This window comes from Micromys minutus, assembly GCF_963924665.1.
Source record: "Micromys minutus genome assembly, chromosome: 1".
Classification (NCBI taxonomy): domain Eukaryota; kingdom Metazoa; phylum Chordata; class Mammalia; order Rodentia; family Muridae; genus Micromys; species Micromys minutus.
In genome coordinates this window covers 223792704-223864028 of record NC_137969.1, presented here as the reverse complement: position 1 = coordinate 223864028, position 71325 = coordinate 223792704, and the positions used below count along the sequence as shown (strand labels likewise).

At 46.0% G+C, this 71325-nt stretch overlaps 1 protein-coding gene across 5 annotated transcripts; it reads left to right on the top strand.

The window, feature by feature from the left end:
• Positions 1-28387: 28387 nt before the first annotated feature.
• Positions 28388-70948, top strand: TMEM229B (transmembrane protein 229B). 5 transcript variants are annotated; one of them, XM_080923236.1, is made up of 4 exons: positions 28388-28716; positions 55977-56157; positions 60090-60272; positions 67538-70948. In XM_080923236.1, the coding sequence occupies exon 4, from the start codon at positions 67556-67558 to the stop codon at positions 68057-68059; it is 504 nt and encodes a 167-aa protein (XP_080779362.1). In that variant the 5' UTR covers positions 28388-28716; positions 55977-56157; positions 60090-60272; positions 67538-67555; the 3' UTR covers positions 68060-70948. The 5 variants fall into 5 exon arrangements, with proteins under 5 accessions (XP_080779362.1, XP_080779363.1, XP_080779360.1 ...); XM_080923237.1 differs by having other exon boundaries at positions 67535-70948; XM_080923234.1 differs by lacking the exon at positions 60090-60272.
• Positions 70949-71325: the final 377 nt, after the last annotated feature.

The window sequence follows — 71325 nt, the reverse complement described above, 5'->3', positions numbered from 1 at the left end:
CGGGTAACTTACAGGAATGTGGGTGACTACAAAGCCATTTCACCCCAGCATGGATGACAACTTCCCTACTGCTGCACAGATGGCGTCTCCTCACTCTAACATTCCAGCTGATATACTCTAGCCCCACAAGGTCCTGTGAAACGAGGGCAGGAGGTGAGAGGAAAGCCTCAGGAATCTCAGGGGAGGAGATTTTTCTATGTGGGAACTTCAATAGTTAACAAGCCCCATCTTGGGGGGGGGGTCACTTGCAAATAGTCACAGCTGTTGTGATGAAATATAGGCTATTCAACTTGGATGATGGGGCTCTATGAGAACCTATACCCACTCCTGCTCAAAGCCTATGCGCGCGCACACACACACACACACACACACACTGAAAGCTAAGATCTATGTATTAGATAAGAAGAGGTAGAATCTTTCTGAGACTAGGTCACCTTGCTTAATATAGTAACTTCCAGATCCATCAGTTTTTCTAAAGATTTACATTTTTATTTACAGCTGAACAAACCTACTTTTGGCATACACCACATTTCCATTATCCACTCCCCCGGTGAACTTTCAGGCTGGTTCCATTTCTTTTGCATTATGAACAGTATAATGGTAATATGGAGGACCAAGTATGTCAAGTATCCTGTATGGTAAGATACGGAGTCCTTTGGGAATATGCCCAGGAGTAGCACAGCTGAGTCATTCGGAAGTTATAGTCTTAATTTTTTTTATGACATTTAAAAAAATAACGTGACTGCAATTCATGGTGTCCATATACTTCCAGGTGTGGTGCCATCCACCAGAGCATGATGCACCTACCAGGCCACACCCTCAAAGAAAACTGACTCCTCCCCAGAAGCCATCTGTTGTCCATGGCAACTCACCTAGGGGCGGAGGTTCATGAACTCCTTCCCTGTTTTTAATTTCTTGAGAAACTTCCATGGTAATTTCTATATTGTACTGGTTGACATTCACATGCCTATTAGCACTGACTCCCTCTACTTCCTTGCCAGTGTTTGCCATCACCTGCTTTCCGGATGGTAGGTATTCCAACTGGCTGAGAAGTGAAACAGGGCTCCCTTGTTTTTCACTTAACTGTCTGCTCAACGGCCATATTGTCAGACCCCATTCTAGGCTCTGCCATTGCAGAGCAGAGTCCCTGCCTTAAAGTTTTCCATTATAACGCATTCGTAATCGATATGTTGGACAAATAGGAGCAGGGAAAGGGGCTGAGTATAGTAGAGGTGGGGGCCTTGGTGTTAAAGAAAACCTGGGATTCCTCTAGAGTGAGCCACACAGCTAACTGGAAGCAGAGCTCTGGTTCCTGCTTTGGTCCTCACTCTATCTCTGTTGATGTGAGAGGGACTGAGAGTAGACAGGAAATATGCTTTGGGTTTCCCTGACACTTATCTGTTTAGCTGGGATCTTGCCAATTGTCATCAGACATCCTGACTGGGAACAAAGTTTCATCCCCTTCAAGTGGTAAAACGCAAGCCAGAAGACTTCTAGATGTTTTGCTCCAGCCTCTGATGAAAGCCACCCTCCATAACTCTAGCCAGGGGAATTTATCCAGAAGCCCCTTACCTGTAGTTTAGACAAGAAAAACTGGGTCAAGGATGAGAAAGGAAGCAGGCATGGGTGTGCCTGATCGTGGAGACAGAGAGTGAGCAGGAGAGGAAAGCTGGAAAGTGCCAACAGAATCAGGACTTGCAAGTCTCCCAAGCCACTGTTGGTACTTTCAGCAGCAAGTATAAACAAAGCCTAGACCAAACCACAATCAAGGGTCACCGGAATACTAAATCACTTAAGAAATGACTGACTGTTAAAGCCAGGCCATGGTGGTGCACACCTTTAATACCAGCACTCAGGAGGCAGAGGCAGACAGATCTGGGGCCAGCATGCTCTATACAGTGAGTTCCAGGACAGCCAGAGCTACATAGAGAAACCCTCTCTGTCTCAAAACAAAACAAAACAACAACAACAACAACAACAAAATCCTGTTAATAGTTCTAAGCTGATAGTATTCTTTAATGTCATCTGGTAAGTATTACATATGATGTGTAGGGGAAATGATAAAATATCTTATGGTGACAGAGTGGGGTAAAAACACTTAAAGTAAGATCTGTCAGAATAGTGACAATTTGGGCTAAAGAGATGGCTCAGCACTTAGAACGCTGACTGTTTTTCTGGAGGACCTGGATTTAATTCCCAGCACCCACATGGTGACTCCATCTCCAGGAGATCCAAGTCCTTCTTGTGCCCTCTGCTGATGCCTGAGCTTGGAGACAGAGGCACAGGGTGACATGAATGCAGGCAAAACACACACACACACACACACACACACACACACACACACACACATATATATAATAAAAAGTTAAAAAATATATAGTTGTGACCTGAACAAGCAATAGACATGCTAACATGGAAGTGAAAAGCTCATGAGGCCTCCACCCTAGACATTCTGAGAGTTGGAGAAAAATAGTCTTCCCCAGGGAAGAGCACACTACCTGGCTGTCCAGTACCAAATGGTCAGCCCTGAAAACATAGAGTTAACATATGGACTGAGGGGGGTATGTTTATAATAGAGAGAAACACATATGTCAATGATGGACAGTAGTGTGTTTGCCTTTAATCCTGGCACTTGGGAGGCAGAGGAAGTAAGAGTTCAAGGCCAGCCTGGTCTACAGAGTTCCAGGACAGTCAGTGCCACACAGAGAAACTTGTCTCAAAGGAAAAAAATATAGCAGATGTGTGTTTGTATTTGTTGCTGGAAATCAAACTCACAATTTCCTATGTTCTAGAGATTTAGGAATGCTAGGTGACCTCCCTACCTCTCAGCTATACCTTACCCCTAACTGCTGATGACTTGGGAAGCTATTTGGGGATAGATCCATGGAAGTTTGTTATACTGGTCTTTCTACTTGAAAATATGCTAGGACATTTCTATAATAAAATGTGTTGTGCTTTGAAATCTTCTCTCATTCTTCAGGAGCCACGAGGCCTCTGAAAACGAGGTTAGTTTCTGTGCTGTGGTCAGATATTAACAGTGCCTGGGAGCAACAGTAAGTTTCTTTTACGGTTAATCACCAACATTGTTTCTCTTTTCACACTTGACTTTGATTAATAGATTTCTCCTATTGTGGTTTTGTTTGTTGTTTTTGAGACAGGGTCTCACTGTGTAGCCCTGGCTATCCTGGAACTTGCTAGCTATGGAGATCTCGAACTATGCTAGCCTCGAAATCACAGAGTTCTGTCTCCCTCTGCCTCTGCCTCCGCCTCTGGAATGCTGGCACTAAAGATGTGTGGCACTGTGGTAGGCCGGTACTAAGCCTCTCCAGTTAGGCTTTACAAATAAGAACTTCTTGAATCCTTACTGTAATGCAGTCTCTTTTCTTCAGGTCAACCTAGAAGCTATAGGAAGACACAACTGTCCATACACAGACAGTCACTGAGGAAGAGAGTTTGAATAACTTCTACAGACAGTTCTATGGCTGACTAGGAGTGTACTGGGGTTCTGGTTCCAAATCCCACTCAAAATCATAATAAATTATATAAAAAAAGAAAGATTAGAGATTAGTGGTACAGTGGTACAGGTCAGAAGTGGTACACTCGCTTGCCTAGCAAACTTGGGTTTGAGTGAGCCAGTGGCAGATCAGGTGGCAGGCATTCTATTCCTGATTCCACAAAGAGTAAGATAAATTGTTAGTATTGTCAAATGTCTTTCAGAAGCCTTAGAACTAAGGTAAACCTATAGCCCAGTTTTTCCAAGGCACCTGGGGCTCAGATATTGTGCCACCACAAGCTTCTACAAACACAGACACCTAGTCAGTAGTCCTGGAGAACAGGGCAGAACAATTAAGCCACTGATAGGTCTAGTGTCTGATTCTTTTGGCTCTGGGATCCTCTAAACACTGGACACATGACCCAAGCCCAGAAGTGTCATCCTAGACAATAGAGACATTGTGACCTCCCAGCCAGTCCTACTTCAAAAGACTGGGACCGACTGGAACAAGCAGGAAGACAAAAGACAAAAACAAAACATGACCTTATCTGAGCTAAGATCACTGCTGTACAAACAGAGTCTAGGAGGGCTGAGCGAAGGCTGGGGCTTCATGTTTTGAGTCTCCTTGTCCTTCAGGGAAACTGTTTTTCATCCTATAAACAGGAAAAGGGGTAGATCTGAGACTTAGAGAGTCTTATTCTCGAGTCCAGGGCTAAGAACTTAAAGCACCTAAGAAAAGCCCAGAAGTTGAGAGGCAGAACACTGGAAATTTGGTGGAGTGAGTTTGATTTAAAACTTTTAAATTTTGATTGTTCAAACTGCTGCAGAGATTCTGTGGGGACTGGGAAATGCCAGATTATCAGTCTCCTAGAATTTGGGAAATGGAATGTCTCTAGTCCCTGCCTGGCCATGATATTTGAGATTATCCTTAGACTCCAGGGAGTGCTTTCTCCATTGCAGAATCTTCATGACTTCATAGTCGTAGACTATCAAGTGATCTGGTTAATCCTTCTCCCCTCCTTGGGGATGCTGACAAGTCCTGAGAAGGCTGGAGCTCGAGTTAGGCTTGCCTTGGCACGTGAAGTGATTTAAAGGTTTGAAATCAGATCTAGAGTAAGGGGTATCTACTGCCAAGTCGGAGGCCTGGAGGCTCTTCAGGCTAAAGCAGGTGGTAGGACCTACAGCTATAAAGCAGATGTTAAGGGAAGATGCTAGCAAACTGAACATTGCCTCCTAAGTCTTGCAGGTGTACCACACAAAAAGATGCTCAAGGAGAAACAGAAAGGAATACCTAGCATTTAAAAAAAATGTCATGTGTGTGTGTGTGTGTGTGTGTGTGTGTGTGTGTGTGTGTGTGTATACACAAATGTGAAGGCAAGAGATCAGTATCGAGTGCTGTCCTCCACACTCTCCATTTTGTTTATTTATTTTTTCATTTATGAGTTTGTTCCTGTTTTTTGAGACCAGGTCTTTCACTGAACATGGAGCTCACTGACCAACAGGTTCCTGGGATTCTCTTGTCTCTGCCTCCCCAGAGCTGGGATCTCAGGTATGTGGTCACACGCCACACCCTGTTTTTTCTTTTTAATAAGAATGCTGGAGTTCAAGCCCAAGGCCTCATGCTTACATGACTAGTGCTTAACCAACCCAGATGTGTTTCCAAAGCATCGCATGTGAACTTGTGAGAGCAGGCATAATTATTCACAGTGAACACAAGAGGTAATTTACACATGTGATCCATTTAGAGACAAACAGGGAAGAGCAGAACTGAACCAAGAATCATGCCATCTCAACATCAACAACAATCCTCTTTCTGTGAGCATGCTTCAGTAGTGACTGTAGACATCAGTGGTACCCGGCTTGCCTAGAATAAACATATTATAGCCAAAGAAATCAACGAGACAGATTGGGGAAGTAGCTTAATGAGCTGGAAACAGACCCAGCACTATTGGATTTGTTCGGTTTTTCTTCCTTCTCCACAGTTTAGTTGGGGAGCTACAACACACACAAGAAGTGATCCCATGTAACTCATACAATAAATTCCTGTGACCTCCACTCAGCAACTATTTCGTCACCCCATGACCACTCATCTGAAACCTGTTCTCTTGCTTTTACTAGGGCCCAGACGGCTGAGTGCATGACAGATGGACCAGATGAACTCCAGGGCTACCTGCTATCCTGAAGCTCTGCATTCCCAGTACCCTGGACATGTGTCATAGAGGCCCACAGGGGCATGCTAGAGGCAAAGGCTGGGGGTAGAAAAGACTGTGGAAAGAAAGACACAAGACCAGTTTGGTGACTTTGGACTCAGTCTGTATCAAGGAAAACACAAACTTGCTATGAGATTGCTGGGGCAAATTTGGGGATTTAGCCAGAAATAGACAAAATGCTGAGATTTAGCTTAATTCAGCCAACTTATGATGTTTCTGATGTGCAATAATATTGGAGCAGTAACCCTTGAGTCTGGTTAATGCTGACCCAGGACCACACAATGCTTCCAATAGCATTAATAGAAGGTAAGAAAGCAGGCTTGGTGATACACATGTGTAATTTCAGCACTCTAGAGCCTGAGGCAGAGGGTTCACTAATGAGAAATTTCCAGGAAGGAGGAGAGGGGGAGGGAAGGGGGGAAAGAAGAAGAAAGAAGGGAGGAGGAGGAAAGAAAGAGGGAAACAAAGGAAGGAGGAGGAAGAGGAAGAAAGGAAGGGCAAGGAAGAGGAGACAAAAAGGGTAATGCATTTCTGGAATGTGGGGATGTTAGGACCCCATGTGACTCCCATTTCTAGGGATGGGCTATCACCTAATCTGAGTGCTACTCTCTTAAAAGTCAACTGTGGAAAAGGAAGACCACCATGCCTCCTTCTGATGCATCTGGAAGGAGATGGTAAACACACAGGGATCCCTCTGATCTCAGCACCACTCTCTCTGAACAACAAACACTCCACCTCAAATGGGTGTGAGCATGATCCCATCCTTTAGACGGTAATGGGGAAGATACAGGAAAGCAGGAGCATGCCCTATCGCTTGCCAAACTAAGAATCAAAAGAAGGAGAAACAGCATAGCTCTGAAGATCCCAAGCTAAGACCAAACAACCTAGGTCTGAATACTGGGTCAAACACTAAATAATCCATTTGCTTAACTCTGGTCCCCAGAGCAATATTTGAAAACAAGAGCAGTGATACCAGTTGAGACCTATGAAGTTGTCAACACTCAACTATATTTTTGACCATCAAAACAGCAATTCCAAGCTGGGCAGGGTCGTTCAGAACTGTAACCCTAGCACTTAAAAGGCTAAGACAGGGAAACAGACTCAAATTCCAGGACAGCCTGTGCTATGGAGTAAGACTTTGTCTCAAACAAAGGTAATTTCATCTGGGTGTGATGTCCCACATTCCCAGTACCTGACAGCTAGAGCCAGGAGGGGACTGGCTCTAGAATAGCTCAGGGGTAGGGTGGGGTGGGGTGGGGTGGGTAGCCATCCCAGGGTTGTTTGTACTTGGTATGTGTGAGGGCCAGGGTTCCTCTATACCTGTATATGGAAAGGAAGGGAGGGAGGAATGGAGGAGACATTTTTCCTTGAAATTTTAAGAGTATTTTCTTGAATTTCCTTGAAAATTTTAAGAGTATTATCTAAGTCTGACCCCTGTTGAGTTTATAAGCACTTAGTAACTGACAGTTAATGTTCCCCAGGCATATAAGGATATGTGGTTCATGAATATGCTTACTGGCATTTCCACTGGGATGCCGGTACTTTTTAATAATCACATTGTCTTATTATTTTTCGGCATTAAAAAGAAAGAGTATAAGGTAGATGTAAAAGTTCTTCCTATCACTGAAATTCAACAGTTATTCATTTTTAGAGCTATCCAGAGTACAGAATCAAGACAGGGTTTCTCTATATAACAGTCCTGGCTGTTCTGGAACTCACTATCGACCAGGCTGGCCTTGAACCCACAGAGATCTGTCTGTGTTTATCTTCCATGTGCTGGGATTAAAGGCGTGCCTGGCCAGAGTACAAGCATTCATAAATGCTATACACATACACTCATATGTATGTATAGTGTATGTGTGCACACATGTGCTGGTGTCCTCAGAGGCCAGAGGGAGGACAGGGTATCAGATGGAATGGAGTTGGAGTTGCCATAGATGAAAATGCTAGGAACCAAATGCAGATCCTCTGCAAGAGCAGTAAGCCCTTAACTGCTGAGCCATCTCTACAGCCTGACACATTATATTCACTGTACTCAACAGCAGAACTCAGAGCTCTCCCCCTCAGCACACATCCTTACTATGCACCTCCCTGGGCTGTTCAAGAACCTTAATGCATCCTATTGTGAGGCTATTGTGTGGTATTATTTAAGAATCCCTTGTTGATGGACATTTGAGTTCTTTCCAACCTTTTGCTAAAATAAACATACTACAATGAATATTCAATGAATATGCCTCATGTTATATATATTAGCATATATCTGAAGGATAGTCCTGGAAATGAGATCATAGGATTAAGTAATGTACATTGTAAAGTGCACTCCCTTTGGGCTCTCCTAATTCATACTTCACTTAACAGTAAGTGCCTATTCTTCAAATCAGACTCCAGCTTTTGGCTGTCACTCAGGGTCTTATTATGTAGCCCAGGAAAGCCTGGAACTTGCTACATAGTAGACTTTGAATCTGTAATCCCGACTTCCTTACCCTTCCAAGTATTTTGATTATAGGGATGGACCACCACGCCAGCCTATATTATCAGTCTGCAACCAGCTATTGGTAGAGGGTCAGACAGGTAGACAGCTTATTGGTCCATCCATAGAATACAGATGGTGGCTCAGCGCCGGTGCGCAGTGAGGGAGGGGATTCCCGCACCTAAACATCTACACGAATAAAGCATTCTCCAGCGTCTAAGGAACACAGACTTCAATACATATGCACAGCCTTGTAGTGATCGGGAAAATAATGAGGAGAGATGAACTGAATGTTGTGGCGTATCACCAGCACTAGACAGGCTGAGTCAGGAGGGCTCTTGAGAGACTAAGAAAAGAAAGGAGAAAGAGACAGACAGAAAAGAAACAAAAAGAAGAGTGTAAAGAAAAATCACAATATGAAGAGTGGGATGAGAGGAACACACTTCTCTCTATTGCTGATGACAGTTTCAGTCAAAAGGGCAGCAAATTATTCTAGGAAATTGTTCGTTTCCCTAAGTCTGGGACCACAGGGTGAACTATATCATATATCATAAACCAGCTCTTAGTAGGTCCCTTAGGCAGCTAGGGGAAGGCAATGGACAGTATCACATTTGCAATCTAGAAGGCTTAGGTTTGAGTCCTGTCTCTACGTGATCTTTACAGTCTTTTGCTATAACCTTGGGCAAGACACGCGTTTTCAGAGCCCTAGTTTCCTCCTTCACAGAGAAAAGGTACGAGGAGATTGTTGAACTGACTGGCGACTATTTGCACCGCACAGAAAAAGGCAATCCAGAAAGTGTGGTACGGAGGAATTGATAGCTACTACATGGGGGGGGGGGGGCATTTCAAATAATGATCTTTCGAGCATTCTCCTGGAACCCGGAGTTTGTCAGTGTCAGTAAATTTTGTGATGTGGATTTACAGTAGAACCTGGTGAAGATCCTGACAGGGAGGAAGTACGCTGAAGGAGCAACAGGGAGAGCATTCTATTTCCACTGGAGTGTCTAGCTGCCTCTGCCACCGAGGCACCCTCTGTGGGAGACGTATTCCTAAAACTGCGAGGACCCAAAGCCCCTGATACCACTCAGCGCCCAATCTGTGCTCTTTTCTGCTTGGCCGGACATGTCAGTAAGAGTTCAGCCTGACTCAAGACTCCTAGGAGAGACATCCAGAAATCACATTAACAAACAACCTAGGATGAGGTGCTGAGGGGAGCGGAAGGGTTGAGCAGAGAGCACCAGGGTGGAAGGAAGCCTGCACGTTCATCCCGGGGACCTTCCCAGGAGCAACTGGATCAAGCCGGTCCCCAAATGGCAGGACCTACTGCGGGAGGGGCAGTCACCACCTCCTAGTGCGGGTATCCAGGAGCCCCCGGTTGCCTGCGCCCGTCCGGTGGCTCCCAGGTAGGGTGGCACCTGCTCCAGAGCTGCCCTCCCCGCCCCGAGGAGTCAGTCCCCTTCGCCCTGTCGAACGCCCTCTCCGGGCGGCACACCCCCGGCCCTCCCGACCCGCCCGGCTCACCTGAGTGAGCTGCCGGGAGTCCCGCGGCGACCCCGGCCGCCACGCGCGCCTCCGCCCCGCAGTGGCTCGCCCCGAGTGGCTAGAGGCCGCCGGGTCTCCGCTCCCAGGCAGCAGGGGTCGCGGTGGGCGTGGCGGGCCGAGGTCGGAGCCTGGAAGGTCCCCGGAGCTCCGCACAAAGCCCGCCCCGGCGCTGGCTGAAGCGCCGCGCCTGCTGTGTCCGCACCGCGCTCCGCGGGCAGCTCGCGGCCAGGCACAGGAAATGACCTCAGCAGCCGCAGCCTCCCACCGCGGGGCGCGGCTGGGGACTGCCCGGAGGGCGAGCTGCACGCTGCGACCCCCAGACAGCGTGGGACAACCCCCCCCCAGCAGGATGCTCACTGGACCGGACCCTCCCTTCCCCCCCCCCCCGAAGGAGGTGCCAGCGAGTGTCTAGCCACCTGTAAAAAAGTCCCACCTGGTTACCCGGAGCGGTCTATACAACTGATCTGGAGCTGAGAGAGACAAGGGGGAGCGTGTCACTACAGCTCCAGGAGAACTTGTTTGTTTGTGTATGTTTTACTTATTTTAAAGGCGACAGCCAGGGAGCCGGGAGGGCAAAGAGCCCTTGTTTGCAATCCCTAACTCACACAATAATAATTGCACATCCAGAGGGAGTGAGTGGGACACTAGTCATTTGGTTAGGGAATGGAGCTGAGGAAGATGCAAATAAACTGTAGCTAGGAAGGAGTCCTTTTGGAATACTGCTTCTTTCGGCTGGGGGAACTCCTTATGGAATGGGTTTGATTCCCAACACTCCCACACACCCTCCCCCCCCCCCAAAAAAAAAAAGAAAGAAAAAGAAAAGAAAGAAAGAAAGAAAAGTTGCCTTTCACAATTCCATAGACTGAATAGAAACAAAACACCAGGGGCCTAGAATATTCACTTTAAGCACTCACAAAGAAAAATCCCCAGCCCCACCCCAGGTTTAAATCTGAATCTGGGGGTGGGAGTGGAGAGGGAATTGCCCACGGAGCATTCTCATGCACAATTTTAAAAGCTCTGGCACTAAGGAAGGAAGTTAAACTGGGTGGGTGGAACTCCAAGTGCCTCTATAGGCAAGACCTCTGGGTTTTGTGAAGGGGAGTCTCATCCATACACTTTGAATATGCCCGTGGCAACCATGAGCAGGGTATGAATTTCAAACCAGAGGGCTAACAATAGACAAAACAATAACAAAAGACACTAAGTCTTTCTCCCTTTTTGGCAGATCTGCCCTACCCAAATACAACTGTTGTCATTATGTATATTATGTATATGTGTATTCATATACATATATGTATTCATATGCATTTGTCTATAGCCAAATATATAGATACATATATATGTATTTATATACACAATCACCTTTTAACACTAATTAAGCAGCTCTTCACTCCCCCCGACACGGTATCATACCATGTATCTCCCTTGCTGGTCTATAACCCCCCTTGTAGATCAGCCTGGCCTTTAACCCACAGAGGTCTGCCGGCCTCTGCCTCCAGAATGTCAGAACTAAAGATGCATGCCACCACACCAAGCTTGCTTTTTACTCCTGATACTGACTTATGTATTATGCACTTACATTTTAATAACAAATATTGGAACTTTAGATTGTTAGCTTGTTGTTTCTGGTGACCAGACACTGAAGGGTGGGGCACCCAAGGTGGGAAGAATGTCACCATGTGCCTTAGCTTCAAGGATCCCCTAGGGTACCTTTGGGAAATGAGGATGAATTTCAGTCTAAACCAATCTGGATCCTTGGTGGTAGTAAAGTTCTCCATTAGTAGCAATGGAACACGATCAGAGGCCATTGAGAAATGGCCTCTTATACATTCCTAAAGGTGAGATATTTTAAACGGCTAAGGCCAAATCAGCTAAATGTTCATGTACCAGCAAGCAGGCGTAAAATACCCTACTTAAAGGCAGGCCAACAGTTAGCCTTATCTGATTCATTCAAAGGCAGCAAGGCCCACATAAATCTTCCTGGCTGACTCTGTGTCATGAAAACCACTTATTTCACTGAGGAATGATGATTTCTCTTAAGCACATTAAGACCTAGTTAATGTTGGGTGTATATTTTGGTGGCCTTTGATGTGTTTATGTAACCAAGCTCTGGAGTGCAGATTCGTGACCAGACCATTTCAGATGCTAACTTCACTTCTAGGGTAGAGAAGGAGTCTGTATACACACACTAGAAAGCTGAGGCTAAAATGTTGACTAAATCCATACAGAGCTGGTATAATAGTATCTTAGTCTGGTCCCTGGTTCCTGGACAGCACTGTGGCAAAGGAGAGGAGCCTGAGACCCAGAGAGACTTCGGTTCAAGTCCCTACTTTGTCACATTAGTAGCCATGTGACTTTCCAGAAGTTGCTTGATTTTCTGGGTCAATTTTTCCTTTGTAAAGTGTTGTTAGGAAGCATTAGTTGAGGGAAGGGCTGGAGAGATGTCTCCTATGTTAAGAGTGCTTGCAGTTCTTCCAGAGTACTTGAATTCAGTTCCCAGCACCCACACTCCCTGGTGGCTCACAACTGTCTGAAACTCCAGCTTCAGGGAGATCTATACCCCTTTCTGACCTCCTTGGGCACCCATACACATGGCATACACATGCAGGCCATAAACATACATACACATAAATAGAAATTAAAAATAAATCTGGAAGAATTAAATGAGCAATATGGCAGCTGACGTTTAGCAGGAGACCTGCATATGGCAGCTTTTGTTATTTGATCTTTGAACAAATATTTTCTGGAGGTCAAATGTTTCCCAGACACTCTAGTAAAGTCTGGGTCAGGAGCATATAAAGATGTCAAGACCTGCTATCTGCTCTAAAGAGCCCCTTTGTTATAGGACTGTAATTCCTGTCTCTACTGGATGGAGAAACGGGAGAACTCTAGAGCACTAGAATTACAGAGTGATTAGCAAGTCATGCTCTCGTGAGACCGAGTGTTTTCTCTGAGCAGGTCCTGGGCTGCAAAGAACCATGCCCACTCCATTCACTAATACCTTCAAAGCCTTCCTTCTGCCTGCTTCCTTTTGAAGAATAGAATGGGATAAGCAGAGGAGAAAGGGGAAGAAACCCAGGAATGGGGAAGTAGGGACAGTCCTAGTCTAACCTCTGCCTCACAGCCAGGGGTAGAGCATGGTGGTCCTTAGGGAAGTCAAGGTCATTTACTGCTGAACCTTTGGGGGCAGCTTGTGAATTATGGAGTTGAGCCAAAATTTGGGTCAGCGTCTTAAGGTGGCCTAGATGGGCAGTGATCAGGCATTCGGAGAAATGTCTTATGAAAGGCCTGGAGGAGGGGGATAGAGGGTGAGGAATATGAATGAATGAATGAATGTTGAAGGGCAGATGAGCAAAAGATATCCCAATTTCCAGTATTCCCTGTTCTCCCACCTGCTCATCCAGCTGCTCACCAATACAATTAACTATCTGCTGTTTTCTAAGCATTATGTTAAGAAGATAGACTTTAGAACTTTGTATGACTACCCTAGACTCTTGGCTATTCCCAGACGGGTACACAGGATGGACCTGATTCAGTGACCACATATAGCTATATGATCTGCAGAGTCCAAGGGAGCCAGACAGAGGATGGGGAAGTCAGGCCTTTTCCTCTGTAAAACAGGAATCAGTTATTTCCTAAAATGGTATTTAAAAGGCGGAGATCAAAAGCCTGCCCTAGTGTCTGGCATATTATAAGCACATAGGAATTGTTATTCACTGGGAAGCAATGGAGGAATAAAGGCAGAGAGGACTGCCACGGTGCTAAAGGAAAGAAAACAGAATGGGATAAAAAGGGACTCTGGCCAAGGAAGACCCTGATGAGTGGACAGACAGATTTCCAATCTGACTTCACGTTATAACATTCTGATAGCATTGATTAAAACCATAGATTCCAGGTCCCACCAGTGACCCCTTGAATCAGCAGGCCTGGGTGTGGGTAGGATGCTGAATTTTCTCTTTCTTAGGACTCTTCGGGTATTTGTACCGACTAGTAGACCAGACATCACATTCTGACATTTCTGTGATTGCCTCAGAGAATAGCAGCCCCAGATGGAAACACGGGGCAGAACGGATATAATTACAGCATTATGTCAATGCAAAATGATCTGCCCAGTGCAGCTGTGGGCAAGAAGGAGCCAGGCAGGGGCGGCTCAGTGTGGTGAGAACAGAAGAAAGGGGGAAAGAAGCTGAGCTGTGGACTGTAGAAAACGAAGACCAGGTAAATCTAGCCAGTTCTAGATCATCACAGAGATTGTATCCTAGTTTTATATGGCGTGTTTCTCTATCATCTTCCATCGAAGATACAAAACAGCGGCCTGCTCATATCAGCTCAGGAAGGGATGAGCTGGGCGGTGACCTGTTCAAAGTGCCTGACAGGTTCCCCGGCAGAGAAGCCCCATGTTGGGAGAAACCCTGGGAGAGAAGCCAAGAAAACTCAAGTCAGTTTCAGAGCTGGCTATATGGCCCTTGGCTCCTTTTTTTTTTTTTTTTTTTTTTTTTTTTTTTTTTTGTGGTAAATACATGGCAGTGTCAAATCCAGGAGTTTTCAATAGCAGCATGTAAACTCGGCATCCCGATTTCAGAGTTCAAATTGCTGCTCTAGCTCTTGGCTTAGTTCTGACATTGTGGTCTGTTCAGCCCATGAGAGACGCAAGCTGAAGACGTCTCGCCCCTACTTCACCAACTTGGCTCCATCTCAGCTTCCATAAGCTCATCTGGGGTAGAGGAAATAGTACAAGAGGTCTAGGAAACTAGGGTTCTGAGTTATATGTTCAAGTCATGTCTGCTGCACACCCACTGTAGGCCAGGAAAAGGGAAATGCGGAACAGAGCCCAGCCCCAAGCAGCTGGATCTTGAAGGATTTCCCCACGCTCCCTGGCCAGCCCTCCTCTGAGTCCTTGTTTTCTTCAATAGGAAGAGCCGTATGATCTGGTGTGGGGACCTATACAACACACAGGGCTGTGTGTACCAGTTCTTGCTCAGTCTCTTCGTTGTGATCTGAGGACAGTCTCCCCAGGTTCTCATGCCTCTGTTATCTGTGAAACCAAAGCAAAACTTTTATGGCTCCCATCCTCATTGACAGATGACAGCCACTCAAGAGAGCTAGAATCTGGGTGGGGCACAAAGCTCACTTCTGGCTAGTGTCAAAATGGCCAGCAGGGAATAAAAACAACATCACTAATCATACCTGGGACACAGCCAGCTATTCCAGGGCACTTAGAACAAGTGTGTCTTGCTCTGATTTTTCTCATTGAGAAACACATATTTAATGCCAATACGCATTGAGGGGTGAGTGTGTTCTTCCGGGCATCTGCTGAGCATTCTATAAAGCATTTGAATAAGAACATTAGGAAGGAAAAAAAAGGCTTTTGAGGGAGTGTTCTTAGTTCTCACAATTCTCTATGCCTGGAGCTGGTTTTATCTCCATTTTGTGAGCAAAGTAGACTAAGGTAGCAGATATGCCGTCAAACCGGGACTCAAGCCCTGCTGTGCCTGACTATTCCAAAGAGAATGCTTTTGGTCACTGCTGGGGCCCACTTCAGGGACTGATAGGTCTGGTTACACTGGTTTAGTTAGTAAAGAACAGGGAGGCTATCTCCTTTATCAGCTCAATACTGAAGCAGTCACAATTCTCTGCTCAGCCGCCTCTTCCTGGACACTGCTGCTCCTAGTGATCAACTCACCTCTAACCTGTGACCCAGAGGGAAACGAGAGGCTATCTCCCAGTGCCATCTAGTGGCCATGGTGGCCTGTTTGCTTTCCCAAAGGACCCAACACTCTAGCATTCTGACTCCCAGGCATGCCAAGGGCCAGATCAGTTCTCTTTTGATTTGACCACTGTTGCTTTGATCAACCTCCAAACATAGACGTTAATGGAGCTGTAATCTCCACTTAAAATGGAGATTTTTTTTAAATGAAAGGATCTCGTGTAGCCCAGGTTGTGCTCAAAATTGCTGTGTAGCAGAAAATGTCTTTGGACTTTTTATTATCCTGCATGTACCTCCCGAATGCTACCTCAGTTGTGTGGTCCTAGAGACTGGATCCAGGGCTTTGTGCATGGTAGAAGGGCACTTCACCAATGCAGCCACATCCTTAACCCAAAGTGAAGACTTCCTAGTCTTTGTTTTTCTCCAGATCGGGGGATTGAACAAGCAACCTACAACACTTATTCTAGGTGAGACTCAGCTTCTTCTATTCAACATTATGTAATCTCAGAGGAGCAGGAAAACTTAGTGATATTAAAATGCTAAGGGTAAGGCTGGGGGTGTGGTTCTGTGGTAGAACACTTGCTTAGCCTATCCCAGGGCCTGGGCTTAAACTCTAGCCCTGGCTGTCAGGGAGAGACTAGGGTGCCGCTGGGAAAGATGGAAAGGACCTTCTCTTCTGTCAGATGCACACTGAAGGGCCATCTTTACTCATCTAGCAATAAAGTAATAGGATATAGAGCTGGGATGAGAGTTCTCAGCTTCATGCCTCTGGAGGCATGGGCAGAAATGAGTGTTTTTGGAATTTCCAGGCAAAGCATGGACAAAGTCCCTTTTAAAAGTTCAGTTGTTAAGAGTGCAGTCCGTTCTCAAAAAGGACCATGTTCGGTTCCCAGCACTCTCAGTGGGTGGCTCACAAATGCCTATGACTCCCGCTCCAGAGGGATCTGATGCCCACTGCCTTCACAGGCACCTGCACACACACACACACACACACACACACACACACAAACACACACGAAAAGAAATCTCTAAACTTTTTTTAAAAATTAAACATGGGATTTCCAGATGTCTAGGCTCCGAACTTCTTAGTGGTCCAGAGAGAAGCCACTGTTTCCCTTTCAAGGCAGCCCAACCAGAGAAATCAAGTAGATGGCACATAGACTTCAGACTTACAGGAGGGTGTAGATGGAGCACAACAGTTTCCTAGGGTGGCATTGCTCTTGAGGTGACTCTATGTCTGTTGCTTCTTTCAAGCATTCCTTGTTGCTCCATGTTCCAATGGGAAAACTCTCAGGTGGCTTCTGGAATGTTCTGATCCTGAAAGCACAGGTTTCCTGGACATAGAATTTATATTTTTATGGATCCAAGCTGTCTAGAACAAAAGACACTCTTGCAAAAATTATTACTTGTTTGAGAAGCAGAATTTTCAGTGTTAAAATAAACCCACTGTGATGCTGAAAATAAGGTTCCCAAAATTCATTTGCTACTCATGCTGGTCAAATAATAATGTACATGTGTAGTCATGAATGAATATAAGACCAGAAACTCTATAAAAGGAAGATGACAAGTTAACTTAAGGTCTTTACCCCAAACCTCTGCTTTTGCTGACATGTCATTGTGTGGTCTTTATGCCCTTTCTTGAGTTAGACCCATTGAATATTTCTTATCTATTGTGCGTTTAGTTACTTTTCTATTGCTGTGAGGAAACATCATGAAAAGACAACTTATAAAAGAAAGCACTTAATTTGGCTTATGGTTTCAGAGGATTAGCATCTGTACTGTCAGAGAAAAAGCATAGTAGTAGTAGGGACAGCTGAGAGTTCATGTCTCAAAGCTGCAAGAAGGAGGCAGAGAATACATAAAGGATGGCACAAGTCTTTTAAAAACTCAAAGCCCACCACCAGAGTGACATACCTTCTCCAACAAGACCACACCTCCTTACCCTTCCCAAACAGTTCTACCAGAAGACCAAGTATCCAAACATCTGAGCCTACAGGGACCATTCTCATTCAAAGAATGAGAAATACCCTCAGTATTTATAACAGCAATAAGAACAAAATAAAGGGATGGTGGAAGGATTCAAACCTTCCATTGTGGCCTAGTAAATAAACATTATTATGGTGATTCAACTATAAAATAAATACCATATAGTATTAAACTTTAAGGTGATGGGTGATACTTATGGATATAGAAATATAGTCATTACTTGATGCCATGTAAAACAACTTTTTAAAAACATATATAGACTAGAACAAAGAGAAGATCTGGAAAAATGGCTCACAGTTTGGAGTGCTTATTCACTTTCGTAGAGAACCAGGGTTCAATTCCAGCACCCTTATGGTGGCTACAAACATTATAACTCCAGGTCCTGGAAATTCAGCCCCCTTTTCTGACCTCTCGGGGTACTGGGCATGCATGTGGTACATAGACATACATGCAGGAAAAATATTCATACACAAGAAATAAAGTAAAGAGATGTAAAAAATATTGTTTTAAGTGAAAAGAAACATGAAGTTGGGTGAGTCAGAAGGGGAGAGAGGAGCTGGGAAGAGCTGGGGATAGGAGCAAACACTGTTATATGAGATTCCCAAAGAACTAAATTAAAACAAACATGGATAAAAAGTATGTAGAATATGATTTATAAACATATATGGAAGACCCCCTTCCCCCTACACACAATTATTTTTCTTTGGGTAAAGAAATTCAGTATATTTTCTCTTTTTTGTTTCTGTTTTATTCTTTTCTATATTATTCAGACATTTTTACAAGAAGTATGAATCATTTTCTAATAAAAGCTACTAAAATGTTTAAAAAGTATTGATCTCATGAGAAAAGGAGAAAGCTGAGATTAGGGGAAGTTGACAACCAATTCAATAAAGCCACAGTTCCCTGTCCAAAAGCAAATGTGGTCCCATCCTTCAGGGTTAGTGCCAGCCCTTTAGATTCCGTCTCCAGCTGGATAAGATACCGGAGAGGAATATGGCATCAGGGATCTGGGGGAGTTAGGAATCAATTTTAGGTCAAAGGGGACTCACATCCCTCTATTATTATGTGGGTCCCCTATTATCTCTTCAAAAGCAATTAAACTATGACCACAAGAGCATTACCGGGTTCCTATTATACACTGTGTTCTTGTGGTCTGGCCGTTGCCCAAGTATTAAAGAAGCAGACACAAGTCTAGGGACAGAGTTACATTGGGCTTTTATTTCTAACCCAAGCCCGTCTCACATCTTACCAGTGAAAGGCTGTTTTCAGCCACTTTCTGCATTCGAGAAAAGAAAGAAGTTTGTGCTGGCTGGACGGGTGTGGCCCAGAGGCCTGGCCTAAAGCATTCAGGGGACAAACTTAGCTAGAGGTTTGGAGGAGGAAGTCCTGAACCCATGTCCCATCTATCCCTTCTGTCCTGTCCATAATCACCCATCATCAGTCCTCCTTACTGTCCCCCCAGTTCCCTCACGGTCCTTCCTTTGATCTTAGTGCTAGGGTACAGTCAAGCTCAATCAGCAGTTACAGTAGGAATTGGGGTCCACAATGTCTAGAGTATGCCGAGAACGTGATTTAGGTCTAAACAGTGAAACATCAAGAACATGATGGAATACTAAAAGTCTCTCATACATCCCGTGGCAAATGAGGGGTCATCACAAGCCATTGAACAAGGCATTTGCTTTGCTGTTTTGTTTTGAGACAGGGTTTTATGTAACCTAGGCTGACTCAAGCCTGGTGTGTCTCCAGGGCTGGTTTTGAATTCCTTTAAAATATTTTTAATGATTCTTTATATGTGTGTAATACGCTTGTGTGTGCATTTTTGTATGTGTAGGTACAGGTGCACGCATGTCATGGAGCAGACTTGGGGTTTGAGATAGGAGCAAAGCCAAAGTCTGGAGTAGTTTGGAGTAGCTGTCAAGCTTCTGGAGGCTCTCCTGTCTCTGCTTCCTGTTTCCTGTGGGGCCTCCAGGATTACTGTTCTGGAGACCCAAACTAAGATCATTAGGTTTATGTGTAGCAGGCTAGTTGGGTTTTGTTATTGCTGTTTGTTTTTTTGTTCTGGGTGCTTTTTTTCCCCCTTCATGAGCTAGCTCTCAGTTCTGGCCTTGAATCCTCTTCATCCTGTCCCCACCTAGGATTACAAGAATTCATCCCCACACCATGATAGTTTCTGTGTTTTGAGACAGGACCTCCTTCTGCAGACAAGGTCTCTAACCATAGGTGTTTCTCTTTCCTCCACTCCCAAATGCTGGTGCTACCGGAGGGTACCGAACCGGTAGCAGTTCTCTTCCTAGGCTATCTTCTAAACATACTCATATCTTCTAAACATATTCGTTATGAAGCCCACCCCACTGTACTCTTCCTCTGAGTCACTGGAAACCCAGTTTCCCCTCCCTAATCCAGACCTTCCCCTGCTCTTCTATGGGGAAGTTATACCTCTATATATTTAACATCACTGCTCAGGCCTATAGAGAAGGGGGGAAAATTCTTCCAAAGATGTCGCTGTCCTTTCCCACACCCGGAAGACTGTATCTGACTTAGACCTAAGAAGTGAGCCAGAAAAAGGAGCCATAGTGTTGTGATGGAAAGGGAGATGTGTAGATACCGATCAACTCTGAGCTCAAACCAGAGAGTTTACTTTAAGTGTGGTAAAGATACAACCTGCCTATGAGCCAGCCCTGTGACAGAACATAGCAACCCCAGGCTCCTCACCGCACATCTGGGCTAAGTTACAAACCATCTGGTGGTGTTATTCTTCCCTGTCATAATGCATAGGTGTAAAGTCTTTGTTACCTGTGGGCTCTAAATCTTTAGTAAAATGTACAATACATTAATAGATGCTTAATAGACATTTCTAGAACCTAGTTGTCAAAACAGCACAGTCTCAAGCAAGAGTGAACAGACAGCATGTGTATTTATCAATCAACTACCACCTGAAGCTAATGGAATATCTTAGCTGAACTAATTTTCCAGGCAAGATAGAACGTCATTGAATATTTTCCTTAAGGTGACTGAGTTCTAGAAGAGCCAGGACAAGAAGAGAGCTGGGTTTTCCCCCCACTTTCCATGATGTAATCCATCTGTCGTGGAGCCCCAGGCTGTCTCCTAGGGGAAGAATCTCTTGACTCAATTCTCAAAAAAAAAAAAAAAAAAAAAAAAAAAAAAAAAATCCATTCTACCTCATCCCAGGACCTAGTAGAGCTGGTAATCTGGGCTTGGATAAGATGTCCTGATAGAAATTCTTAGCCTATTAATGTTGCCAAGTCCCAAGATACCTTTCTGTAATCGCTGTGTCTGGCTGATACGGTAGAGTTGAGACAAGCACACAGTGTCCCCTGGGGGGGGGGGGCTTAGACAGCAGCATAAAAGCTTTTAGCTGCAAAGCCCTCTCAGAACCAGGCTCCCCTTAACAATACTCCTTTGTCCCTCCTCAGACGATTGGTCCCTGTATCCTGGCAAAGGGAGGCACAGAGGGGAGCTGACCAGCTTAGAGTTCAGTTTTTAATCTCTAGGACAGAAACTCTGTTAAGTATGCCTGGATTGACTGACTGCTGGGTCAGAAAGGACCTCAGCAGAGTTGGAGTGAAAGTTCAGGGAGGGAAGGAGTCAGAGACAGAGATTGTGTGTGTGTGTGTGTGTGTGTGTGTGTGTGTGTGTGTGTAATGGAGCTTTCCCATGATTCCTAGGTGTTCAAGTCAACTGTCTCTTCCCAAAGAGTTAGAGCCTTCCTAGTTAAATCCACATTTAGAAGTCTGAAGTGATGTGGTCTCAACATGTTCCTATTCTTGTTTTGAATTTTTCCCTGTTACATCATATTTTTCTTTAATTATTTAAGACCAGGTTTATTAGAAGCTGGCCTTGAATTTGCTGTATAGCCAAGGACCTTGAGTACTGAGGTTTCCCAGGCTGAGATTACAAGGCAAGTGCCATCACTCCCAGCTTGTGAGGTGCTGAGGATCAAAGCAGGACTTTTCGAATGCTAGGCAAGTGCTTCATAAACTGAGCTATAGCTCCAGCCCCTAATTGGTATCTCTTTCACTTTGACTTGTACTTTCTTAGTTTACTGCTAGCCTTTTGAGTCTACACTAATTTTCAAGGTTGTGATTAATATCTTAATGCTTTATGGATAATTCACATTAGCATAGAATTGTGAGTTGCTTATTTTCAGGCTCAGTGTGTACAGTTATTATCCACTATATTTTCTTTCCGATAATAGAAAAGAAGGTGCTACAGTAAATATTAAAAATGGATGGATTATTCCTTTATAGGCCCCAGAGGTCTCACTCAACTGTCCAATCATGAATTACCTTAACATCAATCCACAGAAAGGAAGGAAGGAAGGAAGGGAGGGAGGGAGGGAAGAAGGGAGGGAAGGAGGGAAGAGAAGAAGAAAGGAAGGAAGGAAGGAAAAGGACATGACTGCATGACTTCTGAATATCCCAAAGTAGCCAAGAGTAGACATACCTGTCGTCATCCCTGAGGCAGGTGGAGGCCAATCTGAACTACACAGAGCAACCTTGGTATGCACCCAAAGCAGATGAAAATTTATGCCACACCCAAACCTGCACAGCATTTATAGCACCTTTGTTCTTACATCTTTATTTACTCATTCCTCCAAGGGCTGGGGGAGGAACATACCCCCAAAGTAGAAAGATGAATTATTTTTGAGCTATATGAAAGTGCACATCCCAGCCCCCCAGCCCCCTCCTCCCACCTCGTCACTTTGATCGTGTCCCCATATCTTAATGCTTTTTGCTAGTTTGTGTGCTTGTGGTTGTGTTGTTGTTTTGTCTTTTGAAACAGGGTTTCTCTGTGTAGCCCTGGCTGTCCTGGAACTCACTCTGTAGACCATGGTAGCCTCAAACTCACAGAGTCTCAGTCTCTCAAGTGCTGGGATTAAAGGTGCCACCACCACCCAACTGAGCTATCTGTATCTGGCTATGGGTTTCTCTTTTCGTTACTCTGAGACTTTACAAACACTCAAAGACTTCCTTACTGACTGTGTGTGTGTGTGTGTGTGTGTGTGTGTGTGTTTGCTTCTCCCATAGAAATCTACTCAAACCAGAGCACAAAGAGGGTAAAGCCCATGTATCTACCTTTGTGATGTAACTTACAAACTGTCCCTAATAAAAAATGATGAGCATTGACTGACAGGTGTCTCCCATTCAGCTCTACACCAACTTCTGAAAGATAAACAATATTGTTCAGCAACTACTTCAGAGCCTCCTGCTGTCTTCTTGACACTTAACCGTTTCTCTCCTCTCATGACTGAGAACCCCAAGAAGAACAGGGATGAGCTACCACTACATACCTCATAGAAAGGTCCAAATCAAGAGCACTCAAAACTATGAATACAGAATGGTAGGGCAGTTTGGAGGCTTCTTAGACTATAATTCCTCTCACTGTGCGATCCGGCACTTAAGGTCATTGGTATCCACCCAAAGCAGCCGAAAATTTATGCCCACACCCAAACCTGCACAGCATTTCTAGCACCTTTGTTCTTACATCTTTATTTATTTTGAGGCAGAATCTCATCATGTCACTCTGGCTGGCCTGGAACTTTTTATGTAGACAAGGCTAGACTCAGAGATCTTCCTGCTTCTGTCTCCTAAATACTAGAATCAAGGGTGTGTGCCACCATGCCTGGTCCCTCCTGTGTTTGTACATTCTGTATTACATTTATTTCTTTGTTTATTTTAGTTATTTTAAGGAGCATGTATGTGGCAGTCAGAGGACAACTTGTGTGACTGAATTCTCTCTGTGCACCGTGGCACCATGTGGATCCCACATGTAACAGGCATGTTTACCTGCTGAGCCATCTCTCTGGGACCCTGCTCTTTCTCTTGAGTACTGGGACCAGTATTTATGCATTCAGATTGTTGTAGTCACAGTGCTAAGAATTAGTGTTGCTCACTTAAAGCACACACTGTACAACAGGCCTCCAACCCCAACCCTAACAACCTTCTTCTTAATTCTTGAATGCTAGAAGCAACAATGGTGTTATTTTAGTAGGTTGCTGTACAAACTGTGTGTCCATTGACACTGGGATATCATTATCCAGTATTTTAAAATGCAGCTTCAAAAATGACACGCAATGCCTGGCAGTTGCTTTTAAAAAACTATATAGGGAGTGTTTGTGGATGTATAAATGAAGTAATATTTGTCACGAATTGATCATTGATGAAGCTAGGCTATGGACTATGTAAATGCATCCTGCAAAGAATGCAATACCAAGCAATGGGCAGTATGGAGAAGGTGTAAATGCAGATTACTAACTGGAAGATGCCTACCTGAAAAGACCGTATGTACAAGGCACACTTCTCTTTGTGTGCATGGCAGCAGAGAGGGCTGGGGGAGGGGGATATATTCCTGACATTGAGGATGCACAGAGGTTGGAAGACAGCTGGTGGGAGTGTTTCTCCTTTTATGTGCATCTCAAAGATCAAACTCTGATCACCGGGCTTGGTAGCAAATGCCTTCACACTCTGAACCATCTCTTCAGCCTTCAGGCACATTTTCTCCCATTTTATTGTCTGTCTTCTGTACTGTCCGTTATATTCTTCTTAAATTCAAGATATCTAGCTGGGCAGAGGTCTCGCACACCTCTAATCCCAGCACTCAGGAGGCAAAGGCATTTGGATGTCTGTGAGTTCCAGGACAGCCAAGGATATTACACAGAGAAACCCTGTCTTGAACCCCACCCTCAAATTTAAGATATCTATAAACTCCTCGTGGTGCCGTACATCTGTAATGGAAGAGGTGGGGATGGGAGGATCTGAATTTCAAGGTCATCTTCAGGTACTTAGCCTTAAGATATCCAACTAGAATAGGGAGTCTGAGTTCGAATCCAGGTCTGGTGTACTGCAAAATTCTAATTAAGACATCCCCCCAATCTTTATGTGTGTATATGTGGTATGCATGTAGGTATGCATGTATGTATGCATGGTTATGGATGTGGAAGCCTCAGGTTGATTTCAGGAATCATTTTACTTAATTTCATTTACTGAGGAAAAAAGTCTTAAGTTCAGAGCTCACTGGCCTGGCTAGTCTTGAGTGCGGTTTGTTCTGGAGATCCTCTTAGACTTCTTGAGCTGAAATTACAGACAAGCCCTCATGCTCATCCAAAGTTTATGTGAAGTCCTGGAGATCCAAACTGTGGTCCTCAGGCTTGCATGTCGGGTACAGTCATATCCCTGGAATATTAAAAAATATACATATATACATACATATATATCTAACAGGACTGCGTGTTCAGAATATATTTTTCTGTAGCTCACCGCACTACTCCACTAGCTGTTTAAGACAAGAAGAAAAAGGGGGGCTGTTATTGTCTGCATGTATGAATGCTGGGTCTTGGTTTCTCTCAAGGTCCCTTTACCTTCAGGGCATATTTGAGTCACTATATGATTTTATGGTGCTTGCCTTTAGCTGGGGCCATGTCCCTAGTTCCTCCTCATACCACAGCACTCAGGATTCTGCATCCTTTGGGTGGAAAAACCTGGGGACCCACTCATTCCTCCAGATGCTATTTTTAGGTTCCTTCCTGAAGCAGACTACTCTGTCCTGTGTATGACTGATTTTATTTCTCATCTCGGTGCAGGTGGAGATCTTGGTTGGGATGCTGAAGGGCCTGAGTCTGAGTTATATTCTGTGTTTAACAGCAGTGTAACCCAGGGCAAAGTACACACACACACTCTCTCTCTCACAGATTTGATTTCCTCCTTTATGTAATGAGAGATAGAAATAGCTGCCCTGCCCAACGAGAGGTCAGCTGAGTAAACTGTTGCTAGGAGGAAATGATCCCTTTTAAAGAAGGAGGAAAATCCTGATCATGTCATTAAGCCCGAGGGAGAGGTGGATGGAGATTGCATGGTGCTAAGCCCAAGTCTCGGTTGCTGACTCTCTCTCTTCTGCTGTGCTCTACCACTGGCATCCAGACTCTGGGTGAAAATATTAATATTACATGAAAACATTTTCATTGGCCTCAAAGTATTTTTACATCCATTTTTATTGTAAAAATGCATTTTTGTGGGCCCCTAAAAATATTGCTGGCACTAGGTACCCACTGGACCTAATAGCTAAGTTTCCGGGAATTCAGAGCTGGCTGCCTGTGGCTCCTAACACCTTCCTTCCTCTGCAGAATGCTGCCTCCCAGAGTCCAGAAGAAAGCAAACGCAAAGAGGACTAGAGGACTTTATTCCATGGCAGGGGGTGTAGAGGATGCCCCTCATCTGCTTGACCTTGCTGCTAGGTTTAATGAGGACACTTCTGGCCAAAAATGTCTGAGTCGGGAGCACTCTTATGCCTTTCTGACGTGGTCCAGTGTATAGCCCGAATGAAGGCTTGTAGTCCTTCCCCCTGATTTTCTTCCAACAGAAAACAATTCCTGTTGTTGAAAGTCTACTTATGTGCTCCGGACTTCACATGTATTATGTCATTGGATTATTATACCATAGTGATAAGGTAGGTGGTAGTATCTCTACTACACAGAAGATAATGAAGGCCAAAATTTCTTATCATTCAAATCTTGTAGCTATATACTTCTTCTACTGGTTCGAGGAGCCCAAGATAATGCCTATCATTCCTACTTGAACTGCAATACTTGCCTCATGGTAATACATGGGTTCCAGACTTGTACCAGCCACGTGCACTACTACAGAGCTTCATCTCCAGCTCCTCTCTTGTTCCTTACTGAAGGACAGATTGTTTAGGTCAAGAACAGAGTGTGCATGGGAATGGGCTTAAAGCCCCTGGTCTACACTGCCCACTCCAGTTTAAAAATGTGTCATTGTTGAGCTTTGAATACCCTGGCTAGGGATACAAGACTGATGGAGATCTGTGGTCTCCTTAGTCAACCAAGTGTTGACACAGGATCCATCCAGTTGGGTTCAGAAAGTAGAAAAGTAAGTGGCATGGCTCCTGGGCTTGAGAGGGGCCAGGCCCGGTGAATGAAGTCTGTGATCTTTTTCTTAAATTTGTGTTGCCCTGATCTTCTAAGGCCTCTGTCCTTCTGGCACATTGTAAAAATGGGGTGAACAGGGTTAGGGAGATGCTTCAGCAATTAGGAGCACTTGCTGCTCTTGCAGGGGACCCAGGTTAGGTTCCAAGCACCCACAGATTCATGACAGTCTGTAACTCAGTACCAGGGGTTCCAATGTTCTTTTTTGGTCTCTGAGAGCACACAGCATTAATGTAGCACACATACATGCAGGCAAAAAATTTGAACACATGTTTCTGTTAGTTTGCTAGTTGGTTGGTTGGTTGGTTGGTTTTTAAGGAAGTAAGTGTTGCAGTTTCTTTGGTCTTTGTGATGGGTAGTCTTGGTTGCCTACTTGACAACATCTGGAATTAACCAAACACCCACGCAGTTGAACACACTTGTGAAAGTTTTTTTTTTTTTTTGGTTGTATCTTTGAGGTTATAAGACCCTTGGTAAATCTGGGCCACATGGAAGGAGGAAGCTCTTTGCTTTTTGCCTGCTTGCCCTCATCCTCATGAACACGTTCATCGATCCCACAGCCAAGTCATTCCTTGCTGTTTTAGAGCCTACTTCTACTGGATCCTGATGTACACTGAAGACCAGCTGAGACATCCAGCCTTGTGGGCTGAACAACTTTTGGATTCTGTTGGACCTTCTATTGGGGAGACAGCCATTTGTAGACTAGCTGGACCACAGCCTGTAAGTCACGCCAGTAAATCCCAGCTATGTTTTTCTATCAGTTCTGATCCTCTAGAGAACTCTGACCAATACAGTCATCCCTCTCCTTAAATGTCTTTCCCCGCTCTTTTTCCCCACACTGCATCTGTGGAGGCTTTTACCTCTCCCGGTACCCCATTTGTGTGGGGTGGGGGGGCAGGTTGTGAGCCTCACATGTGCACACAAATTTATGAAGAAGCAAGCCCCAGACCTCTGAGATCAGGCCTAGGCACTCATAGGATATGTGAGAATTGTGGAAGACTGTTCTCTCTGATTTATTTTTTTAAAGGACATCTGTACACTTCTGCTCCAGACCCAATGGGGCTTTCCTGTAATCCCAGCCTTGGGCAGGTGGGCATGGGAGGAGGATCAAGATCAGACTTATCCTAAAAACAGAAAACAAGACCTTCCCACATGTTATTATAGGCCTTCAAGATTGTATGTTCCTCTTGGCTGAAGTACCCAGCACCAGGACTCATGGTTAGTGCCTGAAAGGGAAATTTCGTTCCTGTTTCCTGCAGGTTGAGAGGCCGATCTGAACTTGGTGGCATTGAGCTGATTCCCCAGGTTCTGAATTCTAAATCGCCAAGTGTTTTTGTTGCTGTTCTTTTGTTGTTACTGCGGTGTCCACCGTTCGCACCTCCCAAGAAGAACTCAGAAAGAACATAATTCATTTCATCTTTACAAACCAAATCGTGGACCTTGGAGGTCCAGGCCTTGATTGAGGCAAATTCTAGTTTTTCACGGGCCTCGGTTTCTCCATCTCAGAAGTGAGAATAACAGTGACGAATATGAATATGATGATGATAAAACAAAAACAAAAAACCCAAACAAACCGACCTTGTCTGCCTGCTCTCGTGATTAATTAACTTGTACGAAACATTGAGGGCGCACAGTGGGTTTGCAACAACATGTCAAGTGTGGATCTCTGGTAGCCTGAATCTTCATAATACCCAGATATGCAGAGTGAATGTTCTGGAAGCTGTTCGCTCCTACAACTCCTACAATCCGGAGGTGACCCTTCCTCCACACATGGGTGGCAGGGAGGGCCAAGGAATCCTTTACAGCAGCCACCTGAGCCACAGGGGCTGCGGGCAGAGTCCTGGCAGGGCTGACCGCAGACTGAGGACCAGTGGCGGAGGGAGTTCTCTAGGTTGGCGGGGGCAGCCGGCCCGGCGGGCACGCGGGCGCTGAAGGAGTTAAACAGGGCCGGGGGCAGAGCGCCTGTCAGAAGCGAGCATGTGCAGTTTGCACCGCATCCGTACTATGGGTGAGTGCCGCCGCCGCCGCCTGGGGCTGGGTTCCGTGGGGCAGCAGCGGCTGCAGCTCCCCGGGCCCCGCGCCGCCCAGGCGGCCGCGGACACTCGATGCGGGAATAGTCGCGGGCGGGTGGCTTGGGGGAGGCTTGTTCGGTCACTCGGCGCGGGGGGAGCCCGAGCGCCGGGCGTGGGGGCAGGGAGCAGGCGGCGCAGGAGAGCGCCCCGAGTCCCGGCGCCGGAGGAGGAGCGGGAGCCAGCCCGTGAGACCGCGCTCCTGGCCGCACCTGCGTTGGGCAGGAGGCCACCCGACCCTGCCTTGCTTTGCCCTACCCTCGTCCCGGGCCCCGCACCGGTAGGTGCCCGCGATGCCCGCAGAGAGGCCTTTCGGCCGCGGAGAGAGGTGTCTACGCGGGGCGGGCAGCGCGGAGCGCGGGGGCCGCGGGTGATGGGGCGGTGATGGGGAAGACCCGGCGACCCCCGTGTGTGGGACAAGACCGGATCCAGCTTCCTCTTTGCTTTCGGTTTCGGAGCGGCTGCTGGGGCTGGAGAGCGAGCCGCAGATTAGATGCTGTGGCTGAGCTTGGATTCCCTGCGGGGGATGGGCGCACAGGGGGGCGTGTTGGCGAAAGGGGTGCACATTGGCAACTTTCCTCGCCTGAAACAAAGGGGTGCTGGGTTGAGCCGAGGGTGAAAGATTTGACTAAGGATCTGAGACCTCTGAAGGTTGACACCTTCTTCCTAACCCAGTGGAGTGCACCCCAAGGCCCTCTGCAATGGACAGAGGGGGGCGCCAGACTGGATGGAAGCTGGAGAACCAGGTCTTGGGAGTAGGAACCACGGACCCTCCTGACTTTGCGGATTGGGGAAGGATCCCTGTCAAAAATGACCTACTGCCTTCTCTTCCGTGAGCAGGAAGGAACTGGGTGATAGTGGGCTGCACACCTTGGCATTCTTTTTTTTCCCCCCTCACGTGAGTTCCTAGGTCAATGCCCAGCCCCTACCTGCTCGTTCTTCATCTTCATTCTCCATCTCTGTTTCTGTGGGAACTGGAGGGCTGAAATGGGGAGCCATGTAGCTCTATTTCTGGCAAGGCCAGGAAGGTATTGGCGGCTTTCCCAGGTGTCTTCTTTTCTCTCTTTCTATGACCAGCCAGAAACTGACCCGTTTCCCCCTTTTCCTTTACCATTTCCCCTTTCTTTCCTGGGGTTTCTTAGGAGGTGGATGTATGATCTCTTCAGGCACAGGGTTTGTGGTGTCAGGTTGTTTCAACTCTGGTTAGAAGCCCACTGGAGGACCCTTGAAAGCTGTATACCAGTGTAACCTTGGGGTCCTTACCCATTGTTGAGTGTTCTCTGCACCCCAATAACAAATGATCATCACACCGGTGTCCTCAGAAAGCCTAAGCTTCTCTCCCCCCTCTCTTTCCTCTCTCTCTCTCTCTCTCTCTCTCTCTCTCTCTCTCTCTCTCTCTCTCTCTCTCTCTCTAATAGAAAGAGGGGTCAAAGAGAAAGCTGATGGACCTGCCCTAAAAATAAACAGTTCAGGGTCTTTCTCTCTAGAAGACAAATGGGCCAGGTTCCAAGACCCCATTTCCCACTCTGTGTCTCCGGGAACCAGGTTTCTCTAGCAGATGGCATGCATATGGCCATTGGCTCTTGTCGTGTGGCACCTCAGCCATCCTGGAGCTCTTGTCATCTACCTGGTTACAAGGCAGAGCTACACTTGTGTATGATCTGACTGGAGACGGGCAGCACGGTAAGCTCTGTACTCCTGGGGGGTCGTCTTGCACCTCTGTGAAGAAGCTAATGACACATTTTGGCTGGACCAAGAATGTGTCTACAGGGTCAACTAGATTTAGAGACATGAGGGGTGGGCTTGAGGTGAACCTTCTTTACACTGAGAATTTGGGTTCAGAAACAGAGACAGGCATCAGGGTGATGGAACACTGGTCTTTGGAGAGAAATGGTAAGTCCATTTAGTCTTGCTTTTGGCCAAGATAGGATCAAGGGAGATTCCAGGACTTGTAAGGGAGTTACAGGAGAAAAGGAAGTGGTCTGAGTGTTCCATCTGCGATCCTGGAACTGGAGTGGCTATGGCTAGGTCAGGTGGATAACTCAGGCAACACGGGCAGATCCACTTCTGTGGAGATCCTCTGTCCAGCTAGCAGGGTTGATTATGGCTCAGTCCCTGTTGGGTTTATCCCAAGCTGTTGATTCACAAGCTGAGGATAGAGCACAGCCTGACCTCTCCAGTGGAAAGAGGCTTTTCTGTGGACTGACTGCTCTTCAGACACACAGTCTGTGAGGTAAGAGTGTGGGCTCCCTTGAAAGCAATGGGACATGATCTTCTACATTTATAAATTGCTTTAAGAGCCTGGAGTTCTTAACTGAAAGATATTAGAAGAGCTAGTGAGTCTTCCACTGTGTTTATTTCAGTTGACTCTGGTTTGCGTATTGTTTCGAAAAGGGAAAGTGTCATTTTACAGCGGAGGGCTCAGTTGCAGCTTTTTTGATAGGGAAAGGTTAGTGTTGGTTTTAAAAGTGTCATTTTTTTATCAGAGAATTTGCTACTGTACACGGGCGGTGGGTGGCTTTTCTGTCTGCTCATGAGATATCACCAAACTCTCCAAAGGAAAGGACAAACCAGGGTGTTAGTGGCAATTGCCCCTGAAGCTCTGCAAAGGGTCTCTGAAGATGTGGGGGCCTCTGGTATCACGGGGGGGGGGGAGCAGGCTAAGAGCAGTAAAATGAGGCAGCTTGGTTTAGCAGCAGCCCTATCAGATCTGGCTGTCCTTGAGGGAGAAAAAGAATAGCTAATGCTCCCTTCACTCAGCTGATCTCAAATTTGCAGCCTTTAACCTCCCTTCTTCCCACCCCCTCAACCCCTTAACTGCAGACAAGGTGGTTTGGGTTTTAGTGGGTTTGGGGTTTGGGTTTTGTTTTTAAATTCAAGAACATTCCTTTTAAAGTGTGAATAATTTCTGCCCTGGCCCCTGGGCTTCTTTTGTTCAAACCTGGCCAAGGAGGGAATCCGGAAAGGGATTAAGATCTTCTGAAACTGGCTATGTTTTCTGCTTCTTCCCTCCCGCTCCTTTTCAGAAACCAAAGCAGAGTGTAAGCGAGTTTGAAGGGAAAGGGGACAGAAGCTGCATTTTTTGGTCCCGGTCCTCAGGTCATTCTCAGCACCTGGGATTGTGTATTAACTATGTGTGTTAGTACTGTGTTAGCACTGTGTGTGTACTAATGTTCCTTTTCTGGGGTTAGAGAAGGTTTAGAGCCAATTGTCTTATGATTCTTGGCTTAAGCGCTAGAAGAAGATTCAGTGCTGTAGGTTTGATTCAAGCAAACCTACAAACACCCAGTTCTAGCCCTTGGTGCAGGAGGCAGGAGGCTTTGAGGCCAGCCTGGTGTACATCTAGAGTTCCAGACCAGCCAGGGCTATATAATAATACCTTGGCTGGGGAAAAATTATATTTGCCTCATATCAAGCTAATGGGATGCTCCATGCCGCTGCCATTGATTGAAGTGTCAATAGAAAAGGAAGTAGGGTCTTCCTGTGACACACATATTCACCATGAAACTGAGGCTGGGTAAGTGAGCTGCTGGCTTTTGGGCTAATGTGGAAAGCCCGCTTGCTTCTTATTGCTCACGTGAATTAGGCTCCAGGAGTGGAATCCTGCATGCCTCCGGGCAAAGGTTCTGTTTAATGTTCATTTTGACATCAGTTCTTCTACCTGTAAATTTAGTGGGGTTGAAATTGTAGGGTGATGCTGGCCCTCAGCTCCTTCGGAGAATGGTTCTCAAAGGAAGCTTTCTGTCCCTTTCCAATGCTGACAGTTTTGTGATGGGACTGGGTGTGGTCAAGTCCGTGGACACAGCCGTTGCCATTTGCACCTCTGAACTTCTGGACCCCACCCCTTCTTTTTCTCTGATGGCTCCCGGGGACTTTGAGAGCTTCTGCTGTTTATTGTGGCTGGTGTTGTAGAAGAGTCAGCAACATTAATATATATATATTAATGAGGTCCCATATTTGGGACATACTGAGTCATCCCTTTCAGACTGCTTTAGCAGATGTGCTCAGTGACAGAGGGCTTCTAGTAGGTCTATCAGTTCTTCAGAGGCACCTCTGCCACATGAGCTTCTGGACTGGTCCATCTTCACAAGAGAAGTTTTAGTGGGGTCTTGATAGTAGCCACAAGTCCAGAGATGCCAGCCAAGAGACAGACCCTCCATATATGGAGTCTATGTAGTTTTGCTCATGGTAGACATGTTTAGGACTGACCACTTAGGTTTGGATACATCATGGGACTCATCCCTAAGGAAAACTGATTCTCCCTCTCTCAGCAGCCAATGATTACCTATAGGTGGGATCTTATGAAATTTCCTCCATCCATGTTGTATGCCATCTGGTGTTGCCTCCTTGCAGGTCTTGTATAGGCGACTATATTGAGATTTCCTGGGTGCAGCTTCCCTGTCAGATCTGGAAGATGTTTTCTAGGAGCAGACATCTTGGTAATCCAGCTCTTAAAATCTTTTTACACCCCGTGCAATGGTTTCCTCTAATACTCAGGTAACGGGTTGTGTTGTAGTTGTATTAGTTGGGGATAGGAACTGTCTCAGCCTTTTATTCTCTGCATCTGACAGTGTGGATCTCCATAATAGTCTTCATCTTTTGCAAAAGGACGTTTCTTTGGTGAGGGCAAGAGCTACACTTACCTGTGGGAATAAGAATATGCATTTAGTTTACTATTAAGATTGTGCTGGTTTAGGAAACTGGCAGAGGCAGATTTTGCTCTAGGGCCTGAGACCTCTCCAGCCATAAGTATTTGGTTAGTTTGCAGCACTTTGCATGACTTCCTTCCTCTTAAGCAGGCTTTAAGTCCAGTTAAATAGCTGTTGGTTACCCCCAAGATAAAAGTACAACTATTGCACCACTGGAGATATCTTGGCTGGCCAGTCATCATGTGGTTCTTAGCCTTTATAGCCAAGTAGGACTATTGCCTGCTTTTCTCCCTTAGCAGCTTGCACAGAACCTTTCAATACTCTGAGAGTTAGTCTCAGGGAGGATCATGCGTCCGAATTTAGCACAAGTATAACCCCCATGGTCTGTCTAGTGGTGTCCTTAACTAGGCTACATTTTAGTTCCTAAGTTCCTATTTTCCCAATTAAACACACACACACACACACACACACACACACTTCCAAAGTCAGGACTAAGGAACCCGGACATTGGTCACACTTTTATCTATGTCAATAAGCAAATATGGACAATAAATATTGCTATCATTTGGGCAGTATAAGCAACAGATCCAGAGGGTTTTTTTTTTTTTTTTTTTTTTTTTTTGCTTACCCAAAGCTATGAGATGACCTTCTTACACTGACCTAATATAAGTGCATATGCCTGCACAGTTCCTGACATGCAAAAGTACTTATTAAATCACCAGCTGTGATAGTTGGATGTCATCTGACACACCGACTTCTAGGTCACTGGACAATGACATCGTTTTAAAGAAACAACTCCAAAATCAGGAAATCTGAGAATACTCCCCATCTCACTTGCTTGATTGACCTTGGGTGACCTACTTCAGAGCTCTGAGACTTAATTCCACATATGAAATTTCAAGTTGCTTCAGTGGTCAGAGTGCTAACAGTTGGCAGTCACCGTGTATTGAATATTTACTCTCTGCCAGGCATTTGGCTAAATACTCTTTTTATGTTCTCCAGTAAACCAGAGAAAGCTACTATTGATTATCCCCATTTTACAGCTGAGAAGACTGAGCTTCTGAAAGAGCGATCACAGATCTCAGCTGGCTAGAAAACGTCCAGACTGGACTTGAGCTGGGGTCTGATTCTGCTGCTGATTGTGAGTTGGTTAAGTGACAGAACAAATGTTGGTGAGAGGTTGACAGTGGAGGTGGTGTGAGCGTATAGAGAGTTGATGTGGATTAAACATGGCAGCTAAAGGAAGATGGAGGAACAGATTCTTGAAAACTAGCATCCTGAGTATTCAGGAAGGAGGGTGAAATCTGTACCCTGCAGTGGTAGACCAGATGGCTTGGAAGTTATTATAAAGGGAACAGGCTTTCTGCTTGGCATAGCAATGTATCTTTAAATCCCATTTCATTCTGCTATCCTCTTGCTTGGTAGGCTCTTGGGCAGCATTTTCCTTTCTGTTACCTTCCTGCCCATTGGACCAGCTTATTTTAGCAAGTACAAGACAAGAGTCTTTGTCCCCCAAGCCCTTCCTTCCTTTGACTGTCAGTATACATCTGGGAGTCTTGATTATGTGTATATGAGTCCCAGATACACTTTGCAAAGCACAGAAAACATTAGAATAGGGTTTATAATATAACTCAATTGTACAGAATTTGCCTAGAATACATGAAGACTAGGGGATCAATCCCCAGCATTGGAAAAAATAGGTTCACCTTATATTTGTCAGATTACTCTAAATCCATCAGGCAGCCGTATTTTGAGAAGGATTTACTCTGGTTAGAGATAACAAGCTACTTCAGTGATAACTATCCTCAGTCCTAGACAGTGCAACTTTATGTCTCTTACATAATTTGGGGGTGTTTATGGAAAGGAATGAGTGTTATGGAGGAGGCCTAGGAGATGTGGGCTGACCATATTAGAGTTGTTGAGAGGCTATTTAATAGAATCATACGGACAAGGAGACAAGCTCTGGACTCGGCTTGGAGATTTTGTACATAAGATGTACAAATTCTGAGGTTTTGGTCCCCTTGTGTATAAAGTCAGAAATGACAGGTGAGACTGCCTTTCTTCTAGGAAGTGTGCTGGATGATCCAGTGGGCGGGGGTGAGTCTGGCCTTCCTCAGGGAGAACTCCGCTCCTCTGGAACTGACAGAAGTCAGAGCTGAGGAAGCTGGGGTGGAGTGGAAGGAGAATGAAGCCACCCCGGATGTTAAGGAGCAAAGCCAGAGCTAGAACAAGAACGTGCTAGTGAAGCGGTAACGGGACTGCTGTTCCTCCTTTGTCCTACTGAGGGAACAGAGCACTGCCATTTGTGTGCTGTTCTCACCTGTGGCATGGTAAGCGCCCTTTGCCTTCTCTGAAAATTCACTTCCTGCTCTTACAGCCCAGAGCAGCCTCCAGGGAAAGCTCCAGCACAGCTGTGCTTTGTAGGTGTTTCACATTCTACATTTGGGTTTGGTGGACTCCTGCTCCTGCTCCTCCTCCTGCTCCTCCTCCTCCTCCTGCTTCTCCTCCTCCTCCTCCTGTTCCTGCTCCTGCTCCTTCTCCTCCTGCTTCTCCTCCTCCTCCTGCTCCTCCTCCTGCTCCTCCTCCTCCTGCTCCTTCTCCTTTCCCTCCTCCCTGTTGCTTCCTAGGCCTTCAGGAATTCAAGACTTTGCCTGAAACCTCCAGTGTTTGGGAGGACTCACCTCTCTTGCTGCCCTACCTCTGCTTGAAGGAACAAGACCAAACCAAGAACCCAGCCAGGTTATTAAAGGTCATGGTCTCTTTGCTCATAGAGTTGAACCATCTGGATCTCCTTTGAGTAGCACCATATACATATACATGTGGATCTATTCATTTTTTCTTCTTTATTCATCCTCTGGTTTTTATTTTATTATTTTCACGGTTGAGTAGAAAGTGAGTTCCTCCCAAACCCATCAAAACAATCATTTATGTTCCTGCCTAGTCTGTTTTTCCCCCTTTGCTCCCTGTTTCTTTATACTAGTTATTTCTTTAAAATAATTTATTATTCTATGCATATTTGGGTTTTACCTACATGTATGTTTGTGTGAGGATGTCAGGTCTTGGAGTTACAATCAGTTCTAAGCTACCCTATGAGTGCTGGGAATTGAACCCAGGTCCTCTGGAAGAACAGTCAGTGCTCTTAACCACCGAGCCATCTCTCCAGCCCCCTCTACTAGTTATTTCTAGTAGTGATCACCATATTTCAGAGGTTATGAGAGGCTTATTTTTTTATTTTTAAAAAGTAGATGTATGAGTGTTTTGCCTGAATATATATGTCTATGTACCATGTGTATTCATGAAGGCCAGAAGAAGGCATCGGATCCCCTGGAACTAGGGTTACAGAAGGTTATAACCTGCCCTGGGGGTCCTGGAACTCAAACCTGATCTTTTAGAAGAACAGCCAGTGCTCTTAAGCACCCTCCAGCTCTATGAGAGGCCATTTTAACTACAAGGACAAATATTTTATTTTAATAGCTCTTCATGAACAGTTCTGTGTCCCAGGTTACCTTTATGTTCACTCAGTGATTTTACTCTTTTCCCTACCCGTGGACAAACAGTTTGTCAGGATTTCTAAGTTTTCTGGTTGTTCATGGGCAGTCGAGGGTCCTGTAAGTCACTTTAACTCACAAGCATGGCCTCAGTTCAGAATTCCATACATCCACATCTTTGTCACTGAACTGCAAAGGACAGAGGTCCAGTGGCCAGCACTACTGTGTCCTAGGCATGACAGGCATTTAATGCTGATTCTTTCTCTTGTGGTCATGCTCACGGGTTTCTTAGAGATCACTCTTTCCCCAGCTGCTGTGGTATTCACAGTGGAAAATGTATCGCTGGACATAGTAACACGTGCTCATGATGCCAGCCCTAGGAAAACTGAAGCAAGATGTTTACCACAGGTTCAAAGCCAGTGAGCACTGCTGAGTGAGTTCTGGGATAGCCTAGGCTATAAAGTGATACCCTTGTTGTAGATAGATAGATAGATAGATAGAGAGAGAGAGAGAGAGAGAGAGAGAGAGAGAGAAAGAATATCATTCTTCATTCCATATTATTGCTCTTGCCTTAGGGTCCCAAAGCCAGTGATTTACCTCCAGTCCCTATCCACTATGTCCCTTTAGCTTGTCCACGCAGGCTCTTTGGACAGGAGCAGTGAATCTGAAGTACAGGCTAGCCTCCAGCTCAGTGGTCTCCCTCGCTCTTCCAGCAGCCAGTGGTTCACCATCTACTCATCTCTACCCGAGGTTTTCTCACCTGTAAGGAACACACATCAAGTTTCCTGAGTGAGCCTGTGGCAGCTCTTCTTACCGCCCAGCCCTCAGAGGAAATTCTGGTGGTAGGGTGGGGACATAGCCCAGGAGCAACGCTCTCCAGATCCCTCTACATAGGCGCTCCTCTGTGTCTGCCTATCCAGACCTTTTGAGCCCTCAGTGTGAGGAAGGAGCGTGCACCTTTTTTTTTTTTTTTTTTTTTTTTAATAATAAAACATCCATCCTTGACTGGTAACATGCTGGAGAACAACATACCTTTTGTATCTTGGTGTCTTAATATTTCTGACCTTTTATATGTATTGCTTTAAAATCATAAGTATCAGGGCTAGAGATATCTCAGTAATTAGAAAGCATACTTCTGCTGGGTGGTTGGTGGTGGCTCAGGCCTTTAATCCCAGCACTTGGGAGGCAGAGGCAGGTGGATCTCCATGAGTTTCAGGCCACCCTGATCTACAGGGTAAGCCAGGGCTACACAGAGAAACCCTGTCTTGATAACAACAATATCAACAACAACAAAAGATCATACTGATCCTCTGGAGGGCCTGAGTTCTGTTCCCTACAACTCCAGCTCCAGGGATCCAATGCCTCTGGCTTCCATGAACACTGCAATCATTTACACATGCCCACGCAAGTCATATCTACATACACATAATTAAAAAATAACTGTCAAGTTAGACGTAGTTGTGCATACGCAGCACACAGGAAACCGAAGACAGAGAAAAGAATTGTGTGTCTGAGGCTGGGGCGGTGGCTTTGCCACGAAAGCTTGAGGATTTGAGTTTAGATCCCCAGAACATGTGTAAAAGCTAGACACCACAGCACACATCTATAATCCCCGCACTAGAAAGACAGACAATGGATCCCTGGAGCTTGCTGGCCAAGCAGCCTCGCTGAATCAGAGTGCCCATCAGGAAGAGATTCTGTCTCAAAAATATGATGGAGTGTGACTAAGGAAGATTGCATGTCAACCTATGGCCTCTACAAGATGCTTCTGCACACATATACAAGAATATGTACACACACACAAACACCGCACACACACACACACACACACACACAGAGAGAGAGAGAGAGAGAGAAAGAGAGAGAGAGAGAGAGAGAGAGAGAGAAAGAGAGAGAGAGAGCTAATCTAAACAGGTTAATGAGAACAATGAACATTTATTGAATTCTTACATAGTCATCCTCTATATTCAAAGGTTATTCATCTATGGATTCAACCAATTGCTGATCAAAACAATTCAGAAAAGTTACTGTATTTTACTAAGCATGTATGGACTTTTTTTGCTATCATTTTCTAATCTACACAACACTGCTACTATTTATATAGTATTTATTATGTAAAGCACTCAAGAGATGATCTAAAACATATAGAGGATGTGTCTAGGTCATATGCATTTTGTATAGGAGATCTGCAGTTTTGCAGACATTGGTTTCTGCTGGGGTTTCCTAGAAACCGCTGCCTTTCAACACTAAGTGCTCACTGTAGTGCTAAGTGCTGGTTTCAGTACAATGAACATGCACTCTCAATCCCCATGAGAGAGGTTTTTGGACTATCTCTATTTTACATATGAATAAACTGAGGCAAAGGGAGGCTAAAGCAATTTGTCTGGGGTCACGTAGTTGGTTTCCATTGGCGTTGGGATTTAAATGGAGGAAATCTGACCCCAGAGCGTGCATCTTTAAACCACAGTTCTTTTCTGCTTCCCATGAGGGAGGGGTCATGAAGATGACACTCATATGATTGACAGATGATGTTTTTGGATGTACTTTTGCTCCCTCGCTGTGGCATTGTCCTTTCCTCTGCCAACAACCTCATCTGTATCTGTTCCCAGAGTCTAACCCACCTGTCTAGGTGACCTGTCAAGCATGTTCCCTCACTGCCTCCCATGGCTATGCTGCCTTCAGGGTCTTCACCTGCTGCTGTCTACATTAGAATTCAGCCATGGGAGTATATTGGGTCCAAACCACATCTGCTTGTCTCTTTCAACTCTTGTCATTCCTTCACTAAGTTGTGATTACTACATGCGTTCATGCCATGTACATGATGTTGACAATTAAAGCCACTAATTGTCTATCGATAACTTATCCAAAGCCCTGACTTCTCTAAACCTTTCTTTTTCTCCCCCCCCCCCATCTTTATGATGGAGGTGTGGATTAGGTTCCTTCAACTTGCAATAGTCTATGATTTTATCCAGCTTAAAAATCATTGTATTTGTATGTATGTACACTAGATATGGAGGTCAGATGGGGTGTTGGATCTTCTGGAACTATAGTTACAGGAGTTGGGAGCCACCACACCTTCATTACTTTTTTGTTTTCTGTTAGCTCTTAGGATCCTGACAGTTCAGGACTCCACACATGCTTTATATACAGAAGATATGGATAATATTAGTTGGGAAAATATTTCATGCTATGTCTATTCTGGACTTGACCGACTTTTTAGAAATCACATTCTCTGGGTGATTACCAGTGAGGGCTTCGAGGTTTACTCTCTTCAGAGTGAGTGTAAACCAAACATTCCAGGTCCAATCTGCTGTCTGTTCCCTTTCAAAAACCTGTTTAATAATTATTATGCCAGAGATCTCTTTAAAGACAATGAAATGGAAACATGTCTAAACGGAGAATTAACCGATGACAGCAGGGCCAGACCTGGACTGAGGTCATCAATGGCTACTCTCATGGCAGAGTGTGTTTATAGATGTCACTTTGGTTTCTCAAAGGGATGATCCCTCCCTAGTCCTGGCTATGGAAATTGTGTCATTTACTATCTGTGCTCAGAATTACTTTTTCAGAAGTCTAAAACATTCTGAATTCCAAGGCCGTGAGATAAGTGTTTGAGGTTCTATGGTATGTTTCTCAGCAGAGATGATGTTGGCTCTGATGGTCTTTTGGACTCTTTAAATGTCATGGAACTTCAGAGGAGTCTCTACTTCATTAACTTCTTCTTAATCCTAACTGTGGTTCCCATAAAGTTGCTGCCATTGACCATGGTTTACTGTGCTTTGAAAAAGTTCCATTAAAATATTACTTACAGTAGCTGGAGAAAAGGCTCAAAGATTAAGAGTACTTGCAGCTATTGTAGAATGCCAGAATTCACATCCCAGCACATCTTGACCTGGTAGCAGGGGAAGCCATATTCTCTTCCAGCTTCCAGAAGACATACATGTACACATAAATTATATTTTTAATCGTCACATGAGATCTTTATTTATAAATTGCTTTACATTTCAGACATCATGCAAATACTCTTTGTTTTTGACCCGAGGTTTGCTATGTAGCCTCGGCTGGTTTTGAACTTGAAACCTTCCTGCCTCAGCCTCCTAAGTGCTGTGATGACCATCATGTGTCACAGTGCTCACTTGCCAATACCTTTGTTGACTCACCGGAACAACTCACCAGTTCATTCCCTGAGACTCTTGGACCACTAAGTCTGTGGCTCTGAGATTAAATGGGGCATACCTGCTACACTAGACTATGCCCTGCCTCCCCCCACTGCCCCTTGGCGTAGTTAGCTTACATGAATAACCTTGATGGTTTCTAGAGGCATGTTCTGTACTTGGGTGTTTCTTTGGAGCCCAAGACCTCATTTCTCCTCCTTCATCTGGGAAGTGATGCACCTTCTTACTGATCTTCAGTTGGCTTATTGACCCCCTACAGCTGTGTTGACGGGGAATTTTACTGTTCATTTATTTAGACTGGCTATTTGGAATGGAGGCTCACTGTGACCTCAGGGCTAGCCTAAAACCTGCAGTGCTGTGACTGCCTTCCTGCTCATCCTCTCAGTGCTTGGAACTATACTCAGAAGCCACCACTCCTGCTTCATCACACATTTGAAAATTAAAATGTAGATTCAAATGCGTATGGAAAATGCAAAAACTACACAGACAAAACAGCCCTTCACAGACAATGTAAAATGATAAAAGACATCACTCTGCTCTGGTACTCCTCCTCCTCCTCCTGCTCCTCTTCTCTTTTGCTTGAAAATTGAGAGGAATTAGGATGCAAAGTTGCACATTGACAGTCCTAAGTCCTGTTTCTGGACCTTTCCTAAGGTGGGTTCTTTCCTCTTCTCCCCACTTGGCCCCTACGTATCCTTCACTTATGAGAGCCACACAATCAACTATCCTCTCTGGACTTTGTCCATGTAGAGAAATGATGGCCAGGTCTGTGGAAGGTTAGGCCACTCCCCCTGACTATTAATTAATCAACCCCTCTCAAGAGGCTGAGCTGTATTCCGGCTCTACCATTTTAACCCATAAGTTCTCCAAGCTGTTCCCTTCTCTGTCCCTGTGTCCTACCGCAATTCCTCATGATATGGCGTTTTCCATAAATATCGCTAAGCATCGTCTTCTGTGCTGTGAACTAATCTTTATATCCATTAAGGAAGATATTCCACAGACTCAGCCTGGCACCTGTTTCTCTGCCTCCAGACTTTGAGCCATTTGTCATTTGCGTGTCCTGTCCAGATGACTCGTGATCTTTCTGTTGTTATAGTGTGCTGGAAAAAATGCTGAGGTCCAGTAGAACGTGAACTAGTAAGCAAATAACATTTCCCAAAGATGCTCGATTGAAATTTGGCCATCCTGTCTATATAACGATCACTTGGGAGCTCCAGTCTGTGTCAGGAAAAGTCTTCATTCTGTGGGACAGATCACTTAGGTCTACCCTACTTCTTGCTCCCCTGACATTGAAGTTTGGTTTGCCTCTGAAGACTCAACCTACAGTGGTGCCTCATTTTAGTCAGTATATTTGTAGGGCCTCCTAATTACCCTGAATAAAATTTATGCCTACCTATATAAACATAAATTTTTGTTCATTTTCAGTGCTGGGTATCAAACTTGGGGCCGTACATGCAAAACCAGTGGTCAACCACTGAGTTACTTCCCAGCCCTTGTTTGTTATTATTGGTGCTGTTTAGTTGTGTTTATTTTCTCCCTACCTTTGCTTCCTCCTTTCCCCCTCTGTCTCTGTCTCTGTATCTCTGTCTCTCTCTGTATCTCTGTCTTTCTATCTCTGTCTCTGTCTCTCTCCCTCCCTCCCTCCCTCCCTCCCTCCCTCTCTCTCTCTCTCTCTCTCTCTCTCTCTCTCTCTCTCTCTTTCTCTCTCTGTAGTACTGGAGCTTGGTGCTAGTACCTTACCATTGAGTTATATCCTAAGCTTATTTGGTTAGGTTGGTTGTTTTTTTGTTTTGAGACAGTTTTTCTTTATGTGGCCCTGGCTGCCCTGGAACACACTGTAGAACAGGCTGGCCTTAAACTCAGAGGTCTGCCCCCCTCTCCTTCGAGTGCTGAGTTTAAGGGCATGCACCACCACCGCCCAGGCCTTTTGTATTTTTATCTTAAAGCAGAGTCTCACAAGGTTGCCCAAGCTTGTCTTAAACTTCCTTTGTAGCCCAGGGAAGTCTCAAACGTGCACCCTCAAACGTGCACCCTTCCTGCCTTAGTCTCCAGAGTAGGGATTACAGGCCTGAGCACTACACTAGGCCTTTTGGGGCTTTATTTTGTCTTGTTTTTGAGATATAGTCTTGATTAGCTCAGGCTAAACCTTGAACTTGTTCTGTCTCCCAGGGTGATCTCAAACTCTTTTGCATCTCCAACCTTTGCCTTCCAAGTGTTGAGATTACAGGTAGGTACAACGATCCATGCTGTCTCTATATTAATTTTTTTTAAATCAGTATTTGGACAACTCTAATCTAAAAGAAAAATAAAGGGAGAACTTAGTTATCATGCAATATCATATATTCAGTATGTAATTGGTTTGTCATAACCACCTGGAAGTCAGAAACTGGATCGTTTGCATAGTAACCACTGAGGACGAGATGACCAGAAAAGAGGTACAGGTGTGTGTTGTGGGTGACTCACCATGCCAGGAAAGGGGATACTGAGCACTGATGTCATTCTCCATAATGATGAACATTTCTTGGTAGCATTCCAAAGGATCTACAGTAGGAAGTTCTTTCGATTTACATTTTAATGGCATTCCTAGCCAATGCAGCATCCAGCAAAGCCACGCTAATGCTGGGTGTGGCGGTGCACGCCTATGATCCCAGCATTTAATAGGCTGTGGCAAGAGGGTTTCTATTGGTGGCCAGCCTATGATAAATAGTGAGACTGTCTCAACCAAACCAAAATAAAACAGCAACAACACAAGAAACATGCAAAGGGGACTGGGTTCTATCTCATATCGTATCATGTAATGGTCATGTGCTTGCCTGCATAATATGCACTCAATTCCCAGCACCTCAAAACAAAGTCAAAGCCGGGCAGTGGTGGTGCAACACATTAGTCCCAGCACTCAGGAGGCAGAGCCAGGACTGTTTCTGTGTTCGAGGCCAGCTTGGTCTACAGTGCAAGTTTCAGGTTAGTCAGAGCTATATAGAGAAACTCTGTTTAGAAAAACCGTTATATATTTATGTTATATATTTATATATGTAGTGCTCAGTGTGTCATAATAATTCTAATTTAGAGCATCTTTTTCTGTAGAACCCTTTAAAGTCAGGTAGGAATTGAAGCATTTTGGCAAGTGGGAACCTCTGAGAACCTGTAGTACCTACCACGGTGTTGATAGCTACCTTCAAACTTTCTCTCCTGGTGAGAAAGAACCAAGGACCAGGTACTGGCTGCTTGGGCTCTAGGTATAGGCTACAGTATCACGGTATTTGTATAACCTTACATAGGTTACACTTAATTCTATGTCTTCGTGTCTTCTCTGTCAAGAAGATTGACACACTGCACATGTGATGAGGATATAGTGGTAAGTGCTTGCTCAGAGTGTGAGAAGCCCTGGGTTTCATCACCACCACCATCAGCAGCAGTTGAGTAGTAGTAATAAAGGCACATGTGTCCTACCTACTCTGGGACTAGAGCTCAGGTCAGTCTGAGACTCCCCCTCACTTGATTTCTTTCTAGCCCTCAAACTCTCTTAGACTTCTCTTATATTCAGGGGTAGGGGGAGGAAAGAAAAGGAATGAAGGAGAAGGAGGAAAGGGTGGGGCAGGATGAGGATGGGGGAGGGAAGAGAAGGAAGAATGGGTAGGCGGGGAGACCTTTCTCATGTCTGCTTCAGCTTCTTCTTCTTCTTCTTCTTCTTCTTCTTCTTCTTCTTCTTCTTCTTCTTCTTCTTCTCTTCTTCTTCTTCTTCTTCTTCTTCTTCTTCTTCCTCTTCCTCTTTTTCTTCCTCTTCCTCTTCCTCTTTTTCTTCCTCTTCCTCTTCCTCCTCCTCCTCTTTTTCTTTGTTTTCTTCTTCATGAGCTGACTTCTCAAGTCCTCAGTACATCCCAGTGTCCATTTTTTGTAGCCACACCTTTCTAAACACTCACCTGTTTTTTATGCTGTCAGGTTTTTCCATCCCCTGGATGGCTTTCCTCTCCAGGATGACTTTCCTCTCCAGTTGGTCCTGGCCTCTGGCATTCTGCCCGCCCCCCACTCTGCCCTCACCTCTCAGGGTCCCAGTGTCTGCCACAGCATTCTCCTGCGTTCCTGTGTTCCTCTGGCTCCTCCACAGGGCCCATCCTCTGCTGGCCTCAGATGTCACCCTTCTCCCCAGCATGCTCTTCCACTGCTGTGCTCCATCCTGACATATTTGTTAAGTCACCACTCCATCACCTATTTATCCCACCAGGAGTGCACATGCAAAGACCCTGGAATCAGAGGTATAGTACCCGAACCCAGGCCGTGTCCATCCTCAAGCTGGCTCTCCTGTCAAACACAAAGAGCATCTGAAACAAAGCTACTGTGAGTCCCTAGACATGAACCTCTTCCTGAATCTTTCTCTCAGGGAATGGCACCACCATAGCCAGGGGCAAAAGTCTGGGTGGCATCCACAACACTTCCTTCGGAGAATCACTCAGAAGGCCTGCCCGTCAGCTTCCATGATGGCTCTTCCCTAACTTGGGTCAGGTTTCTTAATCGTCTTAGCTAATTGCATGGGTTGCTCACTCCTCATCAGCATTTAGGATCGAAATACCCAATTTACTATTGGGCTGGATTAAGAGTTTTGGCAGCCTTCAGAATGGATATTAGGTCTCTTTCTTGACCCTCTCTTATGCTGGGGATAAAAACTGGGCTTTAAACATACTGGGCAATTTTCTGCCACCGAGCCTACCCGAATCCTATTCTTTAAATATTTTTCTCTGGTGCCCTATGCTTGTAGTAGTGTGCCTGATAAAGTGTCAAGATGTTTGGCCTGGGCCAGGGCCTCAGATTCTGTGGTCTTTGCATGTACACACATGGCAGAACAAATAGGTACTATGTGATCTTTGAATGAACATGTCAGTGAATTCGTGGGGAATAAAATGGACTTCAAAGATCCTGTTTTTACAGTGAAACACACTGTAATAAGGGGATAGGTTGTTGGCTTGTGGGGAGCTTTGATATTGTACCTTTAGCCCTCCAAGATTTTATGTTTTAAACACAGCCAGCTCCCCAATATGCCTCAGCATTCATACATAGCCTGTTTAGCATCCAGTGGTCTGCACATGCAAGATGCATATAAGAATTTCTGCATTACTACGTAAATGCATTTGTGTAATGGGTAGTTCGCTCCCTTCCCGTTATCCTCAGTGAACCTCTTTAAAGACTCTGCTACCTGGATGTGTGTTATTTAAAGTGGCCACACAGAGCTAGGCAGTGAAGCTGGGGAAGGGTAGTGTCTGTGGTGCGTGTGCGTGTGCGTGTGTGTGTGTGTGTGTGTGTGTGTGTGTGTGTGTGTGTGTGTGTGGAGGGGGGAGAGTGTTATTGTAGAATTTGGTGGAGGGTCTTGAAAATGGAGTTTTTGCTCTACAAAGCCCAGGTGAGATCCCAAAAGGAAGAAACTGGCCTAGAAGCCTGAGTGTGAGTGAGACCAGCAAGTTCTTGAAATCTCAAAGGTTCTGGTTTTAACCAGTAACTTGATTCACTTTAGGGGCTTATAGAGTGATCAGGTGTCAGAATATATGACATGTAGGTATAGTGCCAAAAGCTTAACCATGTCTTCTGGCCTTAGAATACAGATCACATGATCCTGGAAGAGAAAGGACAAAATGGCAGAGAAGCACGGAAAAGGAAGGACAGAATGTGCTCATGGGGTGCGGGGGGGGGGGGTACACTTTGGCAGATGATAAAAATCCCAGGGTGGAGTTCGTGTGCCTGGAGGGGCGTCTCATCCTTCTTCCTGGTTGGCTTTCATGTCTGTTCTACTATGAGCCCCAACCAGCCACTGTGTGTTTATAGGTATTTATGTTTAGAGTGGGAGTTCAAATCTCGCTAGGACCAAGGGGGCCATTTTGAAGGGATGGCCATGCAGAAGAGCCAGGATGTGCTGAGCCTGGACCCACTGAGTCACGGCTTCTCTACACTGTTTTCCTCATCCTTCTCCTGTCGGTAGAAGCAGGTGACGTACAAGAGTGTGACAACAGACATTACTCAGCCTTATTGCACACAGTTGGGTATTAAAGGAGGCCTCTCTTTAGCCTACCAAGACAAGCCTCGAACCTCCTAAAAGGTAAGAAGCCCATGAATTGTCAATGTTGTGACCTCACAGAATAGTTCAGTCAGCACTGGGACCCTGGTGCCTTCAAGAGTTTGGGGGTCAGAAGGATTGTAGTGGATTCTTTCCAGGGAGAGTAATTTTTTTTCTTTTGCTATGAGATCAAAATCTTCGGAGCCATTCCAGGTTGTGGGTGGGAATCCTGAGCAGAGGCTAGAGCATGCGCGTGAGGGACAGCCAGTTATGGGTAGCCCTGATAAGGCCTGGGTTGGTATAAGAGACAGGGGCCACTTCTTTTTGCTTTGTTCTACAAAATCTTATTAAGTTCTTGTATCGTGCTAGGCATTTTAAAAAGTAGCTGCTGGGGCCAATTAGATGACCCTTGCTACCAAGCCTGATGACCCGACTTCAATCCCAATGAGCCACGCTGTGGGAGAGAGAACAAACTCCTACTTACCACGTTTTAAGTCATTGCCTCCTGTTCTCTTTGCTGGTCCAGTTCTGCAGGAACATTGTGTGTCCCTTGCCTCTCATCTTCACATTTTCTAGTCACTTCTCTAAGTATGGATGCCAGAAAGCGCCCCACCGGTGGAACAGAGTCTCTGCAACCTAGCCCTGGTATGGTGATCTGGAGACCTATGGCCACTACACCCACAACCACTTTGGGTCTCATTTTATATAGGGGAGGCAATGGCAGTCTCTAATGCATTGGATTTTAGTAAGCACCAAGAGGGATGATACATGGGAAATTCTTGGAACGATGCCCGTCACATGTGCCGTGTGGATGTCAGCTGTCATTATTGTTATTTCTTTGTTTTCTTTGGATGGGGGGGGTTTGTTCTCCTCAACGTATTTCTCATCTGACTCTGTCTTCAGAAAGGCCTTGTCATTCCCTCTTGTTTCCCGGTGCTGTCTCAGCTTAATTGTTTCTAGAAAATGCCTTTTCTGTCATTCTTAGGCCCTGAGGGGCTCTATGCATTCCCTTGCTGGCCTCCAGCCCCGACATGGCTCTGCATCTCCCCTGGGGTTGTTTTCTCCCCGTGTGCATGTGTGTTGTTATCATCCGTAACAGGTACATGGAGTTATACAGTGTCACATGCGTCAGCTCACCCAGCAGCCTGGCCCCGGACAGGACTTGCCACCAGGTCTGAGTCACCCAGTGTTGCAGAGCCACAGGCAGGGCTAGGAGCCCTCAGCTTCCTAGACTGGCTCGAGGCTCCCTTAATGAATGTAATGGGTCCTCTGTTTCCTTTGTCAAAAGGAATGTTAATTATTTTCAGCAGTCTAATTATATGGCTAATGAGAGACTGACTGAGATAACATTGCCTTTAATTACTCTTGCCTAACTGCTGTTTGGAGCTTGTTGCAAGGCTGGGTGCTTGTTTAGTAGATGGAGCTGTCCAGCAAGAAGCTGAGGGAGGGGCCGGGATTGCTGAGCTCATGGCTCTTGATGAAGGTGCCTGAGGTGTCTGGAGTCGGCCTGGCCAAGTGTCTGTGTGCCATCACTGAATGAAATGGGCCAGATGGAATCAGGCAGAGAGCAAACAACAGGATTCACAGTTCCACCGATGGAGTGTCATTCTTCAGTCTGTACCCTTCACCCCAGTACACCTGCCCTTCAGGCTGCTTTTGGCCAAAGTTCTTCATTCTTGGAGGACACACACCTCAAGTGCTGTCTAGAACTCAGGAATACAGAGATAAGGAGCCCAGGCACAGAAAGCTTTCTTAAATAAATTTGCATTATACCCAGGATAAATATCACATGCTTGTCTTCTGACCTCTACCATAGTCACAGTACTGTGGCCTTCCTGTGGTTATGGTATGGTGTCTTTTAAGCCTCAATTGGCAGATCCTAGGCCTATAGGTTATGTTCAGTGGTTCATGAGAAACTGTTGTCAACTATAAGTAGCCCATTGAAATAGGCAAGTCAAGTCCTCCTAGACCCTCCCCCTTATATCTCTGTCTTTCAAGTGTGGGGGGATGGGTAGGTACTAGTAGAGACCTTGGCCCTCCACATTTTTAGCTGTGGACTTAAGCAAGTCTCTTAACCTCTTCAAGCTTCATCCTCCTAAATCAGTTGAGGGGGAATGGTCTATGTGCATCTCATAGACTTGTGTAGAGTCAGATGGATTGGCCTGTTGGAAGCTGTCTGGCACAGAAGAAATCAATAAATGATTTTCAATACCCAAAGTTTACTGATAGAGAACCAAGGGCTGACCTTATTTATCAGTAGCCATGACTGTCTTCTGGTCTTGTGCATAGAAGTCACTTTATAGTGGATGGTAACTTCCTCCTTTCCTTTCAAATGTCAGCCTTGGTCACCTTGGCCTTTTCTGATTTGGTGAGAGAACATAGATACCTGTTCTGAAGGCCGAGATACCTGGGAGCAAGGGACTGGAACTCAGGGTTAGCAAATTTAGAGTAGTACTAGCCAATGGAATTTCCTGTGACGGCAGAAAGATTCCATATCTGCTGTCCAATATGTCCAAAGACAGGGGCCTTTAGCTTTGAGTACTTGCAATGTGACTAGTTCACCTTAGAGATTAGGTTTTCAATTTCATTCATTTTTACTTATTAACACTTAAATAATCTCATGTGTCTAGTGGCTATCCAATTAGACAGAATATTTTTAGAATTTTGAGAAAAAATGTTTTGTACATTTCCTGTTCTTGGCACATGCTTTATCCCTGGTCCACATGGGTGCTGTTCACAGGAGATAAGCAAGGTTTGCTAGGTTGCTAGCAAAAGGAAGGAATATTTTTCTTTCTACCAGTTAAGGTCCAGACAGTGACCAGAAGTGAGATTTGCATTAACCATACTGCTTAACTTGACTCAGTGGTTTGAGGTCTGACTTTCGCCATGTTTCCCTTTCCGTCTGCAAGGATCAAGCCATTGCTATTGGAGCTGTATAGGTGGATATGCGGGTGTGTGATCCTCATGCCTGTCTTAGGAGTTTGTTGGCAGTAACAGAAGACCCATCATATTAGCCTATATTAAAAGGAATGCTCAGTAGCCGTGATCCCAGCACTTTGAGGGCAAAAGTAAGCAGATCACTGAGCTAAAGGACAGTCTGGTCTACAAAGTATGTTCCATGGCAGCCAGGTCTACACAGAAAAACCCTGTCCAAAATTGAAAAAAATATTCTTTTGCTCACAGGCAGATGGAAGGTTAGACCATCGGTCAAAGCAATGCTTTTGTCTTGGCTTACACACAAAACTGTTGTTGGTGCAGCCAGTGCCTGTCTGCAGTGCTGTATAGTGCACTGGGTATCTTGCAACAAGGGGTGGGAATTGTCTGTGGGGGGAGGGGCAAGAGCATTGTCTTAATTCACATTCATACAGTTCGTGGCCTACAGTGAATTCAGACTTTCTGGGCTTGGCTGTGGTTGCTTGAAAGCCTTTGGGGGTGGCTTAGTTATGGAAGCAGAGCACTGAATCACACTGCTGGTTTAGCTGTGGTTTTATTTTTGTTTTAATTAATTTTTTAAATGTATTCACTTTACAACCCAATATCAGCCCTTCCTCTCCTCCTAGTACCCCCTCCCCATTCCCCTTGGAAGGGGAAGCCCACCTCTGGGTGTTAGTCCCTTATTTCCCCATCCCCACCCATGCATCCAGTTGTTGCCTGAGTAGGCAGACAAGGTTCCCATTGAGGCCAGACAAGGCTGTTCATTTAGGGGTGTGGGATCCACAGGCAGACAGGCAACAGGCTCAAGGACAGCCCCTGCTCCACTTGTTTGGGGACCCACAAGAAGACCAAGCTGCTCATCAGCATATGTACAGGGGGCCTAGGTCCAGCCTGTGCTTGTTCGTTGGTTGGTGATTCAGTCTCTAGGAGTCTCCAAGGTTAGTTGACTCTGTTAGTCTTCTTGTGGAGTCCTTGTTCTCTTTAGGTCCCTCAGTCTTTCTCCCAACTCTTCCATAAGACACCCTGAGCTCCATCTAATGTTTGGGTGTGAGTCTCTGCATCTCTTTCCACTCGCCATTGGGTGGAGCCTTTCAGAGGACAGTTATGCTAGGTTCCTGTCATGGGTGTCCCCTTTTGGGTCTGGGTTACCTCACTCAGGATGATACTTTTAAAAAACAAAAACAAAAATGACCTCTAATCTTCTTTCCAAGGAGTCATCATTGCACCTGAAGACTGAGGTATTCTCTAAGACATAGACAGTGATGGGAGGGCAGAGGCCCGCTCAGATTCCTGTTCACTCCTGTGGGGCTGTAAGGTCACTGGTCTCTTATGACTCAGGAGGTAGCTTGTTAGTGTCAAGCCGTGGGGTTTCTAAAGCCCCTGGCTGTGACCGGATGGGATCTGCATGGGGGAATTATGGATAAGGGAGAGGTAAGGAGACTCTTTACTGTAACACATGCCTAGCTCTGGGACAGCAGCCAGGAAGCTAATTAGAAAGCTCAGCAGCTGTCCAGCTTTTCAGGCACCAAGCAGGAGCTACCAGGTGCCAATGAGCATCTTGGGAAAGAAAGGAATGAAGTTGTGTAGGGAGGTTGTCAGGAAAAAACACTCCCAGGAGTACAGGTTGAGCGATCAGTGTTTTGTTAAGAGGGGGAGATTGGATGGGGTTTGCTAAGGTAGAACTGAGGAGCAATTACGAGGGGACAGGAGCGGGGCAGGACAAGAAGTCCCAAGTGAGAAAGAAGGTGAAGATGAGAAGAGAAGGACGCAGGGACCTCCAGAGTCCAAGCCCAGAACAAAGGGCCAAGTGGAAGGCCAAATCCAGAGCAGCGAGGAGCCAGCTGCCGACTCCACAAATGTCCCTGTGCCTCTTGTTCACTTCCCAGGAGATGGTGATATACTGCCTGTCCCTTGGAATACCTAGACACCAATTGTGTTTGTAGCTTTGGCTGGTCACTCTGTGGCTTGGGCACATGCCAAATCCATGGTGTTGAGGGCTGGTCTCACTTAGAACAAGCTAACACGGTTGAATCAGCCTCTTTGGTTACACTTGAGTTTTCACTAATGAAGTACTCAGGGTGGGGCCCTGGCCAATCACTGGCACATCTTGTGATAAAGGGATTAGAGGGGTGGACCTTCTAGCCCCCAGCATTAACCTCTCGGAGTATAAAGCCTCTTGACAGTCTTATTAATATACGCAGTGCTGAGCAGGCACCGGTTGTGCAAACCCTGGCATGTCTACCTGACTCCATGTTTCTCTTCATCCAGTCATGGTATGTGCTTCTGTGAGTTCAGTGAGGTATCTGTGAGTTGGAGACAGAGGGCCTAGGAATAATGGTTTGTAGTCAGTGGTCAGAAGTCTTTGTGAAAGCCTGTTTGTTATTGGTATCTGAGGTGGGGCAGTCCTATGGAAGGGAGTCCTCACATTTCTGGGATAAACTGTCATTGTCTTGGGGTAGAATGTTGGATTTTAAAACTGTTAGGATAAGCAATTGGTATCGGCCAGAAAACTACTCTCCCTCCCCCTCCCCCCTCCCCACCTGTGTATATAGGAAATAAACCACAGCCGGTTAGGGAAGTACTAAGTACTTGATTGTGAGAGTGTGTTTTGTTTATTTATTTGGTTTTTGTCAGTGGCTTGTTATCAATGTATTGTTGTTGTTAGACATTGTCTCCTGTAGAATTTGATAAGTAGCTGCAGCTAACTTTGAACTCCTGATCTCCAGCCTCCACCTCCTGAGTGCTGGGATTGCCTGCTAATGCCAAGCCCAGTTTGAATATATGATCTTTACTATTTCCTGAGAGATTTGGGGATTTCTGGGGAAGGAGGACTGCAAATGAAAGGGTGTTACCGCATACCTTCTCTAGCTCCCTTCTTATGGAGATGGAGTAGGTGAGAGGATTTGGATTCCAGTCCAAGAGGCAGACTGAATCCTGCAAGCCCAGCTTACCCTAAATAGTTACAGAGGAGAGAAAATGACGCAGGGGACATTCCTGCCAGCAGCTGCTGCTTAAACCTCTTTGGGAAATGAATCCTCGGGAGATCTGGCTGCCCATGCACATTGTAGAAATAACAAAATGGGTTTTGTTTTTCTCTGACCTCTGCTATGTAGGAGCCTGCAGTGTCCCCAGGGATGCTTCCCAGCCTCACTCTTCTGTGGGCTTTCGGACTGGTCTTCAGTATTGTCCAGACCCAGGCCACTCCCTTTCAGTCTGTGCTGCCCTTTGGGGATGGAAGAAAGGGGAGGGGCACCCCCTTTGCTCCTCCCATCTTCAGAGACAGACTTGCAGACCCCTTGATGGTGCTTACCAGCAAGAGCTCCTTTTCCATGAAAGTACCCTAGACATAAGAGACAGACTCCAGGCATTGCTAGCTTTGGTTAAGAGCAAGCTGGATAACTCCATCAGCCAAGAATTTAGCTGGGTCCTTCTCTCTTCTGTTCATTTGGCTGTCCAATAGAAGACCTGTGGTCTCTAGGAACTCGTCCAGTGTGAAATACACACATGTGAGGTTATTTACAGATGGGATGACATATTTTATGGAAATATAGTTAAAGTCTCATGGAAATGGAAATGCTGGGGTGACCCAGAGGCTGTAGTGGCCTCTCAAAGCAGCGGAGTAGGAAAAGTCGGAGTAGGTACGTACAGAGGAAGGCTGGAGGAGACAGGGATCGAAACTGAGGCGTAATCTCTGCGCCTTTCATCTCTGGGGCTTCAAAGGTGCTCCACACCTGGGGTTTCAGCAAATGCATAGATTTGACCAAATCTCTTAATGCCCCAATCCTTAATGTCTGTCGCCACTGCCACACCATTCAGGATAGATGGTGACTAAGCCCTCCCTGGTCCACAGGTGTCCTAAGAGAATCAGAATTGATAAGCTGAGTAGGCCCAGCTCGGCCTGTATGTTAGCTGTTATGAGGGCTCCTGATACGTTCACATGCTGCACAGGCTTCTAACTCAGGCTGTATGAACCACCAAAGAGCCCCTGAATCCTGCTCTTTGTTGTTGGTGGTGGTGGTGGTTGGTTGGTTGTTTATTGAGACAGGGTTTCTGTGTAGTCTTGGCTGTCCTGGAATTTACTCTGTAAAGTGTGCTGGCCCCTAGCTCACAGAGATCTGCCTGCCTCTGCCTCCCATAGTTCTGGGATTAAAGGTGTGGATACTGCTCTTGAAGGCTAGAATGTAAGAGAGACCTGGGGGCAGCTTGCGCACTTGCAGGAAAAAGTGAGACCCCTGTGATCCTTCCATCTCATCCACCCCTGAGAAAAAGGCAGCAAGCAGACCAAGAAGCAGGAAGTATCCAGACAGAGACTGGTTCCCAGAAAGCTGTTGTGACCACCCCATAGTGGTGTCATTGCCTAGGATAGGATCTCAGCCCGTAGCAGCAGATGGCCATCAACTGCCGCAGCACCAGGCTGAAGAAGGAGGATGTGGTTTTTGGTTTCTGTTTCTCTTTTGACTTGTGCTGTTGCAGTGGCTTGCCTAGGGCCCAGGAAATAGGAAGTGCGCATGGGTGGGATTGAACTTTCCAGGCCATATGTCATGGCGGTGCAAATGGTGAAGGATAATGGAACGTGCTTCACTAAGACTCTTTCATCTAGGTGATAGGTAGGTGCCAAGGTGACCCCGCCCCCATCAGGCAGAGGCTGAGGTAAGGGGAGGGAGATGAACATGTGAGTAGGGCTGAGGTTCCTGCTTATGGAGGAATTGGGAGAGATGGACAAGCCTGAGCCCAGCAGCCTCCACAGTAAGAGCATGTACCTTTGGTTTTCTCTGTGCAGAGTTCTGGGGAAGAGCAGACATGGGGACGGGGGAGCCTCTAAAGCAATCTTGGCAGGGTATATTTTACGGTCCCTATCCCCAAACTTTCTCACCAGTTCTCTGCTTTTCCAGTTGTTAGTGCAACGATGGGAGAGGATCTGTTTCCACGCAGCCTCTGGGAGGGAGAAAGAGGATAGCAGAGCATCAGTACAGGCCGGCACCTCTGTGTTCTACCCATCTGTGGGGTGACAGTACCACCTCTCAGCCTGCCCCCTTATGGTGGCCAAAGTCCTCTCTGGGGACCTACACAGAAGGTGCTGTGTCAAGGGGAGTCTGATAGGCGCTCTGGTACCTTCATTTAATTTCATTATTCCTGAAATAAAGCATCAAGTCTTACTAGTCTTGATAGCCAGGGCTGTAGTTCTATCTACTCCGAGGGGGGACAATTGTGTGTATCTTACTTGAGATACACAATTTTAAAGATCTGAGGATATAACTCAGTGGTCAGGCCCAAGTCCTGGGTCCTCTTAGGGATATTATTGATTGACTGTATGTGGCAAAAGGCCTTATGATGTAAGATTTTTATCAGCTTCAAGCCAGTTGCCAACCTTACTATTAAAGGACCTTACCAGTGGTATTAATATGATAAATATTACAGTAGTGGGTTGCAGGTAAGATTTGGGGATTTTTGTTGTTATTGTTGTTTCATTTGTGTCTTGGACATGGTCTCACTTTGTAGCCTGGCTGACATCTTGCTTTGGGGAATTTCTTCTGATCTAAATCTCCTGAATGCTGAGATTAAAGGAGTACACCACCAGGCTCAGCTCAGGTTCGGGGAGGCTTAGCACACTTTCCACTTCCCTGTGCTTCCCTGTGTGGTATACTTAGTCCTCTAGATAGCCGTTCTCAACCTGTCCTGTGGGTCGCAACCCCAAAAAGACCATCAGAAAACACAGGTATTTACATCATGATTCCTAACAGCAGCAAACAGTTTGAAGCAGCAACGAAATAATTTTATGGTTGGGGGTCAAGGAGGGATATATTATTAAAGGGTTGCAGAATTAGGAAGGTTGCGAGCCACCGTTCGAAATGCCAAAACAAAAATGCTGTACTGGCTGCCCTCCATGAGGTTCTTGACTACCCTTGCAAATAGATGTCTCCACTGATTGGCAGAGTATACTTTAAAGCTAAGAATGGAACCAGAGTCTAAAATTATATTTCCTTTCAGGTTTCAAAGTGTGCATTCATGCATGGTGCAAAAGGGCCCTAAGTCTTAATTAACCCTGCAAGATGATCACCTGGGAACCATCCCAGCCTCTGATGTCTGAATCAGCTGCCCTGAGCAGAGAGGGTGGCAGAGAGATGTCAGGTTCTAGGAAGGAACCTTGGTGGCCTGTTGCTGAGTACTTGGCCTTAGATCTGCCTGTTGGTTGGCCTGGTTGCTCAGAACTGCAGGTGGATTAATCTGATGATGGCCTCGTCTTTTATTTCCAGAGATACATGAAAGTTGTCCTTCAGCCAGCCAAGAATTAACTGAGCACTGAGGTGAATGCTTGTCTACATTGCTGAGAATGGCGTCAAGATCCAGTCTGATACCAAGACAAGGTTAGACTGGGACACAGCTGCACAGTGATCCTGATGTCTGTTCCCAGCCACACAGTCAAGACTGTGATAAGTGAGTATGCCCCAGACATGTAGGGAGATCACGGCCCCAGTCTGCCTTCCCATTTGGCACTTTATCAGCATGGATACAGGTCTTGGGGTTCAAGTTTTCAGCTTGCTTCCTGTCCAAGAGATGATCACAGGCTACCCTCTGGAATGGGAGGGGAGTGCTGAGCAGTTTCGGGCTATGCCACTGTTGGAGCCTATCTTATGACGTCTGAAACTGGATCAGACCTAGATTGGCTGACCAGGATAAAACGAGACACCTAGGAGACACCTATGGTGTCTTCCCATGTTCTGTCTCCTCAAGAGGCTCCTGGATGCTTTCCATCCAAGCAGTGGGGGCTATGACTTACCTAGAATCTGAATGAATAAACCCCATACTATGAACAGTGAATGTACTGGCCCTCAAGGAGTTAGGCTCCTAAGTCCAGACAAACTAACTAGGGTGAAAGGCCTTGACTACAGAGCATGCCTGTTCTCATCTGACCTCTATCCCAGTCTCTGCCTCTGGCTTTTCCTTGATGATACTTTAAAGAATGGCAATTGGATATTTTCCCTAGCCCCTGAGCAGAGCAGACAATACAGTGGTGGAATTGGGGATCAGAAAAAGAGAAGCTGCAAAAAGTCAGGTCAGGTAAGGCTGTCTTGGCACTGAGACCATCTTGGTTGGATAGCCTCTAAGAAGCTATGGGCTGGTCCCTTTAGAGCCCAGAGTTGATTCCATACTGGTGTATGCAGAGAGTGGGAACCAGGTAACTGGGTTACTTCTTAGCTATAGTTAGAGCTTGACTCAACTAGCTGAGGGTCAGAATCTGTTTACCAGTCCACTTACACTTGCAAAGTCATGTGCTGCTAACAGGTCATTTCAGGACGTGTTTTTGATTTGCAGCCAGAGTAGGGTAAGTGGGTGTGGATTTGAAGAGGCCTGGGAGGAGGAGGAAGAGGTTTATGGAGGTCACTGTGAGGATGTAGTGACCTATATGTGCGACCTAGCCATCACATGGCACAGGTTCTCATAGCAGTCTACACTGTTAGTCTGAAGACTACCACACCTTTGACTCAGAAGTTTCACTGCTAGAATTACTCATGAAGAGATCTTTCATGCTGGGCATGGGAGCACATGCCTGTAACAATACCCCCCCCCCCCACACACACATACAGACATACATGGAAGGCAGAGACAGGAGGATAACTAGATAGAGATAAGCCCAGGCTTCCCCAGTTGTGGGGGGAGGGAGAGAGAAGGCAGGAAGGAAGGAAAGAAAGGAAACAAGCAGGTGCATGTCTTTAACTGAGAGGCAGGAGGATCCGTAGTTTGAGGATAGCCTTGGATCAATGACTCTGTCTCAGACAAACAAAAATGGTGGAAGCAAGGAAGAAATGGAGAGAAGGGGGAGGGGAGGGAAGAAAGGGGAAGGGATAGATGGGTCTTTTATCATGAAATAATCTCAAAGAAGAAAATGGCTATATTTCTTTTGTTACAGGCATAGAAGATATTTCTGTGCTGTTCTCTGTAATAGGGGAAATGGAAAACAATGATTACCTTTGTTGAACATCTTAGTCAAGTAAATTATAGTTTTCCACTTGGTGGGACATTATGTAGCTATTATAAGGATGAGCACACAGGCTGTAGAACTTGGAAAAGACAGTCCCCATGTAAGTGAAAACAGAAAGTAGAGAGTGTGTCCCAGTGATTTCCGGTGCACCTGCGGGCAGATAGCAAAGAGGAAGAGATACTGGCTCTGTGACCTGCGTCTTCTTAAGAATGCTCTTCCTTTCTGTGGTAGCAGAGTAGGCTTCTTCTAGAGCAGTTTAAGCAGAATGTCTGTAAGAATGCACCATTAACAGTGACTTTCTCTAAGAATGGGGGGCTGGAGTTTTTGTTTGCTAAGTCAATCCTTCCTATAATATTTAAATTTTAGCTGTGAACATGTATTATTTGAGTAACTTAAATAAAACAATAAAGATATTTTTAATTTTTAGAATTAAAACCTCTTGAAAGGCAATCTTTCCCAAAGAGAAAAGAGGAGAAAGACTGAGACAGATAGCTAGCTCTTTATTCCCATTGTGTTTAAGGTCTTGGGCCTGTTTGGGCCTATCTATCTGTCTACTCATTCATTTATCCATCCATCCATCCATCCATCTATGTATTTGTTGTTAGACACTGTTGCCAGGAACTAGGGAAGAAAGATAAGCCTCCCACCTTACGGAGTTCTCACTACAATAGGAGAAAGGCCAGAAACAGCAGTGAACTATCAGAAGATGCTACAAAGAAGGTAACATGGGATAGTTTGAGTCACAAAATGTCCACCTTGATGGAGGATCAGGTAGGTCTCAGAAGGGTGAGAGCCAAGCTGAGACCTGAATGACAGAGACGGCCACATGGAGGTCCTAGAAGAGCATTCTAGTCAGTGCACAGGATGCCTCATCTGTGCCCTCACCTGCAGGTCACCCATTGCTTCCCAAGCCCAGTGAATCTCTTGGCCAGGACGACTTCATTCCCCGGTGCCAACACCGTCTTCCTTTGCTTCTGGGATGAGAGTTCTTTTCATCTTTTAGCCTGAGTCCTTCCAAAGTCTGGGGTGGGATAGTTGTTTCTGACACCCTGGCTGTTGCTGCTCTGGACAGATGGCCCCTCTGAACATCCTGTACACAGGCTACTGCTCTTGGCTGGCATTTTCAAAGGAGGGCTGAGCTGTGTTAGATTTCCATATCAGAGTGGATTGGCACTGAGGAAGGTACTGGGTAATGTGTGCCCTGGCAAAGGGTCTTTAAATGGCTCATGACTTGAAGCCCTGAATTGTGGCAGCTTCCATAACTGTGCGGCTCAGCTTTGACCTTGGAATACTTATGTGTGGCTCCTGCCAGAATTTGATCTGAGAAATAGCCTAGGAGCCTGTTATGTTTAACACTTAGCAGTGAGCTTGGTGGACAGCCCAGTGAGAAAGGACACATCTATTTCCATATTTCCATGAATCTTGTTACTCCAGATGCCATCTTGGTATCTAGAGACAGGACAACACCTTGGGAATTGTAGTATCTCAGGAGAGCCTGTAGCTGGCTTTTGGAGCAGTACAGGGTGCTGGTCGGGGGTGATGATTCTGGAACCAGGCTCATGAGAGTCTAATTCCTAGCCTAGCCATTTATATCTATAAAAACATAGGCTAATTATACAGCTTTTTCTGTTTCATTTTTTTTTTCTCTGTAAAAGGGGCTTCAGAATTCTCTGAGCTAAAACATAGAAAGTGCTGAGAAAAGGTTATTATTGTCACTTGAGGTCATCAGGGCCTTTAGTGTGATACTAAGGCCCTGTCAAGAGAGAGAAGGGCCTGTCAAGAGAAAGTTGGTAGCATCTAAGTTAACCACTGACCACAGGAACTAGCCTCCCTCGGTCCATTGCCTTGAAGCATTTCTGTTTTTCTCCCTCTACCCTGATGACAAGGGAAACCCAGGGGTATTTGAATTCTGGCAATACTCAGATGTAGAATGATCACCACTCCTCTCCCATTGACTCCTCTGACCCTCAGCACAATCCTGTTAGGGATAAGACTCAAGGTCTTTCTGTCTTGTCCCAGAGACCACTTAGACGGGCTGTGTGGCTTCTTAGATCATGGGTTAGTAATGATTTGGGTGCCTGGGGTGAGGAGTAAGTTTGGAACGAGAATAGGATGCCAAGCCTAGCAAGATATTCCCCTGGGCAAATCCTCAGAGCCATTGTGTTATAGAATCTTAGCTTCCTGGAACAAGATCAAAATTTAAGACAAAACCAAAGTCATTCCATCTGGCTTTGCCTATCCTGATTTCTCTCTCTCTCTCTCTCTCTCTCTCTCTCTCTCTCTCTCTCTCTCTCTCTCTCTCCCTCTCCCTCTCCCTCTCCCCCTCCCCCTCTCCCTCTCCCTCTCCCTCTCCCTCCCTTCCTCCCTCCCTGTTTTTTTGAGGCAGGGTTTCACTGGAACTCACTCTGTAGACCAGGCTGGTCTTGAACGAGTGCTGGGATTAAAGGTGTGCACCACCACCCACTGCCAGGTTTATCCTGGTCTCTTAACACTGACTTCACCTGTCTCCACTGCTCATTCTGTGTGACACTACCCTGTGACAGAGCTCAGCACACTCTGAGAGCTTCAGGTGAGATATTTCTAGGGACTGGATGCAAAAAGCCAGCTTCTTTGTCCCCATTACCCATTCCCTCATATCATTGACAAATTTATCATTGACAAATCCCTTGAGTTTTGAGCCTTCTTGGGGACACTGTATTCTTTCTCCAACAAGTGTGAGTAGGGTGAAATCATCCACACTCTCCAAAAATGCCCTTTTTCCCGTGCGTCCAATTCACATTCTCCTCTGTGTCACTATAAATACGTTTGCATAGACTGTCCCATCTTTAGAGACCATCATCGATGGAGCTGCTGGCCCTGCTGTAGACCTTCCCAGGGCTGATTCCAGGGCTGAGCCAGGAGTTACTGGAAAAGGCATAAGGGTAAGGAAGCCAGTTGAAGGGAGGGCACATCAAGAAGGCACACACAGTAGAGGATGGGATGAGCCCAACCTAGATGTAAATTCAGACATAGCACCTACAGTAATTAAAGATGGCGGATGGGTGTGATGTTCTGAAATGTTCTCAGGTTGGTACTCTGCCTTTTGTCTGAGCACTTCCAACCACATGGAGCTGCATCCCCAAAGACTGCCCCAGCCAGATCTTTCAGTTGGCCACATTTATCCTGCGTGGACCAGCTGTGTTCTCATGCCACGATCCCTTGAACAAGGTCTGACCTAGCCTAGGTAGACTTCCCTTCCATCTGCCCAAGCACTTTCTGCTGTCTAGAAATGGAGCCATGACTGTGGCTCCCTCTGTTCCCTGCTCTGCCCTCCCCAAAACCCCCATGTTTTATGAGTTGGTCCCCTTTTGTCCTATGTTCTTTCTCCCTTAGACATGTATTCCTTCCATCTTGCTTCTGCTGTTGAAGTTTTGAAGTCCAGCTCTTCCCAGTTACCTGGGAAAGCTGGAGCCAATGGTTCCCAGCTGAGAAAACATTTTTGGCTATTCCAGGAAGAGGAGATCAGAGACACATAGAGCAGGATTTAAAGTCAACCTGAAGAAGGGAAGGAGTGGGTTAAGGAAGGAGCTCAGTAGCAGGACATTTGCCTAGCATGTACAGGTCCTGGGGTTGAGCCCCAGCACCACACACACACACACACACACACACACACACACACACACACACACACGTGGATGTTGGATTATAAGGAGAGTACATAGTCACATAAGCTGCTACAGGGAAGGCCACTTGAGTGGGACACTCCCTACCTCAGGATCCTCTGCATAGGAAGGAGTCCAGGGCTTAAGTGCAGGACAAGTTGAGAGGCCTAAGTAAAGGTACCTGAATCCTGTTAGGAGTCCCAGGAGTCTCGGAACGCTATGCCTGGACCACCTCCATAAACCTGTCAGTGTGCCCCCTTCCAAGCCTCCCCCTGCGTTTCCTCATCACCCAAGTCTGTTCTTTCTTGGTTTGTGAAGAAAATTTACAAAACAGTGTACCTTTGCAAGGCTGTGCCTGGAATGTTTACTCTTTTATTCTGTCCTATTTTCAAGCCTGACCCTCAGGGCTGGCCTTTCCTCTTAATTCATCTGTGGGCAGCCACAGGGAAGCAGGGGCCTTGCATTGGCTTTCCCAGGTTATATGTGTGGGACTATTGTTTCACAGGGTTTCCTGGTTCCATGGTTTGATGTCCTGTAAGCCTGCTTAGCAGGAAAGGCTGCCAGAAGGCTGGCTAGAACAGGAACACGGTGACCCTGCCTGAAGTGGGAGGTGATCCTAGTAGCAACAGAAGCTATGCCAGAAAGGACAGAATCCTTGCAGAATTATTTGTGTGTGTGTGTTGTTTTTAATATTTTTTATCTTGCGTGTGTGTGTGTGTGTGTGTGTGTGTGTGTGTGTGTGTTTGCCTGAATGTATGTAAGTGTACCATGTTCATGTAGTTACCACAGGAGCCAGAACATTGGAGCCCCTGAAATTTGTGTTTCAATCAGTTATGAACCACCATGTGGCTGCTGGGTACTGAACCCTAGTTCTCTGTAAGAACAACAAATGATCTTAACCTGAGTCATTTCTTTAGCCCTTACTGCAGTATTTAGAAGTAGTTAGATAATTCATCTACACAACAACTGTGATTGATACTTATATTAATCCCACTGTATGCAAGAGGAAACTGAGGCTGGGTGACTGAGGTCAGTCAGTGCACTGCGTTCACATCTAGTTTGTGAAGTGTGTTGAGGGTAGCCCAGGAAGCAAAACCACATCAGTTCTACGCGTCTTCAGGTTTCCTCGGGTCCATTTATTTGTCAAGTTTAGAGTATACAGAAAAATGTAATGAAGAATCACAGTCACAACCAGAGACAATTTGTGGCTGAATATTTTTTCGAACATTTACCCGAGTATGCACGTTTGCAAAAATCAAAGCTTCAAGTCCTGACATGTTTCTCTTCACATTGTGTGAAATGTCCCTCAGATGGTTGCCGGGGTTAGCCTCAGGATGAATCGCAGCGAAGTGAGGGTTGACTGTTGCGACAGATGAACAAGGTGGCACACGGGGCAATAGACGACTCTTGGATATTGTAGGGTTTGCAGGTTCATGAACTGCGGCAGACAGGTGTGAGGGTAAGGGGGTTCAAAGGCAGCAAATGGAAAAGGGCATCCCAGCAAAGACAGCGATGCTGGGCCCCGAAGCACAGAGCTGCCTGGGATCCAGAGGCAGAGCTGAGCCCGGGAGGACATTGCCAGCTGTCTCTGAGGGATGCTGATGTTGAAGATCCACTAATGGGCTTTTAATGGGGAGAAACATCAGACTGGCATTTTAGAAAGATTATCCTCTCTGTACACTTTTGTTATAGATGAACTGGAAGCAGGCAAGGCAGGGCTGAAAGACTTTTAGAGCTGCCTGGTGAGATATAGTTGAACCTGAACAGCAGCAGCAAGGAGACGGATTCCCAGGGATCCTAGAGATGTAAAGTCCAGGTTTTTGCCATATGAATTACCTTGACCAATAAGATGTTCACAGACCTGCCTTAAGTGGGGCTTTAAAAAGCAGTGCCAGGAGAATGCCTTTTTATTGAAAAGATTTTAAATAATTTTAATATTAAAAAACAGCTTAAATGAGGGCTAGAGATGTACTCAGTTGATTGAGGGCTCACCTCACATACAGGAGGAAGCCATGGATTCGACTCCCATTGCATGAGCTTGCATTGTGCAGGGCTGCCTGCAATCTCAGCACTCAGTAGGTAGAGGCAAGAGGATCAGAAGTTGAAGGTGGATTTTGGCTACATAGTGAATTCAAGAGCCAGACTTGGGTATATCAGACCCTGCCACACACACAAAACTCTTTAATGGACATATAGTAGTTGTTAGTACTTATGAGATACAGTGTGATCTTCCCAGGCATGAACACTATGTCTAATCAGATCAGGATAACTGGCACGATCTCCTGAAACATGAATCATTTTTTGAGAATACTCAAAATCTTCCCAACTCGATATTTTCAGATACATAATGCATTGAAATCAACCATAGCTAACCGAGTATACCCCAGGACATTAGAAGTTATTCCTTCTCTTTAACTGTACTCCTGGACCATTAATAGTGATTTCCTTCCTGTCCTTCTTTCTCTCTCTCAGCCAGAGTGAGAAAAGACTTGTGTGGTTGGTCTGGCTTGCTTGTGGGCTGCTGACTTACAAACTTACCATGAGATAAGTACTAATCTGATGAGTCCAAGAGGAAGATGAGAAACTTGGGGAGCAGAGTCACCCCAGTTTAACCTCCCCAGCTGAGCACAGAACTCAGATGACTCACAGCCTTGTGATTTAGGCCAGCTGAGATCTTCTGACCCACAGATGCCTGAGCTACAATAGGACATGAATAATGGTTAAGGATATGGTTTGGGGATGATATGCTTGGTGACATTTGCTAAAGATTGAGAACTACATCCCTCTGCTGAATGCAGTCCTGAGTACACACAGGTGCGACAGTGAACCTGACACACAGGTCCTAACACTCAGAAACTCAGTTCAAGATAACAGGGCCTCTCAATTTTTTAAAAGATTTATCTATTTTTATTCATATGAGTACAGTGAGGCTGTCTCCAGACACACAGCAGAAGAATGCATCAGATCCCATTACAGATGGTTGTGAGCCACCATGTGGTTGCTGGGAATTGAACTCAGGACCTTTGGAAGAGCAGTCAGTGCTCTTAACCGCTGAACCATCTCTCCAGCCCGGCCTCTCAATTCTTACCAGTAGCTTGGTGGTGCCATTTATCAGGAACTGGCAAAGGGGAGAAACTGATTTTGGGTAAAGATACTGAATTGATTTAGGAAGGAACTTGAGGTACCCACGGGGCATCAGGAGAAGTAAGAGGTTTCCAGGAAGGAGAAGGGATCTAGTTGTATCACTGAAGGAAGATGTCTAGGCTTTGACTGTTAAGAGAATAAGGTCTGGCTTGGGACTGAAAATGGAACTGAACAAAATAATTGTCATCAGAAGGTCGGGTTGTGTGGAAACTCAAGAGGAAGAGGATCTGTGTCTGAGGAGAGGAGACATTTGCTCTAAGGTCACCCACCACAACCGGGCTGTGCCTGTGGGAGTGTGAGAAGGCAATCCAAACAGAATAAACACGATCCAGGCAGGAAGACCTGGATGGTGAGGACGAGGTGAAAGAGGTATATTTGGGGCCTTGAATGTCAAGCCAAGGATACTATCATGTTTCATTAAGAAAGGGGGAGCCCTTGGAGACAGATACATCTATGCAGAGGCCGAGTCTGGAGTGGGAATCAAGAGCAGGTTCTAGTCTAAGGGCTTCCATTTACAAGATCCTGAGATGTGGGGTGGATAATATTCTGTCCCAGACTCATATATAAAATGGGAGCAACACTCGCTTCCTCCCTTTCTGTCTCCCCTCTTGCTCTCTTTCCTTTCTCCCCTTTCTCCTCTCTCTTCCCCTCTATCCACCTTCTCTCAGATCTCTTGAGGCTCAGGCTGGAAAGGAACTCACTATTTAGTTAAGGACGACCTTGGACTTCTGATCCTCTTCTTCTCTACTCAATTTCCAAGTGTTCTACTGCCATGTCTGGTTTACACAGTGCTGGGAATTAAATGCAGGGCTCTGCATGAAAGGCAAACCCTACCACCACCTCCCGTTTTGTTTTGATTTTGTTTGTTTGGGTACAGGGTCTTGGTGTGCTTCCCAGGCTAGGACTTGCAGCCTTCTTGTCTCAGCCTTCAGGTTACAGGCACATACAACCACACTTGGCTTCATATGAGTTTCAATTAAGAAATAGTGTTTTTAAAATATAGTTAAGGCACAAGGGTGAATAAGTGTTACTGAAAAGAGGCCTGCGTAGCTAAGAGATGGTATTAGGATTCTCAGTCAGCTGGGCAAACAGCAGGTACCACCTTGATAAACTCCATCCCCGTCCTACCTGGGAGAGGAGGGGATTGGTAGATGCCAATCTGGTAGCTGACAAAACTTATTTTCGATAAACTGTGAGCTCTTCCACACTACCCTCTGCATAAACAAGATTATATTGTTTAGACTCTTGCAGAGGAGAGGTCTGGGGCAACAGGGCTGTAAAACAGGAGTTCTCTCAGAAGTTGAAGAGCTTGTGGAATCACAAGGGCTCATGCATCAAAAAGTAAAAAGACTTCTGATCGTGGGCCACGTGAGTGGTCCAGACCCTCCACCATAGGGAGCTAGAAGAACGACCTAAGAGCCAGACAAGGAAGCATAATGGGAGGGGAGCCAGACCTTGAAGACTGGCGGTGGTGTTTGAGAGAGGAGGAAAGAAAAGCTAGCCAAGCCCCCTCTACTGTAGCAGTTAAAAATAAAATGTGACCACACTGATATCATATTTAAGTATCTAGCCCAGGACAGCTGTTATGAGAAAAACAAAGCCCAAATGTTGACAGGGTTACAAAGAAGCTAGAATCTGTACATGTTCTGCCAAGGATGTAAAAAATATAAAACAATACTGTGGTTCTTGAGAATTTATTTTTATGTAAATTGGTGTCTTGCATGCACACATATATATGTGCCTCCTGTGTGCAGTACCCACAGAGGCCAGAGAAGAGCATCAGATCCCCTAGAACTGGGTTACAGACAGTTGAGAGTTGATATAGAAGTGCACTTCAACCCAGTAAGTACTGTGGCTATTCAGAAAGACAATAAAATGGCCTTGTAGCCTGATAATTCTACTTCCTGGTATTGATCCAGAGGAACTGAGAGTGGGCCTTGAACAGATGCTTGTTCACCCGTGTGTGACAGCACTGTTCAAAAGTGGAAGTCATCTGAAGTCTATGAACAGCGGAGAAACAATGTCCCATCCAACGGAAGTCCTTCCATCTTGAAAAGAAGTGTTTGCTCAGATGCAGGCTACAACCAGAATAAACCTTGAGCATATTACACTAAGTTCAGTAAATCAGCCTAAGAGAAGAATTGTGAGCGCTGTCAAACTGACAGACTAAAACAATGACTGCTAGGAGCTGGGGGAGGGAGGAGTGGGGAGAGTGACAGTTAGTAATATAGTTTTTGTTTTTGAGACAAGGACCCAATGTAGCCCAGGGTGGACCTTGAATTCTCTATGTAGCTGAAGATGACCCAATCCTTTTACCTCTAAGTCTTTGGGATTACAAGTGTACGTAGACCACCACACCCCAGTTTGAGTGGCTTTAGGCAAGCTCTGTCAACCGAACAAGCTCAGTTCTGGTAAAAATATCCTGTTTGTGGTAATGGAAAGGTTCTGGAAACCATGGTACTAATGATTGTACAACATTGTGAATGTTCTTAATGCTATTGAATTATACACTAAAATTGTAAGACTGGTGATCTATAGATATGATATATATACATATATGAGAGAGAAATATATAAGAACAAGACTCAAAAATTGTTAAAATAGTGGGTATGTACTAGAGAGAGAAAAAAAAAGAGATATTAGATCTCAGAAATATGAGTGGCATGAAGTAGTTGGAGAAGTAAGGTCCCCAGTGAGCTGGTGAGAAAAGGAGAGATCAATGGGTCAGAGCAGATAACTCTTCAGATAACTATAAATAGTATGGAATTCAGTAGACATTTCCCCCATAGTATTTGAGTAGAGTTTCTCAGAAGAAAGTCAATAGGTTAGACTTTCTCCAGGCCCAGCTGGCTAAGAGATAACGGAGTAGAGGTGGTACAGCATTCAGCAGGGTAGAAGGCTGGGGCTATGGTTGGTACCAGTGAGGATGAGGAAAGGTAAATGGTTTGAAATCCCTCCAGCGTGGTTACCACAGAGCGAGAGGGAGCAGGAGGCAGGGAAAGGTGCAGGGTGGATCTCTCATCTATCTGTCTCCCTGACTCCCCAGCAGGAGGTCCCAGTTGGTACCATGGCTTCTGCAGAGCCCCTGACAGCGCTGTCCCGCTGGTACCTCTATGCTATCCATGGCTACTTCTGCGAGGTGATGTTCACAGCCGCCTGGGAGTTCGTGGTGAATTTTAACTGGAAGTTCCCAGGGGTCACGAGCGTGTGGGCCCTCTTCATCTATGGCACTTCCATCCTGATCGTGGAGCGAATGTACCTGCGCCTGCGAGGCCGCTGTCCTCTTCTGGTGCGCTGCGTCATCTACACTCTCTGGACCTACCTGTGGGAGTTCACCACTGGCTTTATCCTACGCCAGTTCAACGCCTGTCCCTGGGACTACTCCCAGTTCGACTTTGATTTCATGGGCCTCATTACCCTGGAGTACGCTGTGCCCTGGTTCTGTGGGGCCCTCATCATGGAGCAGTTTATTATCCGCAACACCCTCCGCCTGCGCTTCGACAAGGACGCAGAGCCTGGGGAGCCTGCCAGCCCACCAGCCCTGGCCAATGGCCATGTCAAGACCGACTGAATCAGAAGATTAACGTGAGGACCTGAAGTCTCTTGTAGAAACCCGTGAACAGAGAGAGACCAATCTGGTGGGGTTACCCCTTGGTTCAGCACAAGCCCTGCCTCCAGCTGGGTCTTAGCCCAGTAGGGCAAACATAACCACACATGGTGGACAGTGGGATGGTGTTGGGGAGTTGGGTGTCTAGACAACAGAAGGACTTTGAGACTCACCCATGGCTCTCAACACATCCTGGGGGTTGGGGGCTGGGTGGTGAACAATTGGACTTTGATGGCTGACTTTGGAAGCAGCAGACCTGTCCTAGCTAAGGGACGTGAACTCTGGGGCCACAGGTGGGAGGCAAGGTCTGAAAAGGCCTTGGCTGCTGTTGGGGACAACACCCCACCTGCCCCCTGGCTTCAGCTGGGCTTTGGCTGGTTCCATTAGGCAATATTCAGGTGCTTGCTTGCAACCAATACCTCCCCAGGGGCCTCTGAGCTGCAGCCTGAGAGACCTAGTAGCCAGTTGGGCTGCTTGGTGGCGCTGGTGTTGTACAAAAGCTGGGAAAACTTCCTTTGGCTCCTCTCCCTGTCCCAGGGCCCCACGCTGCTCCCTTGGCCTTCTGGGGGCCCATGTGGTGCTGGATTCCCACCAACCTTGGGCTTTTGGAAGTTTCAATCCCCGTGTGTTCGGTGGCGTTTCCCCTTTCTCTTATGTTCAAGACATTTACCACTAGCAGGCAGTTCTTTCTTCTGTGTAAGTCACCGCTTCCTCCCCCTCCTCCAGCTCCCTACAGAACACAGCAGTGGCCAGAGGCACAGTGCCTTGCCGCAGCCTTCCCTCCACCTTCCTCTGACAAATGGGGGTGTCCTGTCTTCCTGGTCCAGGAATGGTAGTCTGATGCCCCTTCCCTGCAGAGGTCCTATTGAAAATGTATGGTATCCCCACAATGTACAGTGAGGCCCAGAGGTGTGCAGTGGATCCGCAGTGGATAAAGGGCAGAGTTCTAGGTCCTATTTGCCCATACTGGTTTATTATTTCTACCAGTTAGCCAATAAGGCTTCCTGTGAGTTAGAGGAGATCCACAGAGAACACACAGAAGACCATGGGAGGCTCTTTAGAGGCCTTGCCTGGAAAAGTGCGTTCCACCATATCCTCAGCTCAGCAGTCAACCCTAAGGGCTGCTCTTTCTAGAACTCCTCTTAGAATTGACCCTTTAAGCTTGTTTCTCAGACAGTGTTAGCCCTGTCACACTCATGGGCCTTGTCAGCTTAGTTACTGTAACTTTACCCCATGATAGGTCCATTGCTGGCAGTGGACTGGTGACATCCAGGCTCCTTCTGATTTTGTCCCCCACTCTTAGAGAAGATGGGACCATCAAAGTGTGTAGCATCCCATGAGGCCACCCTGGGACTCTCAAAGGTAGAAATCAGCCTTTATTTCTTATAGATCACTTTAAAAATGACCGTACCACCTGTGTGTAGTCTCAGGACCATACAGACAGCACCAGGCCAGGGCCAGCAACAGGGCTGTCCTAGGCTGGGGGAGAGACTTGAGAGACTTGGAGACACAAGCTTCGTTGGCATCTTTTCCCAGAGTTTTCTCTCTCCAGTGTAGAATGCAAAGTAGGCTTTTCAAATTACCAAACACTATTCTGTTGTGGGACAGGGACTGGCGTGTGTGGCCGGGGGGGGGGGCTTATTATAGCCCTAATTCCATGGCTTTGGGGGTTACATGGATTCAATGGAAGTGGTTGCTTTCTCCCAAGTGAAGAAGATTCCTTATTTTCTCCAAATTCCATATTATCTTAATTACCTGAATCCCAACGCTTCTCCAGACCACCTCACACCTGTCTTCACAACTGACTGATCTATTGGCTTGCTGAGGTGTCCCAGCATTAAGGCTCCAATTCTCAACCAGAAAAGGCCATTGGGTGGCCCCTGGGTCTCAGCACTTCAGAGGTTGTCTTTTAGGCATCCCCTAGTACCATTTTTCTCAAAGCTCTACTATTCCCATGTCAGGAGGAGTTCCCAGAGCGGATCTGCATGCCTGGCAACACTCAGCATTGTGGGCTGCTCTCCTAGGTCCCTATTGCTCCTAGGACCCCTCATAGGCACAGAAGCCCCAGCCTGGGGAGGCTACACCTTAAGGCCTGCACATAGACCTGCAGGGTCAGATCTCACTAAGTGTAGTCTAACTTCAGCTCTTGCTTATTGGCTATCTTCACGGCTCCAACCCCTTAGTGCTTTGGGGCTCAAAGGTTGGGGTAATTAAGCCCTTCTGAGCAGTGGGGAATCTGCTGGCTGTTTACGGAGCCTCCCTCTGATGATCTGAACCCAGGGTAGGAGTTTGAGATAGTAGTAAACAGCCCTGCATGGTTGGGTTGCTTTGGATGTCTGCTAGGCTTCCAGTGTCCTGTCACCTCATGGCAGAGAGTCACAATGGCCTGTGCTTATTCACAGCAATAATACATAGGGAGCATCTGTGAGTCCCCTTTGTCCTGGCCCACCATTCTTCATGGATCTCCAAGGAGACTGCCGAGCGGTCAGTTCATATGAGAATCTATTTATGAAGCGCTGGGCTATGCAAAGTGTTGTCGCAGGAGGCAGGTGAGAAGCCCAGCCCTGAACTGTGAGTAAGGCAGTGGGAGTGCCTTCCACCCTGAAGCCACCCTTACCAGAAGGACTGTAGGCCCTAGCTTTGTAACAGGGCCTAGGATGTGCTTAGGACTGTCTTCCAGCTGGACAGCTCTTGAGAAAGGCACATGACTAATCTGTGAGCCTGTTGCCTGCTATGTCTCCGTTAGTCTGTCTCTCCCTTTTCATAACTGTGCACATAAAATATACTGGTGTTTGTGTTCCTGGACTGGCTGTGACCCATCTGCTTCACGGTGGGGCCCCTTTCCCAGGGCTTTCTGGAGTTGGGCCCTTCATACTTGGCAGTATCTACATCACACCCTCCTGAACCAGGATGGCTGGGGAGAGGGGAGGTGGCCCTGCAGTCAGCCCTCACCCTCTCTAGTAACCTGAATCCACTCCAATGCTCCCTAACTCTTGCAATTCCAGACCAAAGGTTGACAAGGAGTCCCAGCAGCAAATGGGTTGCCTACAGATGAGCAGCATCTAGACGTATTGGCAATAACCTGGTATGCCCCATGATTAGAGAAGGCTTGGAGGTACTTAAAAAAAAAAAAAAAAAAAAAAAGCTAAAGCTAAGAGGCCAGACCTTTTGTACAACATGAAAACCATACTTGAAGATGCAGTTCCTTACTCCTTCCTATGTTCACAGAA

Bases quoted from the DNA above. Each gene is read 5' to 3' on its own strand.
- TMEM229B (XM_080923234.1), top strand. From the start codon at position 67,556: ATGGCTTCTGCAGAGCCCCTGACAGCGCTGTCCCGCTGGTACCTCTAT.